The following is a 62,889-nucleotide window of genomic DNA, read 5'->3' as shown; positions in this document are numbered from 1 at the left end:
AATTCAAAGCAGGATTTTCGTCACTTTCAGTCGTTATGGATGTTCTCTTTTGCATCAAGCCTAAAATCTTTCAATCCCACTTGTCTGGAGAACATTGTTGGCATGTTCCAATTTTGCCAGAAACCAAATTTTTTTATCGTTGAGGTGGTCGGTAATAATTCAACCGTAATGGAAGGTGGCCTCATATCACCAAAATCTGTCTCCTCATGACCATTTATGTAAGGAAATAATCGGTGTTTGATACATTTTGATAAATAAAGACATGGGGTCATGATCCAATCCATAATTGAGGGCTTTGAAATTGCTTCATTTTCGTCCAACGCTAACCAAATCTGTCAGTTTTTGGAAATTTGACTTTGGGAAATACATTAACTTCATATTTCACACCCATTTTCTTGAAGCATACATTGACATGTGATGGCAATTTGAGGGATTTGGAATATTTTCATTTTTGAGGTGGTGGTGCATCTTTTTCTCGTCCAATTTGGCCGCATTTTTGTAAAAGTGCACCAAGAAATTTGCTTGGACTTGTTTTTCTTTTTGTCTGACCATGTTCTAGTTTAATTGCCAACCTTTTTGAAGTAAAACCCTAACACTACATCGGTTGGACTATCATATGCAACAATTCATACCCAATAATTTGAATCTTTGTTAAATCTGGAGCTAAAGGCAAACTGTGCCACGATTTATGAATCAACCCTTAGCATGATGGCTAAATTATTAAATCTAATGATTTTAAATATCTCCACTCATTACTTGCTACTTACCACCAGCGTCGCTGGTGATAGGTCGGAAAATATCCACTCGGAAAATATGGTCTGTTTAAAAACCACAATTTGTTTTAAATTTCAGTTGTAGAACTACAGTCGGCCTAATAAACATCTACACCAGCAGGACCCCACACACATCCGCTGTTTGTATGCTGAACAGGACCTCAACCACTTTGCATGTGAATGTATGCGAAATGGACCAGATTTATTGGCACACAATCACTGCAGTGAAAATTTCGTCCCCACAATATTCCGCCATCATTCCATCATAAAGTAAACAATGCACTGCATTTAAAACTATTTTCAGCCGATCCAGATGCAAAATTATTAATAAGGAAATTTGTAGACTCTGACAAGTACATATACATACTTATCGTAACTTTGGGGACGTTTTATTACTTTGGCTTGCAGTAAGCAGGCAAATTACAACTTCTAATTTTGTGCATGATTCGTATTTTATAAAAAACGATGTTAAATGATCAGACATGTACATATGTAGATATGTACATACATACATAATATCTGGGTTATGAGACATTTGTCACAAGTAAATCCCATGTCAGTTAGCTTATACTAATCTCTCATGTCACGTTTTTCACGGATCACTGCATTTTCACGTCCAGCGGAACGTTAAACTTCGTATACGGTATGTCGAATACCGCCCAACTGTTCCAAAATAGGGTTTAATTCATGATGAGGGTATTCATTCCGAGTGCGCATGTACGCATGTACTATTTTGAAATTGCCAATTTTGTGAAGCAACGTAGTGGAGGCGCTTCGCAAGTGACGGTTCAGGAAATCTGGAAATCAAATTTCAGGAATTTTTTTTTAAAGGAACCACATTGGCAAATAAGAAACCGGAAATTTATGAATTTTTTCCATTACAACAAATGTGTGAAAAATATTTTGTAAACTATGTAAATAGTAGCCGTGGAGATGTGCAAGCTCTCAATTCAATTTTTAAGCCATTTTTATGCGAACTTTTGGCAAATATTGCTATTAATACCGACGCGACCTCGAAATGAATACCCTTAATATGTCTTTGTTGCTGGAACTTTAAAAATTGCTAACATTACGTTATGCATTTACTGTAACATTATACATATTATACCACAGTGAACTATTCATTACCTCCGTGTTGACAAAGTATCACACTATTTCATATCCGGTTGTTTAAACAAGAGTGTTTTATAACAAAAGTATTTCCAAAGTGTCGCAAAAACTGTCGGAATGAATCAATTTATAAAATTAGTATTAAATAATGTGTCAGGGTATTTTGGTATTGATACATATCTTGGCATTATTGCAAATCTCGACGCGTTCATTACTCCTAGACATGGCTTAGGGACCACGGCCAAATTATATTTTGGCATCTTGATACTTCAGGATCTGCAAAAATTTCACCAGGAGAAACTTCCACCATCCCTACAATTTCCTCTATGGTTTCCCCCTCTGGCGAGGATGAGGTCGACCGAAAAAATGCGTAGTCGACGCTTAACATCCTTGATTTCGAGTCCGCAAACTATCGGCGTTACCGGAGAATTGCATGGAGTGACGGAGTCTGGGGAATTTTGCATTGTAAATTATGGAAAGTTTATTTCAAGTAGTCGAACATCGCTGCCACGATTTGTGGAGTAAATATTACCAAAATCGGCTCTTGTGTAGGATCGGTTATTTTTATTGTTGTTTCGAGATTACGTCTCGAAGGTATTGATGTTTAATCGAAAATGAATTTGGATTGAGTTCTAGTATTTTGGTGTAAATTGCTGCAAAGGACGTACTAAGCGAATTAGGTATGCATATGTTTTGGGAATCTGGTAGTAGTGACTAAACGTTTTGGGTACCTCATAAGATTATTTGGAGAATTTCGTCAGTCCAATTTTGCAGGTATTTTTTTTACTAGACTAATTTTCTCACGAGAAATGCATACCAATTTTTTCTCTCTAAATTTGGTGGCAGGTTACGATGAAATTTGTGAAATACTTTGTCATGAAGTCCTGATTTCCTTTCTTGTATGTGTATAAGTCCACCTGGCTTTATTGGGAACCAGTTTATATTAACTGATATTTGTTGACATGTTAATAAAGGATTACTTGACTTGACTTGACTTATTAAACCTCTTGCTCCTTGCTAAAGGATATTGACCCAATTTTTTACCAGTACCAGAGGAGAAAAGGTATTTTACTTGTAGGGTTTTCAGTATTTCACATCGCCCCCGTTATTGTGGCACTTTTTCGGAAAAGTTGGCGTGTCTAACATTCTTCAAATCGTAAATTCTGCTTCATTTTCATTTTTATGAATGGAGACACTTGCCATCTTCATCAGCAAGTGCGGGTTTTGGAAAGGTTTTTCTTTAAGATCTTTTTTAATTTTTCTATTTCGCTATATCTTACATGCAGTTTACATACTTGCAATTTCTCTTCACTCACTTGCACGGAGAGATCACATGCAATTGGTGGGAATTTGCATTCCTTCTTATGAGAATGTATGTAAGTACGGAAACATTAAGAGACCTGTGCTTTCGAATCAACAGCGAAACATATGAAGAAACAACGTTATTAGTGGATATTTTATTATCATAGTTCCTTCTTCAGGAAACGCTGCCTTATCATTTCGAACTGGTAATTACTCCAATTTTAGGATGCTTAAACGAATCTGCTTCACCTTTTTCATGGAATCACATAGGGATCACCGTGTTCTTCTGCTGAATACTAAACTTGCTGCAGAGCACTTTGAAAAATATTGCTCCAACATTGATTTCCGCTCATAATTAATCTGTAATGCTGAATGCACAAGATTTTAAACCGCCACTAACGTTAATTGTAATTACGTTAGGCGCAAATGTTACACAAGACTCTATCCCAGACTATTTACAATTTGTCTCGATCGATATTCGAAAAAATTGGTATAATTACCCTCATTTTAATTCGGACTTGATGTTTTTGATGAGTCTGCAACCTTAGCTTCTACAGTAATTATGTAAATACTCCTTATTTTGAAATAAAATTGGGGTTCAGGTATCTAGTAGGAATGATTCACCCTACACTGTGCAATTATTGGGTCAGAACTCTAGTATTTTAAATTCGGTAATTTTTAAACTGTCAAGATAAAACGAGTTGCTCTTCTCCACAAGTTCATTTCGTTTTATGACCGTTCATACGTACAGCACCAGGGCATAAATTTAAACCCACTCGAATGCTGCGCGCCCCAATGGCTCAAGGTTATCAGCAGATTTTATTCAGCCATCGCGTTTAGGTTTATGTTGTACAGAATTTAACTGGCTTTCCAACGGTACTACATTTGGTTATGAAAAAATTAACGGGTATGCGTAATTAATCATACCAGAAAAAAACACAAAAAATTTAGCTGCAAAAGTTTAAACCCGCTCCTTATTAAAAATTACTTCATAACGAAAGGGGGTTAAGGCAAGGGTTTAGCAATTATTTACATTCATCATAGGTACTCTACTTGCAGAAAAAACTAAACAATGGGAAAAAATCGGGAGTTGACGATTGTGATAACAAATTATTGTAAATCTCCGCGAGCGAGACCTGGGGCACATAAAAATTAGTGCTATTACCAAATTTAACAAAAGTTCAATTAAAACAATGATTAGGAAATAGAAAAATATAGCTACTGTACCGAGTAATCCTAAATCGGGACGCCCAAGAGTCAAATCTAAGCGAATTGACTGAAATATTGTTCCAAAGGCAATCCAAAATCGTGGGATGGCACTCAAAAATTTGAACTCCGACAGCAAGGGGCATTGTGAGATCCAAATTAGCGCATTAATTGTAAAGAGGAGACCCCATGGACCAAGTCCCAAGCGACGATGAGTTCGAAAAAAAATGTGCCTACCTGTGAAAAGCTTAACCCGAAGCCTGAAATGGGCCAATGAGTATTCTGAAATGTCTTGAATCTGAAAAATGAATGTATTGTACGTTGCGTACAAGTCACTGCTTTTTAAGACCTTCCCCAGGTCTCACCCAAACATAATTCACCACTTAATTCACGAAAATACCAAGTTTTATTTTTTTCGACCATGATACCTTGATTCAGTTTTGGGTGGTTTATCCAGAATGCTCATTAGCCCATTTCAGGCTTCGGGTTAAGCTTTTCACAGGTAGGCACATATTTTTTCGAACTCATCGTCGCTTGGGACTTGGTCCATGGGGTCTCCTCTTTACAATTCATGCGCTAATTTGGATCTCACAATGCCCCTTGCTGTCGGAGGTCAAATTTTTGAGTGCCATCCCACGATTTTGGATTGCCTTTGGAACAATATTTCAGTCAATTCGCTTAGATTTGACTCTTGGGCGTCCCGATTTAGGATTACTCGGTACAGTAGCTATATTTTTCTATTTCCTAATCATTGTTTTAATTGAACTTTTGTTAAATTTGGTAATAGCACTAATTTTTATGTGCCCCAGGTCTCGCTCGCGGAGATTTACAATAATTTGTTATCACAATCGTCAACTCCCGATTTTTTCCCATTGTTTAGTTTTTTCTGCAAGTAGAGTACCTATGATGAATGTAAATAATTGCTAAACCCTTGCCTTAACCCCCTTTCGTTATGAAGTAATTTTTAATAAGGAGCGGGTTTAAACTTTTGCAGCTAAATTTTTTGTGTTTTTTCTGGTATGATTAATTACGCATACCCGTTAATTTTTTCATAACCAAATGTAGTACCGTTGGAAAGCCAGTTAAATTCTGTACAACATAAACCTAAACGCGATGGCTGAATAAAATCTGCTGATAACCTTGAGCCATTGGGGCGCGCAGCATTCGAGTGGGTTTAAATTTATGCCCTGGTGCTGTACGTAGGGTATCTATCGTAGTCTAACACATCTGTAATTCTCGAGCCCCGCTTTTTATGGGGTATCTAACTTTGCGCATATTCTAATTAACCTGTGCTTTTGCGATTTCGTACTTCACGAATCTTAACCATTTTATCTATTTACATAAGTGTTCAGGGTCAACTCGCTGGAATAATCATAACAGTTTATAGTTTAGATGTATATTTACAATTTATACAGATTATTTTAATCATATTCTAATGGAAATTTAACTACTTATTCAAATTAGACAACTTATATTATGCAAGCATTTTCTTACTCATGCAATTATGAACTCACTTAACAAAATCGTTAAAGTAGAACTCACTTTAAAATATTAGCAGGGGTGGGCAAGATACTTTGGTCGTAAGATACAAGATACAAGATAAGATACTTTCTAGGATAAGATATAAGATACAAGATAAAAGATACATCTTGCTCAAGTACACAAGATACAAGATACAAGATACTTTCCTAATAATTGAGTAGTCAAGATACAAGATACAAGATATGTATCTTAAGATACTTTTATATTAGATAAGATACTTTATTTTTTTAGCCTGGTATTCATGCCCAATTAGTCATGTTTAATAATTTAAACGAAAAAATCCGAATTTTACTACCCTAACCGGTTAGTAAAAAATTTAAAATCATTGTATAATCATACAAATTTTGTTGCCAGTGCTTATACTTTTAAAAATGTCTAAGTTTCGAAAAACTAGACCTGTAACTAACATGCGAATATTTTTACGAAGTTTGTAATATATTCCCTGCTTATTCAAATCAAACTAAACCCTATAAACTTATATTTGTTAAGCGTAGTTATATACATATCATGTAATGTGCAATGCACATTGTGCATGTGTATGTGTACATATGTACACATTAACTTATATACATATATATATGTGTACATATATGTATACATGAGTATGTGAACATGCGTATGTATGTGCAGGTTTGTTACTAATTGGCAAAACATAAAATAAAAATTCACCAAACACTGATTACGACAAATTCATGGTCAAATTGACTGACTGTAGTAGGAAATTGACTTAATTTGACGGAATTTTGAAAAAAAGTATCTTGTATCTTGTCAACTATCTTAAGATACTTTTCTGCCAGGCATATCTAGATAAGATACTTTCACAAGATACTTTCAACTTTCTAAAAGATACAAGATACAAGATACAAGATACTTCTCCGATCAGGCGACGAAGATACAAGATAAAGATACTATCTTGTATCTTTTATCTTGTATCTTGACCAAGTATCTTGCCCACCCCTGAATATTAGTATTTTTAATTAAATATTAATTATTTTATTTTATTTATATTACTTAAATTATTATTATGTAACTCTATGGGCCTCGGCCTGGAAGGGTTTAGGATTCAAATAAAAATACAAAAAAATACAAATAGTTTAGATGTATGTACTTATCGCCCAACGTGTCGGATTCTCGATGTATCGCATCCCGGCCGAAGAGGTAATTCGGTAGGAGTTGTCACAGTTAATATTTTTTAAGTTCAGTATAACTTCTAATTGGGGGTCATTTTCAACAAACATAAACAAGTGCAGAAAAGAGTGGGGTCCACCGGGCCACCACCTTTTACTCAACACTTGTTCTAACTATTTCATCTGCGGTCAAAAAAATAAAGTTTGCACGTTGGTCCAATTAAACATTCAATTTAATGCATTCTCCTTCAAGAAAGGAGTGGTATGTAGGTCCCAAGTGACGTACACGTGTCTCTAGTTTCTTCAACCTCCGGTAGATCACACAGGGTTACCCGGGGACGTTGGTAGGGCAGGAGGCTGCCCTGGGGATGAAAATAAATGCCTGGAATTTTAGGCATTTATCGAGGGCATAAATGCATTAGGCGGTTATGAGCTTATGGGGGCATTAATTTAAATGCCGGGAAAATTGGGCAAATTCCCTATGCCATAAATGCCCAAATTCCAGGGCGCGGGCAACCCTCCAGCCATAAACCTGGGCATTCATATACGGGTTGGGTTGGCTTCGCTTGTCACCAGATTAATCTTTGATTGCTTCGTTGTCAAAAAAGCTAGCAAATAGAGACGCGTAGGGTGTTTTGTCATTCCAAAACTTTGTTGACGTCGTGGAAGTCATTGTCTATTGACACTATGAGAATTGTGGGAACAAGAGAAACGTATTTATGATACTCCTATTTCCCAAATATGTAGAATGTGAGGCATACGGGCGGCTATGTCCTACGAACTCTTTCCGGTAAAGCTGCTCTTCGTTTCTCAATAAACATTTAATTTTTACACAGTTTATAAACAAAAACTGTAATTATTTGGCCTTTTCTAATTTCAAATTTATTCCCAACAAATGTTAAACATCTACAAATAATTACAATGATTGTAATATCGTAGCATTTTAATGATGATTTAGGTTACACTTAATGTACTACTTTTCTACTGTAATTAGTTTAGGCAATTCGTAATTTAACACAGTTATTGTAGATATGTATTTATATAGGTACATACATACATACATGTATGTGAATATAAATATGTACACATTTACATTCAAAAGTGTACGCATATCAAGTACAAATTTATAATTAAGTAGATAATTAATCAATAAATAAAAGTCTTATAAACAAGAACTATGTACATATGTATATCATTTTTTTCATTAGTCTCGTTTACCTAACACAATATTCAGCATAGTACATATTCAGCGTATTATTCCAAATAAAATTTATACTAACATGTGTGAATACATTTATGTGCCTTATTTTCTACCATGTCGTGAATAATAAATTAAAGTTATATTTACACACACATTAGGCATACAGTTACATGCAGTTAGTTAGGCCTACAGTTAGGCATGTAGCAACATTATGAACTTAATTACGATTCATTCAAATCAGGTCAAATGATCGCAGGTAAAAATTAACGTTAAAAATTTTCATTGTAAAAATGATAGAACAGCAATTAAATAGAGTAATAATAATGAAAAACGGAATCTGGTCCTACATAATGGGAAACAATGCATTATTACATGATTATCTAAACTACACAAATACATTTCAGGGCCAATTATAAATATTTAGGTAGATATTTTTTGGAAATATGTAACTGGTCTTCCAATTCAGCATGGGATTCAAGCAAAAGCAAGTCTCCAAACAAATATGATACTCGAGTATATTTTTTATATAACATATTTTTATGGAAATGTTTTTTTAGCTTAAGCATGTCAGCTAAAAGTGTAAATGCAACATTACACAAAACAAAAGTTGTGCTACCCTAACCGCGTGTATGTATCAACGTTTACGTTATATATCGTCTTTTTGCAGTCACTTGCATACAAACTTGGTGATTGCGAATTTAGCTACTTGTTAATTCCAGGTTGGTTCCGTCTTTATTCTTAAGACAAAAGTCGGGCAGCATCTGGCACTCGTTGTTGTTACCATGGCAACGAAATCGTCGGTCTGCATATGCCAAGAGACAAATGATTTCCTCTCTTTGTCCGATTCATCTCGCATTCATTGTTGTCTTGCCCTCTCCTTGGGAAGGGAAAGCTGGGAGAGGGCTAAATCTGATAAATTTTACATACATTAATTTGTAAATTTTTATAAGCTGAAAATTATAAATATCTAACCTACTTTTTGTCGGGGCACGCGAGTGTTATTTAATTTAATAAACAATCTGGAAATCTCTTCAAAATCATGTAAGTAAATATTTTGTGAAATTGATCACTCCTGATATTGAAAATACTTTGTATTTAAAATTATAAATATGTTCTACAGTCAATAATTTTTTTGCATAATTTTACTAATTAGAAAATTTGTAGCTTTTGTTGAATGATTTTACATTATGTAGACGGAGGGAGGACATGCATTTATTTGCAACTTCTCAATTGATGTTCACAGATGGTCAAGATTCGTTGGAGTGCTACCTACATAATTTTATGCGTAAGTTTAAAAAAATACATATCATTGTCGAAAGTGCTCAATTTTTTGCACCTTCGCCAATCGCGAAAACGCCAGAAATACAACAAAATCATTAACATGATTTTTTTTTGGCGTTTCCTCCTTCCCACGGTACAATCCGTGTTGGAAGTATAAGAAATACAACTATGAGCAAATCATGTATTGTATCTCTAACAATATTTTATATATTTCTGGGTTTTCAGAAATTTCATAATATTTTTTTTGCATATTGTTAAATAGCATATGGACGTGCTGGTAAATATCTCCACTATTTATTGGGAGAAAAATATGCAAATCTTTTTAGATAATTTTTAAAAATTCATAGATATGCTAGTTGAATATTTCTACGGTCTGAGACGATTTTATTTAATTCTAAGAAATTCCACCACCTGAAATAGAGAAAATTATATTCAGTAGTATAAAATTATTTTTCGCACACATATTTCGATATTATTTTGCCATTTGTCTGCAAATATTAAATACAAAATTCAACAATTTGTCTTAATAAATTGAATAACCGCCCTCTGCATATGCATATTTACACAAAATATGTTTTTCTCAGAATTTATATTGACACAATTAATAAATGATTTATTTCTTATATTTAGTAATCCGATCTAACGACTTGGACTGGAGAATATGTACATCCATAAGCAAATTTACCCGAAAAATTTCCAAAATCTCAGAGAGATGAACTATGTACATCCATAGAGGTAAGTTTATCATTAACTTTAAGTCGACGCTTTCAATTACGTTACGCTTTAAGGGGTTGAGGGGGTTTAAAAAGTGCATCATGAACCGTTTCGGATGGGGGAGGGGGGTTTCGTATTACAAGAAGCACTTGACTTTTATTGGTCTGTACAAAATGCGATTTTCATAAATTACGTGCTTTTACAAGATTTCATTGAGATAATTTGATTTCTCGCGTGCATATTTTAATTTGTATTAACTACTTTGAAATTTATCCGGCAAAAGAAATCAAAATGTCTAAATATGTAAATGCAGGAAGGTGATTATGCGAAAGCGTTACAAAGGGGGGGGACGTGTTGTTCAATAGATCACTTTTGATCATCATGTAAATTAAGTACGTCCCCTAACCAAATTGTCGAAATTTTATCGATATGTGCGCACGATGGATAAATTATTGATAATTCTAAAAATAATTCTTAACCTTTGACAACTCGATATTTATGTAACATTCGGACGCTATTTACATAAAACCACATTTTTTTAAATTTCAGTTATAAAAGTACCAGCTGCCTCAGATTTACGTACCCATCTACAGCAGCAGGATCTGACTCATACCGGTAATTTTGTATGCTGGATAGGACCTCAACCACTTTTCATCCTAATGTACACGAAATGGACAAGATGTATTGGCAACACAATCACCTGAGCAAAAATTTCGTCCCTACAAAATTCCGCCATCATTCCATCAGCAAGTAAACAATACACTGCACTTATTAAAGTATTCTAAGCCATTCCAGATGCTAGATTACTTATAAGGAAATTTTTAGACTCATATAAGTACATGCATATACATACTTATCGTAACTTTGGGGACATTTTTGTTCAAAACACTGTTTGGCGTGCAATAAGTAGGCACAATACAACTTCTAATTTTTGCAATGATTTATATTTTATAAAAAATAATGTTAGACGATGAGACATGTACATATGTAGATACATCGATAATCCTTGGGTTATGAGACATTTGTCACATGTAAATTCATTTTAATTCACTGAAACGAATTTCTCATGCCGCGTTTTTCACCGCAGACCGCAGCGCCATCTCTGTGGCATGTTCAACTTCATACACAGCTCTACGAATAATGCCCAACTGTTCCAACAAAGAGTTTCATTTATAATGAGATCATTCATTACGAGCCCGACGAGCCAAGAACTGAAAGTTTTGTAGACAATGGGTAATCAAATATCTGTACACTTTAAGTCCAGATATGGCAAATTTTGTGGTGCTCAATTGGTAGAAAATATTTGTGCAGACACGGTACAGACAAACTAACGAAAATCTGCAGTATGCATGCAGCAGTATTAGATCTTTACATTATTTTCTTTGCACATCACATACAGATCTGATAACAACAGATCTGTACATGCGAACTAGCAAACATATTATGCAGACCAACATACACAAAAATGTTACTCGTCTATTGGTAAAGAATTTATTACACAATTTCTTTATTTATACTTCAAATACTAAATACTTTATACAAAATTTAAAATTAAATCATACACATGAGTAATTTCAACATATTATGAATTACACAAAACAATAGAATAAAAATACTGATCACTGTTATCAATTGGTAACAAAATACATTTTTTTTCTAAAGAGTCACTAGAAATATAACAATCCGAACCCAAATGAGAAACAAAGGAAATTCCAAGTTTTCTACTTGAACAAGGATAGAGTTTAACATCTTGAGGAGTTTTAAAGTAAAACCCTTTAAAATTTCCTGACTGTTGTTTACCGTCAGACAAAAGACAAATTCGGTTATCTTTTGTCATAAAACAGCGGTCAGCAATTCTTGACCCCACAGACCAACGTGGGCTAGGTTTCGGAATTGTTTGAGACAGAAATTGCTCTGATTCTCCTACTCGTTTGACAACTTGACTAAGGTGCTTTGATTTGGATCGTAACATGCTTTTAAGGGGCTGCATGAAATTTTCAAATTGAAAAGCACTAAAATTATCCAAAGGTCCATGCAGTTTGACCTCATCTGCCAAATGTAGTAAACTGTGTGTGTTGTACACCAAAAATTCAGCATAATACAGTTTAGGAAGGAGTTGTACAAACTTATTAATTAGTTCTTTTGCATATGAAACCCACTCTGGCTTATCCGAACAATTCGATACTAATATGTGCATGGCTGCATGGAAAAGCAAAAAATGTTCATACTTGTCTGTTGGAAGTACTTTTTTAAGCACGACAGGCCCTACGTATAGTAAAAATAGTCTAAACTCTGTGGCCTTCCAGTGTTTCAGTTCATAAATACTGCGACATTTTCTAGAAAATTCTGAAGGAATTCTGCATCTCAATCTCATTAATTGTTTTGTGACTAATTGCTTTTGAAGACTTGAAAATTTATGGGGTTTTTTTCCTTCAGTCCAAACAAGTAAAAGTTTCTTCATAGTCCCGAGCAAACACAAATGCATATAATCGAGAGGTATCTGGGAAATCATACCAAGGTTTAATAATTCCAAAGGGGAAGGGGGACCCTGCTTATGATGGCTTTCATACCATCGTTCTTTGAACGACTCGTCCGTGTAAGAATCACAAGCTGGCTTGATTGGATAAAGAATTCTGGAATATTTATAAGTTCCTCGACGATAGCATCGTTCACATCCGTAGTAGCCATTATGTCCGTTTATACGTTTAATAAAGCTACGGGCTGGTGCATCCGCTACAATACACCGCGTCCTGACCGAATAATTTACACCACGGGCACAAATTCCTTGGTGCTCTAAATCAACCATGTCTCGTACAAATGGACCTAAATAAGATTCTAGATTTTGTGGTTTCTGAGATCCGTAAAAAAGACTTATAATAAATACCCTACGAAGTAAATCCTGATCTACTGTTCCCAAAATGGGCCAAAATTGTTTGTTGGAGCTTTTTGAGATTGGCAAGCCATCTATTCCAATTTTAAGGCTTAAAAGATTAGGCACGTTTTGAAGTTGGGACAAAGGAGAATGCGCAGAAAGCCTGATTCTATTATTCTCAATTGCTTTTAAAATATGGCTGCGAATACCAAAATGATAAAAGGAACCTCCTTCTATTTCTTGGATTTTTATCTTCCTTTTCGTTTTTAGCAGAGTTCGAGGATCTTTTGGGAATCCTTCATGAGGAAGCCAATTTCTTACTAAACTTAAAAGACTTTTCAAAGCGTTATGATTGATATTGAATTGGGTAGCCCAGTGGCCTAACTGAACTAATTTATTGGGTGTACCACTCAATTCATCAACTACTTTTGGCATGTTGTGATTTTCTACATATATAGTTAGCTGGACTGGGCTTTGGAAATTGCAATCACCATTTAAAATGAAATCTTCCGCTGAATCACATTCCAGATTTGCAGGTTGGATCGATGCATTTAGTTCAGTTCCCCGGATTCTCTTCAGCGCCGCCTGCACCCGCTTCTCCACTCGTCGCTTCTGTGTCCGGCGCGGTGTTAATTTCATTTTTCTTTTTTCGGGATTTGTCTCGTTCGGCTGACTGACGTAGCCAAGCTCCAATGTGATTGTTTATTTTAGAATCAGTAGCGTCGTCGTCGTCCTCGTTCCCACGTTTGACGGAATCTGAAAAATGGTAAGCAGAGTGATGGAGTCAGTAACACTAAAATGAAAAATGTAAATTACAAATGGAATTTAAAATATGAAAACACAAACCTCGGATTAATTTGGCAATCAATTTGTCTCCGAATGAGATTTTCCCGCTTTTGTTGGTTAAGCGAAGAGTAAGAGCAAGTTCATGAGATATCATCCACTGCAGCGTATTGTATACGCACTTTGTCACAGTTGCTCCTCCAATTTTTGATAAAACGGACACCTAAATTGTGTAGTCACATGAGTATTATGCTACAATTAGTGTTAATGTAAATAGAGTTTTTACCTCGTAGTTGTAGTTGGTCGGATCCCGCAACCAAACTTCCACTGATATTAGCTCGCCTTCGTCTTTGATTGGCCAACTCCAAGTATTTTTAGCGGAACAGGCTGCTCCTTGCTGTGAGTTTAGAGAATTCAGTACAATTTTCTCCAATTGGTGAATACGTTCAAGTAAAAGTTCTTGGTTTCGCAGAGATTCAACTTGAAATTCTAAAATGAGAATCATCATCAAATACTGCCATTAGTTTACTATAAATACGCAAATTACTTACTTCGAAATTCATTCAGTAATTCTGTGAGTCGTGGATCCGGTTCCACCTGCAGACAGTGGTACTCAAGATTGGTGGTGACCGAATTATTTTCTGCATTGGTGTCCACAAGATGATCAATTCCGGGATTAATTTCATCAACAGAAGGGTTAATTTCAGTTTGTACTAGTTTAAAAAACATATTTAATTCATATTTATTACATGCGAGTTTTTTATTCAAATGTTTGTGGTCATACCCCCAAATATTGGCTGAGCGGGGGCCAATGGCGCTGCGGCAATATTGAAATTTGTGGACGACGATCGCCCACGTTTAACTCCCTCTGCGTCGCTGGAGTCAATTGGCTTATTTTCCAGTAGCCTTTTTAGTTTCGCCACAGTTTTTTTAGTTTCCTTCGAAAGTTTCGGAGTGTTAAAATAACTTTATAGACCTTTCTTGAACTCGCCAAAGCATTGCAACTGAATCTTGAAAATTGAAGAATTAAGTTGGGATAACTTACTCGAAGTTTTGACGCAAGTCACTTCCAGATTAGTCCACCCGTCCTTTGGAAGAGAATCTTTATTTGATTGTAGCTTATAAAAATCCTTTGGCGGTGGATCAGGATAGGGACACAAATCAATTCCGCCAATGCTAGAAATCCAATTGGTGGGGACTACACTTAGACCCAAATCAATCTTGAATTCAACCACGGTAAAAATTTTCTTATTAATTGACATTGCAGAAATTGATTGGACGACGGGAGGAAGTAGAGAGAAAACGCATTGCTGTTCAGTTGGCACAAGCCAGACGAGTGATGTGGGTATCGTGTTACAAATGGCGGTTGGTTCGCAAATCTGAGGGTGCAAATGAGACACAGATTGGGCACTCTGTGATCTGTGTTACACACTGAAAGTTTATCTGTACAAAATTTGCACCAATTGGACAAATGCAATTAGACAGACTCTGGTAAAATAACATTGACACTAAATGTTTAACTATTTGATACACGTATATCTGTGTTCGATTGGTAGTCCGTGTTGGGAGCAGATACGTTACAGATTCCGAGCAGATCTTTTTTTGATGTCATTTGGGTAAAAGTTGCCTACACTATGGTTACAGACTAGCTGTTGCGGTGAAATGTGCACAAAATCTGCAAAAACTTTCAGTCGGATCTGCAGAAGATCTGCATAGAGGCTCGTCGGGAGTTCTCTTCGGGACTTTGTCGTGAAGCAACGAAGTGGAGACACATCGCAAACAACGGTCCGTAGAATTTGTAATGAACTAACAATGACCCCACTTCGTCGGCTAGGGGGGGAAGAGATGATGGACAAGTTGATCGTCGTCGTTGTTGTGCATCGCAAAATAAATTGGAGGAACGGAGGCAGGGTGAGATTTGGTGAGACAAAGTCAGGACAGGTTTTATTCTTAATCGACTGAGTGTTGGACAAAGTAATGGCAGCAGCAGCAAGATTCTCCTCTTGAGTCCATCTCCCAGGCTCGTTGTTCTCCGTCTCGCTTGTTGTTGCTTATATATGGTTTTCGTACCTATTTCTAACCTAGATTATACCCGTTGGTCAGGAAAAGAGAGAGTAGATGTTGCAATTGCAACAAAAAGTGAGTCAATCACTTTCCCAAGTTTCACATCGTGATTGAATACTAATATTAGAACTACCTAAATAATCCGGTTCTTTACAATATCCGGCTTTCTTAGACCGGGCCCCGGTCCAGAAATAAAATGTGAGATTTGCTTGGTCTGCATTATTGTTGTTTACAATTATTAGCGATTTTAAAATAGTGTTATTTTAACAGAGTTGGTAAATTAAACTAATTGGTAAAATAAACCACTTAACCAATATAAACCGATATTTGACAATAATGCGGCGGCGTATGGGGACGTGTGGCGATGAGGCCGTAAAAACTATTGCATACGAATGGGACATGATGTTGGAGCGGTTTGTCGGGTTGTAGCGTTGATATGAAACTGTCGGGGTGACGCCGGGTTGTTTTGGGGGGTTGGTAGTCAAGTTTTTGAAAGTCGGGGTGGCTCCGGGGTGTTCTATGGGGTTGGTTATCAAGTTTTTTGGAAATTCGGGGTGACTTCGGGGATGTCCGATGGGGTTGGTAGTCAAATTTTTGAAATTCGGGGTGACTTCGGGGTGTTCTATGGGGTTCGTTATCAAGTTTTTTGGAAATTCGGGGTGACTTCGGGGATGTCCGATGGGGTTGGTAGTCAAATTTTTGAAATTCGGGGTGACTCCGGGGTGTTCTATGGGGTTGGTTGTCAAGTTTTTGGAAATTCGGGGTGACTTCGGGGATGTCCGATGGGGTTGGTAGTCAAATTTTTGAAATTCGGGGTGACTTCGGGGTGTTCTATGGGGTTGGTTATCAAGTTTTTTGGAAATTCGGGGTGACTTCGGGGATGTCCGATGGGGTTGGTAGTCAAATTTTTGAAATTCGGGGTGACTCCGGGGTGTTCTATGGGGTTGGTTGTCAAGTTTTTGGAAATTCGGGGTGACTTCGGGGATGTCCGATGGGGTTGGTAGTCAAATTTTTGAAATTCGGGGTGACTCCGGGGTGTTCTATGGGGTTGGTTGTCAAGTTTTTGGAAATTCGGGGTGACTTCGGGGATGTCCGATGGGGTTGCTAGTCAATTTTTTAAATTCGGGGTTAGTATTTATAACTAAGGAAGAATGTATAACTATATAACGAGCAAATTTCTGAGCCAAGTAATTGGTTCCTGAAATATTGATTGTTAAGGAGACTGAATTTGGGTAAGGAAATGACGTGGAGATAAGAAGTAGCTATGAAGGGTTGAGTTAAGGGACTGAAAATGACTAATGTCTGTCTAATTATGGGTAATGTATATTTTTAAAAAATGCAAAAAGAATTCTACGATGAGTTTTCAAATACCCTAACTTACGTTATCCTATATATATCTATAAGAGGGGTCACGGGAACCAGAAAAATTGTCTCGTGCAACTGAGGCAAGCCTCTGGTGTACGAGAAATTTTTATTGGAGGAATATGCTTACATATAGGTATAAAATGACACCTAGGAGAGAGATAATTTAGTATATGAGCTAAACCTGAAGGAAGAGAAAAAAAAATCTGCATACTGTATGATACACTATCGTGTGTTAGACAGGAATGCACTTTTTAACTATGTCTAGATATGCAACTAATATATTTTTTTAAGTAGTTTTTTTTAATGTAGTGTTTGTATGGGTTAGGCCCGAAAAACTGAAGTGAGGTTGATCGTCCGTGTGTGGGCCTTGTGCCCGAGATGGAAAAAAAGGTTTTAAAGATTTGGGAATAAGCCAGAGTTCGAGAAAAGGAAATGGTTTCGAGTGGTGATCTTTGAGAGTGGGGTCAATTAACCAAGATGGAACGGTGATGTGAGCGATAAATTTTGTTGCTGGCATCGGTAGGCAGCAGAATGACCCAGTGTATACAGATTTGGCAGGAAATTCGTTGGTTGTGGGATGACGTAATGGATTTGGGTGGGGTTTGTCTTGAGTCAATGGCGGGGGAGCCTGAGATCTGGAAAAATGCAAACTAGGCGAAGAGTTCCGTGAACTCGAGTTAAACCTGGTAATGGGGCAATTATACGAAGGTCCGCTGGAATGGGGGTATTATCGGGTCTGGATTATGAATTATTAAATAGCGGTTATATGGTGTTTTTGCATGACTAGTAGTTGTGTTGTTGAGGGGGTCGATGACTCTCTTCCCCATCTCCAGCATATGCATGAGTTTACCATCCTGAGATTTCCTTGCATCATTATTATGATTACGTTGGCAAAGGAACGTCCATATATTACGTCATCATTTTAGTGGGTGGGTGGTTTTGGTCTTCCTATTTTTCCCATGTTAAAAATCCCAATCCCTTAATGTTTACGTTGGGTGGGTGGGTGATAAAATCGAGAATTTTTGATGACCTAAAATATGGATAAGCCCCAAATGGAGGGTTCTGCACTTATATTTCCTATGGTAATCGGCAGATTGGGGCTTCTGCCCTTAAATTTCCTATTATCATTATTATTATTTCGGTGGCAGATTGGGGGTTCTGCACTTATATTTCCTATCGTAATTGGCAGATTGGGGGTTCTGCACTTATATTTCCTATATCTCCTATGCTATCGAAATTATATTGTTGGGCATTCGGGCCCTGGTGAGGAGGTGAGTCCCCTCTGTTGCCAAAATTATTATGATACGGCGTTTTACCGTTGAATAATATACCTTGCCCTGAGTGCCTGGCAGACAAAAGTGGGCTACTCTGGCCTATCATCGCTCTACGGCGGTATGTGTATGCATAAAGGTCGGCTCAATGGCGGACAAAAGGGGGCTATTCTGGCCTATCATCGCTCTACGGCGGTATGTATATGCATAAAGGTCGGCTCAATGGCGGACAAAAGGGGGGCTACTCTGGCCTATCATCGCTCTACGGCGGTATGTATATGCATAAAGGTCGGCTCAATGGCGGACAAAAGGGGGGCTACTCTGGCCTATCATCGCTCTACGGCGGTATGTATATGCATAAAGGTCGGCTCACTGGCGAACAACAAAAAAGGGGCTACTCTGGCCTATATGAATTCAACCCGCTGTACAGTCGGGGCATGGCATGTCCTAACAAAAGTGCAATATAATGAGGGAGCGACCCTTGACGCGAGACTACCTCTCACATCTCTGTTTCTCTTTTTTTCAGTTTTCTAAGTTTTTATTTGTAAATATGCCGGCACGTCTTAGTTGTTCTAATGGGGGGCGTATGAGAATTGTCTGGGTGCGGACCAATCGTGGGGCGCCAAATGGTGGGGATGGGGAGAGTGGAGTATTTAAGAATGCATTTAAAAAGTTTATTACGTACCTGGGTTACAGTCCGTCACACCGATGTGGGGATGGGGGGGAAGACAGGGGGTGCGGTTCTTCACCCTATGACAGGGCGATGTAGCCGTGGGTACCAATGTAATGATCCTCCCGAAGGGGGTTCACTAGATCGACCCCACATATGGCTCACTCGTAGCATTGTGGTCGTGTGGTGGAAATCCGGATGAGAAATAATGTACACGTTTCTCGAGGCAGATTGAGATGTTGATTTGGACAAGTTTTTATTCAATTCAGTTTGGCAGGGTTGTGCGAGGTAAGGGCAGCAGCAGCAGCAGCAACAAGACTCGTCTTGAGCCCATCGCCCAGGCTCTCCAAGACTTGTTCTCCCATTGATGTCGTGTACTGCCGTGACTGCTGTTTATATATGGTTGATATACCTATTTCTAACCTACATATTGAAAGAGAGAGTGAGAGAGATAACAATGAGATGACTTGCAATAATTGCCTCACTGCCCAGAGGCGATCACGATATAAAACTAGAATGTGACAAATGTATCTGATTAAGATTGCACATAAGGAAACCTTCTCCTTGATTGTGTTGCACTCAATGTGCAACAATCACTTTCACAAAATAAACCTGTTCTTTACAAATTTGATGTATGAAATCTCAAAATTTTCAAAAGGGTAACCTTTGGTAAATACGATATTAGAGATTTATCGACTTTTCCCATTGCAAAACCTTTCATATTTATGAAAAACATTTTGTTAACTCTATAAATATTAGGCCCGGAGATTCGCAAGCCCCTATTCAACTTTTAAGCTACATTTTTTTGCGAACATTGCGAACAATCTGAACTCGAAATCAATACCCTCAATATGTCTTGGATCTCGGAACTTTAAAAAATCGCTAACGTTAATTGTAACTACGTTATGCATTTACGATTTAACATTATACTATATCACATATATGTTTGTGGCTTCCTATAACTTCGACAGGACATATAAAAAACAGTGTTATACATTATTCTCAAAATTGATATCCTGCTGGCTGCTGGTGTCAATTTGTTTGACCAATGTTCAGCGAAATTTGTGGACCTGCTGAGCAAAATTGTGTGTACAGATTCGGACTGCTACACGGGGAAGGAACGTGGCGTCGTCTATGCAGATTACAGTAGCATAGGGTCTCAAAAATGTCCACAAAGGGCTGAGGTTGTCGTATGAGTCATAAACTTTATCTCTCCTGGGGGAATATTAACCACTCCGGCTCCGGCCACATTAAATAACTTACACATAACAAACACTTTAGCATCGAACGAACACAATGGCGGAGTGTGTAAGTTTATCCTTCCAGAAATATTTGGGGAATCTTACGTAACAAGTCACCATTGTTAGATAATACAGGGCAGATAATTTTCGTAGCGGTAAGGACCGTACGAAGTCCCTGTGGTTTCTGGCAGTGCCGAGCAAAACTATTAAAGGCATCTATGTATACGGTAAATAAGTAGATCTACTTACTAAAGGCCTGGCTACATAATATTTTGTAAATCACTTTTACATTAATCCACACCTTCATCAACCATGATTTTTGGTATGTTAGAGCCATCAATTTAATTTCGTCCTACAGGATTCCTTCTACATCAGAATATCTTGACGAAATTTGGCTCCTTCTTCACTCCCGTCACTAATTGTTTTGTAATACAAGTTAGAGTTAGTATTCTAGTGTTGCAAACAATTTTTGCATAGATTTTCGTAATTTTCTTACTAATTTTGTGTTCTTCCTGCTCTTTACATACATACCTATTCAACCACTGATAGTAATTCTTTGATTATATTTTTTGATTAATGAACTGTTGCAAATCATATTGAATGTCAACTTTGCAATTGTAAAGCAAGGGGAAAAGAAAAAAAAGTTATTCCATTGTTCATATGGAGCTTATTGCTAACAAGAAAATAAATTTTGGAACAATTTTTTGTTCCATCGTAGTAGACACATTCGAGGAAGAGATTTACAAAAGCTACTGTTTTTACTTAGCAACTTCTTCGAAAATGACATCAATGAAAATATTAGGTTCTTCAAATTTTCTGTATTGCTTTAAATAAATTTATAGATACTGAGTTTCTGAGGGTCAACTTGCTGGTATAGTCTTAATGCTTTGCAAATACAGGCTAAGAACACGTTGCGTGAGGTAGTCCACAGTTATAACTATGGGGATTGGAAAGCCTTCAGGTATCCAACATTTTCTTAAATTCAACTTGTCCGTTGGGGTCAATTTACAGTTCGGTCGATTTCTTTGACGAATGTTGGGGTCCAGCGTCCCACCTAATGTTCTTGGTAAAATGTTTGGTCCACGTATTCATCCCGATCCAAAACCAAGCACCGAGACTGTGAACATAACGTTAATTTTTTAATTCAAAGCACTAGCGATGAGTGTATAAACCGTAAAACATTAGTTTGGTCCAGAGGAAAAATGTAATGTTGCCGCGAAAATTGAAACGTATTTAATGCATAAAGGTAGACATGCTTTATCTACCATTTCAGAAAAACTTGTGTTCATCTTTAACAAGTATTTTAATTATCTTTATAAACAATTTCATCATTTGACATCGGGTGCTTTCAATTGTATTCCCAAGTAAACTTAAAAGTAGTTCCAAATGGATTAAATAATTGTAATGTTGTAATTTTTATATGATTTGACTAAATGTACTTATGTTTTACTCCAATTGTTAATTTAGTTAAGTAATTATGGAAACAGGTAATTATGGAAATATATGTAGGTACGTATGCAAGTGGAACATATTCATATCATACACATCAATACACAAGCAAGCATCGATACCCCCAAAGTTTTTTATATGCAAAGAAATAAGAAATATTAAATAAAAATTTGATGTAAATCATCAATAATTTTACTCTTTTTTGGATCAATCATATTTATTTACGGAAAACCCAATCATTCTAACCACAATTTACTCCAAAAAAATACACACATTTGTGTGATCCAAATTTCCCACACATACAAACATATTTCATATCATATCGCATAATAAATTACCTGACCTGGGCGAGTTACTTCAAACATCAAATTGCAAAATATAAATTACGATTAAATTTAGGTTTTGTTTCAATAAAGAGTTATCATTACATCCACAGGCTATGTATGCGGACTTAGCATCATAAACTATAAAACTGATACCTCAATTACAATATGGGTGTACTAGCATATAAGCCCGTCTCCCGCCGCGCGGCGGGAGACGGCGCGCCGGGCGGAAGTGAAAGTACTTTTCCGAAACGCATGTGAAAGTAAAGAAAGTCAAGTGCAAAAATTCAAGATAAATTAAACTCAAAAGCTTAAATATCTGGTGTGATACTCTCACTCCTAGACAACCACTAACAGATAACCACTCGTATGATAACTACCATCAGGTATTTAATATTTTAATTGAATTTATTTTGAATTTTCTTATAATTCGAAACGTGACTTTATTTACTTTCACTTCCGTTGTGGAACATTTGTTTTCAATTCCGTTGCCGACAAACATTTTCAGCTTATAATATGGATTGGCGACGTTGAGATGTATGTATGTATCTACATATACATATGTATGTACAGATATTTAGGTAAATATTATTTCGAAATATGTAACTCGTCATCAAATCCGGCATGGGCTTCAAGCAAAAGCGCGTCTGGAAAGAAATATGGTACATATTACTATATTTACACCTAAATTAATGTATTTAACTGTGCATTTGGCTCAAGCATGTCAGACAAAAGTGTAAATGCAACATTACACAAAACAAAAATTGTGCTACCCTAACCGCGTGTATGTATCAACGTTTACGTTATATATCGTCTTATTGCAGTCACTTGCATACAAACTTGTTGATTGCGAATTTACATACTTGTAAATTCCAGGTTGACTCCTCCTTTGTTCCCAGAACGAAAGTTGGGCAGCATCTGGCACTCGTGGTCGTTACCATGGCAACGAAATCGTCGGTCTGCATATGCCAAGAGACAAACGATTTCCTCTCTTTGTCCGATTCATCTCATATTCATTGTTGTCTTGCCCTCTCCCTGGGTAGGGAATCTTGGGAGAGGGCTAAATCTGATAAATTTTACATACACACATAAATTTCTAAATTTTCATAAACTGAAAATTGTAAAGCTACTTTTTGTCGGGATACGCGAGTGTTATTTAATTTAATAACCAATCTGGAAATCTCTTCAAAACCATGTGAGTAAAAATTTTGTGAAATTGGTAACTCCTGAAATTGATAATACTGCATGTTCAAAATTATAAATATCTTCTGCAGTCATTAATTTGTTTGATTAATTTTGTTAATTAGAAAATTTGCTCTTTTTGTTGAAAGATTTTACATAGACGGAGGGCAGACATGTATTTATTTACAACTTTTCATTTAATGACGACAGATGGTCGAGCTTTGTTGGAGTGCTGCCTAGTTTTATTGGTAAGTTAAAAAAAATGCATATCATCGTTGAAAGTGCAAATTTTTTTTGCACTTTTTGCGAAAACGCCAAAAATATCATCAACATGGTTTTGTCAGTGTTTTCTCCTTCCTACGGTACCATTCATGTTCGAGGTATAAGAAATGCAACCACGGACAAATCATGTATTGCATTTTTGTGATTATAATTATATTTCTGGGTCTTCAGAAATTTGATATCATTTTTTTCGTGTTTTTCTACTAGTGAAAAAACAATTAAATCTTTTAGAAATTTTTTTAAGTTCACAAATATTTATATTTCGTGAATATTTCAACGATCTGAGACGATTTTTTTTACTCTGAGAAATTTCACCACTCAAAATCCAGAGAATTGTGAAAATTCAGAAGCATATATTTTGTTGGCACATATTTCATCATTATTTTGTCATTTTTTTATAACTATTAAATACAAAATTAAGCAATTTGTCTTGACATATTGCATGTCCGCCCTCTGCATATGCATATTTACATGTATAATTGAATGAAAAATATATAGGTATACTTTCTTAGAATTTATGTATATTAATAAAATTAATAAATTATTAATTTCTCATATTTAGTGATCGGATTTAATGGCTTGGATTGGAGAATATGTACATAAGTAAATTTACCCTCAAAATCTCAGAGAGATGAACTACAAGATGTGACTGATGTAATTCCACAGAGGTATGTACGTGTATAACTTTAAGGGGACTTTCAGATGTAAATTACGTTACGCTTCAAGGGGAGTCGGGGTGTGAACATACCGCTACGTTCCGTTACCGATGTGGGAGGGGTTTCAGACAAGCGTCATACATATGAACTTTTTTTGGCCACCCCACGATACAATTTGCAAAAATTACTTGCTTTTACACAACTTATTGGTGATATTTTTAGCGTACACATTTCATTTGTATTTATCTACTACATACATTAAGATTTATTCCGGCATTTAAAATAAAAATGTCAGTGTTAATTTGTTTCGGAAATTTAAATGTTTATTATATTACGAGTGAGGAGGTTGTTTTGCGAAGGCATTACAAAAGAGGGGTGTGGGTTAAAAAATCCATTTTTAGTGCTACGCAATTTAAGAAGGTCCCCTAATCAAGTTCTGAAAATTTATGTGCATATGTGCAAACGATATTTTTTGAAATTACACACGATACTTACCACTCGGAAGTGACAGTGTGTTTAAAACCACAATTTTTATTTTATTTCAGTTACAAAACTTGATCAGCATCATAAACATCCACAGCAGAAGGATCTGACACACATCCGCAATTTGTATGCTGAACAGGACCTCAAGCACTTTGCATGCGAATGGACACGATTTATTGGCAACACAAAATCCATCAGTAAACATTCCGCTATAACAAAATTGTGTCATCATCCCATCATCAAGTAAACAATTCACTGCATGTATTAAATTTTTCTACGCCAATTCAGATACAAGATTATTAATAAGGAGATTTTTAGACTCATCTTGAGATAAGTCTGTACATAGTAATATCAACAAATCGTAACTTTGGGGAAGTTTTTATCCAAAAAAAATGTTTTATTAGTTTAGCTAGAAATAGGTATTTAGGGTGCATTACAGCTTCAAATTTGATAATAATTCATATTTTATTAAAAATGATGTTGGATTGTGAGAAATGTACATAGATGTGTACATACATACATACATAATATCTGAAGTATGGGACATTTGTCATAGATACATACATACATAAATCCCATTTTAGTACTCTCAAACACATCTTAGATACATGTCACTCTTTTCACGAACTTGAAATGAATGCCCTGAATATGTCTGTGATCTCAACCTTTTCAAAAATCGCTAACGTTAATTGTAATAACGTTATGCATTTACGATTTAACAGTATATTATATTACAAAGAAATCAAAGAAAAGAGAAGAAAAAGAAGAAGTATCAAAGAAGTATCATTTACCTCTGTAATGATGGTGAAAGAGTTCTCGCCAACGTCCACACGAACATTTTAGTATCCGTGCTCATTCAGGTAAAATAAAATGATACTTTCACCCAGCGGATGAACCACATGTCCTTTATCTTGTTAAAGTAAGGTCGAACAAAAATAGATCCTTCATAGAAATAATTTATTGTTATTAAGAAATTGTTTCATGTGAACTAGGTGCAAATAGAATGTACCTGTTCGCTTTGTAGTTGGATGTTCCCCAAAACCCTCATCGTTTCGCTCAGGACAGATATCCTGGTCATCATTTTCTTAGGCCAATAGATTTAATAGACTATCTCTATTACTGGGTGGTCTATCGTCACATTGGTTTGGCAGGACATGAACATTTTCTTGGCTAAAAAATGAAGGTTTTTCGTTTGTTGTGCCGTCATCAATTAGTGATGGAAAATTCTCATCATACGCCTTCACTGTGCCTAATTTCTTTAGGCTAGTAGGCTTAGGTGATTCCATGGCGACCTCTCTCCTACCGACCAACCGCTGTTTAGAAATATCTAGACTATTTCATACTTTCGTCATTTCACGGAATGTTTTTTTTAATATTTTGTGATAATTGTTTCCATAAAAATGCTAGGAAATGTAAATACAACTTCTAATTTGAAAATAATTATTATCTCACTGAAGATAATGTTAAGATGAAGAGACACATACGCACATATGTGCACATGTATGTAAATAATGTCTGGGCTATGAGACATTTGTCAGGGGTACATGAATCCCATTTTATGTAGTACGCTTAAACGAATCGGTCATGTCAATGGGATGCGAAGTCACATTTTCACAGATCAGTGCCATGCGATACGTTAAATTTCATACGCTGTTCTTCAAGTATTATTACTCCAATGTTTGAATATAGAGTTCCATTCGTAATGTCTTTGACGTTGAACATACGAAATTTTAAGAAATTGCTAACGTTAATTGTAATTACGTTATGCACCAATCATTTAACATACAGTGTAGCAATACAAATCTAGCCAGAGCTCCTGATCTGCTATATTGTTCACTATTTACTATAGATCAGGTCGGGAAATTATTTGATTTCTAGCTACTACATATACTTTTTCAATCCGACAATTGCGCATAAAATTAAATTTTAAGCGAGTTGGTTAACGTTGCAGTATCCATATTGACCAAACTACTATAATATGTATTTGCGTAATATATGTATGCTATATAGTGCAAGATACTCTACAATGGGTAAGTAATCTATAAGTCACGCGATTAATTTAATTGTATGTTGCCCTAAAGCTCAGCAAAAATTAGCATACTTAATCCATTCAAATTGGCTGGACTTTTTGAAACGACCTTTTGAAAGGCTAGATCTCGGATCATGCATGACAATCCTGCAAAAGGCAAAGGATCGCCTAGCCGAATTGATAGGCAAAGTGTGATGATATAGTTAAAAAATTATGGGCTGAGCATACTAGATTCATCGATACGATGGGTTTAATGCTTGAAAATTCTGTACCAAATTTAGGAGATTTCTTAAGGCACAAAGACAGAGTTTTGTAAGTTTTAAGATTTAAAGATTAGAATGTGTAAGACACTCCATAATGGTTTTCCGTTTATTGTTTGCTACTACTGATATGTAAATATAGCTACTATGTACATGCAACAAGTTGTTGCATAAGGTTATTGCCAGCAACCTTATGTTTTCGCTTCGAATTTCTCATTAATTTCACAAGAAACCTGACTTTTTCCTGTCCCTACATATAACGTCAAAAAGTTCAAAAAAAATTCAACAGAAAAGTCTTTAACTTTATTTATCAGCATGGCCTGTTAAAATACAATATACAGGTGACAACTTTATCGAAGACGGTGCTTTGGCAAGGTGTCTCACTCTTGGTTCACGCTTCCGTTTCCAATTTATAAGTTTCTGTTGGAAATTTTGCAAAACAGGAATTTTCAATTTTCTTAAAACTTCATAATAATTAGAATACCAGTATTGTATGCATTGCTTCCTCAAGTAAGGCGCATATGCATGGATAATTTTATTTATATACTGCTGATGCAATAATAAGATAGCCAGGTACTCGAGGTAGATTAATAAAATCAACCCTCACATATTTAAAACGAATCAACAGCTTGGTGTCATAAACCAAGTCTTTAGAAAGCCGTGCACATACAATTATAAATCAACATTTACATAACCACCCAATCATAATTACACTCACACAACCGTGCATTCGCACACGAGCATAATCCAAACTACGTACATACGCATTATTAGTATTGCAATATGAAAAATGTGTGGCATGTGAGGAATAATTACATATACCTGCACTCTTAAAAAAATCAATAACCGGTGGTATTGATACGTGACTCTACCGCGTGGTATTGATCAGGTATTAAATTAATACTGCGTGGTAAAAAAGTTAATACCAATTAGTATTAAAATTATTACCATGAGGTATAATTTCAATACCGGTTTTATACCAATATGGTATAACCGTTTAATACCAAGGCGGTAGAGTCACGTATCAATACCGTTAGGTTTTTTTCAATACCACGTTTCTAAGAGTGTGCATTAAATACCCCGTTAAACATATCGCTCATCTTTTAATCAATATTTTATTTTTTCAAAATTAACTATTTCTTTATTTGGCCCGTAACAATTCCAATTTTGTTCTTAGATAAAAATATAGTACGTAAATACGAATGTAATTCTAAAATGGCAACAATGATTGTAATATTGTAGCATTTTAATGAGGATTTAGGTTACTCTATTGTAATTAATTTCGGTAATTAGTAATTTATCGTATCTAGTTTTTATGGATATTTATGTATAAATGTCGTGCATATTTATATGTATGAATAAATGCCTTGATGAATTCCTATTCAAGTATGAGGCTCCTGGTTTTTGCAAAATGTTGTATTATGGAACGGCCCGGCTGGCATTGATGGAATGTTTCAAGACAGATATTTCACCAAAATTGCGAGAAAATTGGCAACAAATAATATAAAAACGCAAGATGCAACACATGGTGACGAGGTAGCAACGGAGCTAAGATTGAGATTGTATACGAATTTTGGAATGTTATTCTTGTACGTGGTGTTTTTGTTGAGTGCGAGTTTGGCTATATTTTGGATTGAATTTAGATGTAACTTCGTTTTGAACAAATTATCTAAAATTTGTCAAGAGCGATATCGGCTAATTTTGGAAGGCCTGAAACGTGCTGTTAATGTTGTCAGGGGAATATTTTCGCAAATAAGGAAGAGAATTTGTGAATTATTTATCGTTATTTTCCAAAATGTAGTGGCGTTATTTAACACTGCTCACTTCTACCAGGAGGTCACGAGTTCAACTCCTGCTCGCACCCTCCCTTTTTTTCTACGACCACGCGTTTTGCATAACATATGTAGCTTATCGCCTGACCACCACTCCCCCTCTCGCTTGATAGTGATATTGAGTTTCCCATGACCTCTGTATTTGGCCCTTGACAATTTCAATTGTATTTGCAGATAAAAGTTTAAGAAGTAAATATGAATGTCATTCTAAAATGAAAACAATCATTGTAAGATTGTAACATTTTGCTGATGATATAGTTACACTTAATGGTCCATATTTCTACTGCAATTTATACAGGTAATTAATGATTTAACGTAGTTATCATGGATGTGTGTTTACATATGTGTGTCATATTTATGTATTTTTGAGTAACAAAATGTATAGATACCGTGCAAAATTTTAATTATGCATTTAACTAATCAATAAATAAAAATCTTATGAACCTGATAAATAATTCTCCCTCTTTGTGCATTAATTGTAAGATCATTTACAAAAACAATTTTTAGAATACGATGATTCATACAATTTGTGTTTCCAACAAAAACTTACACCAAATACTATGGAATCGTGCGTGACACAAATTTACTATATTATCTGACATGTCGTGAACAATAAACAAGGATTACATACAAACAAACATCCTTGGACATCCGGCAAAGGACGTAAGGACCGTGAATAAATTATGTCAAGCTAGAGGTGGAGCAAGCGTCTAATCCTCCAACGGTATCGTATAACTATGTGACGAATGTTGAATGGGGGAGGGGGTCTCGAAATGCAAGATTTTTTTGAATTTCACATAATTTACCCATTTGACATAATTTATGGACCTCACCATGCACATTTTTGTATGATTTACCAAATTGCATACAGCATTTGACGTGCATTGCTACTGATAAATTTAGGTGTGGCCTTTACAATATCACCAAAAAATTATTTGCTTAGAGAGAAAGAGTTAAACAGAGTTAAAACGAAAACTTCAATGATTGAAGTCGCGTTGGAATTTTTGATCAAAATTAGTAACGAAATAAATAATGAGATAATTCAGGCCAGAAGTTTTGTAAAATTGTATATTCTGTAAGAATACAAACTTTTGCCAACTTAGATACGAATATTTCTTAAAAACATAGGGCACAAATTTTTGTGAATTTACTCAGATCAAGGGATCCATTTAAATATTTTTTTGGAAAAGTGTGTAAAATCATTTACAAAATGACAACAATAATTGTAATATTGTAACATTTTAATAATGATTTAGGATACTTTATTATAGTTAATTTAGGTAATTCATAATTTATAGTAATTAGTTATTATGAATGTGTACGTGTAAATGTCGTGCATATTTATATGAATAAACGCAAACATGTTTGGGTACCATGAAAATAGTTTCATACCCAGTCTAATTTACATTGAAAAATGTTCAGATAAGTACCTATGATGCAAAATACTGATAGTTAAATTAAGACCAAAAATGTATATACTCGTGAGTGTAAAGTTGCAATATTTATAACATGGGAATAGTAAATTAAAGTTACATACATATGACTATCAGATGAAATTAACATATCTTTTGTGAGTGATTTTCCAATGAAATATGACTACGACCATTAACATCAAAGTTTCAGAGTATATTTTGCATATCTTGTGAAGTCAAAACTTCACAGAAAACGTTATTAAACAAGTAACTGAATTTCAGGCTCAGCTGTCCACTAACTAGCAATTTAACAAAGTTGTTGCAGTCGAATTTTGGAAATCAAGCAACATTTTCATCCAGACAAATAATATGCAGATATACATAAGTACACAGGATAAAGTAATATCTGGATTAATAGACGAAAATTAATTTAAGTTACATAAATTAGTAATCCATATATGTATGTATTTGGTCATTAAAGTGTTCCGGATTGGGATGGAGGCCGCAACTCCGAATGTGCTGGACAGTGGGCAGTCGTGGGAAATCAGGAGATGATAAATAAAAAATGCCAAACGGAAATTTCGCCTTATCATTTCCTTTCCCTATGCTTTTATATCATGCAATCATAAACAAATCCCCACAACGCATGGGACGAAAACGTTTTTTATGGGAACAGGATTACAAAATTGGTCAGATTGATGGTTGATGGTTGATCGTAATTTAGTTTCATGGGCAGTGGAATTTTAACTTACCCAAACTTTCACCTTACCCATATTATTATGCTAATAAAATAACTATGTATTAGTATCTTTAGATCAGGGTTTTACCGTGGGGAAAATAAGGTGGGGAAAATGGGTGGGTAAAATGGGTTTTAGCCACCCACCCCAAAGCCCCGCAAGTGGGGAAAATGGACAAAATGGGGAAAACACTTTTGGGGCAAAACGATTCACTGTTTCACTCTCAACTTGAAAGATAAAGTAATTCAGCATATTAAATAACACGAAAGCTCTGAAAATTATAAAAAATATAGATAATTGCTGACTCTGTAATCCTTTCTTCGAAATTGTTTGCATTTCCATCTTCATGTGTAAAGTTATATTAGGTTGTTGATTCATATTTGCTATCACTGGCAAGATCTAATGACAAAAGATAATTTGTATCCTTTATGAGAGACTAAAATGAATGTAAATTTTTAGGATATTTCGTTTTTATCCCGAATTTACCCAGACTGTAGTTTTATTTTTACGAAGCTGGGAATTTTAAACCTAATTATTTAACGGTAAAATAAAAAAATCGAGTGGTTTATTTAATAAACAGTAAGAACAGAACACAACAAGGAAAATAAACTACCCCCAATGGTGGTGGTGGTCCACCACGTCACTATAACCCGTCATACCCATTTCACACTACTCTATTGCTCGATACTGAACGAATGTAAAGTTTTGGAATGTGGTATTGACGAGGGCCAACCTCAGGCAAGTAATTGTTTATAATTAAGTAAATTTAGTTGCTACAAACAATGCGGTCTCGTTCCGATTTTGACAAAACCAGAATAATTATGTAGCTTACGCGAACAATTAAACGTGTACCAAGATTTTTCATAATGCTCAATTTAAACGGAATTATGATGAAATATGTAAGCGAGAATTTGCAGTTTTCTCCTTAACGAGAAAATATTAAGGACAAAAATGCAAATTCTCGTTTACAGATTCCATCATAATTCCGTTTAACCTAGGGCATGCAATACCGGTATTCGAGTACTGGTATTCACCGGTATTCACTTAAAATCTACATCTTTAAACGAGGTTTAGCATTTTTTTTTTAATTTTCTGTTATGATTATATCCACTATTAACTTGAAATTAATAGATAGAAATTAGTAGTTCAACTTATTTATTGATTATCATAATGTGCAACATTTTTCTTGAATGATCTATGAACACAGCGGACAAGACAGGCCAAAATTAGAGGCCCGGTGATAATTGGGGGCCCGGCTAAAATTTTGAAATCTTTATCCCTAGACCCGACTATATTTGGAGACCGGCTATAATTAGAATAGGGCTATACATAGAGGTTTTACGGTAAATTGTCAATTTATTCCAAACTTCGAAAAGTCTAATCTTGGCAAAATAAACTCCCAAGACCCATCATCGCATAATAAGCTTACAAGTCTTATTATTTCTAATAATGCTCAAAATATGAACAGATCGTTGATTGTCCGCCCTGGGAGGAAGGTGTGCCCACCTACCACCCGCACCCTTACGATTGTCGAAAGTTTATCGAATGCACCAATGGACATGCAATCGTGCAGTGCTGTAGTCCTGGGATAGTGTGGAATCAAGACTTGTTGGTCTGCGATCATGAGGGTGTGACACCATGTGTCATCGTCACCACTCCCCCTCCCTCGTAAGTTCCATGTAGGTCTCTTTTTCAGTGAAATGATACATAGTTGCATACAGTGAAAAGTTGAAGATTTCACTGGAACAACTTAGATTGTGTTGTCAACATTGATAATTTTGGTTTTTCATTTCTGAAATGTGCGAATGTGACTTGTGCGAATTTGACAATTCGAATTTCAAAATACAATACAATACAATTCTCAAAATAATTATGTATCAGCTAAACTTTATCAAAATCCTTTAGATGTTTTTTATGATTTAACGAAATTTATCTATGTTTAGGACCACGTTTTTGAATTTTCGGAAATAAAGTTTCAAAGTTTTGAACCAATTTTAATTCGAAATAAAATAAAATAAATGTAAGATGGATTTTAAGTCATTTGTTTTTAATTCTACAAATTTTTAAATTTGAATTAAACACAGAAAACTGGTGAAGTTGACCTGTACTTCGAATGCCCTAGAACAACTTCGTATTGTTTGCACCCTTTTTATATTTTGCGTTCTCTATTGATGTTTAAAACAATGTTTAAAGAGACTTAACAACTACTACTCCAACTACCTCTACGCCAAATGTAACCACACCAACTACAACTACACCAACTACAACTACACCAACTACAACCACACCAACTACAACAACACAAACTACAACAACACCAACTACAACCACACCAACTACAACCACACCAACTACAACCACACCAACTACAACTACACCAACTACAACCACACCAACTACAACAACACAAACTACAACAACACAAACTACAACTACACCAACTACAATCACACCAAGTACAACTACACCAACTACAACCACACCAACTACAACAAAACCAACTACAACAACACCCACAACTACTCCTCATACAACTACTACTACCCGTCCAACTTCAACCACCACGCCGTCAACTACAGAAGGGCCCCCGCCATTTGGAAATGGGACTCTTGTCAGATTCATAAGCTATTTATCACCACGGGTAAGAGAGGCTACCATACCTTAGAATGAGCAATATATGGCTGTACACTAGTGTTTAAGCGGCATATGTAAATACGTTAAATGTTTTCATAGGCGATCGAAGCTTACAGATCAGGTCTTCAATATGGAAACAAGCTTCATGCTAATTCCGCATCGTTGGACTGTTCAAATTTGGCACAAGTTTGGATGTTGGTGACAATGAACGGCGTTGGTAACAACCTTAAAGGCCGTCCATAAATTTTGTACAGCAAAAATCGCAATTTTCTAGACCTCCCCCCCCCCTCACTCCCCTTAAAAATGTGTAACATTGGCACGATATCATTGAAGCCTTAGACCCCCACTTCCCCCGGCTAGGGTTATTTAATTTATGGACAGCCCCTTATTCCCTTGTACCGTATCGTAAGGATAAGTAATTGTATAAAATTTTAATTCATTCCACAAAGCTCCTCGAGTAATTTAAGTGCAAAAAGTATGAGGGTGAAATTACTATCCTGTGATTAATTCAAAACGTTCAGGTCAATCCGCCGTGTCGATGTGCCCCTATCCATAAGGTGTATTTAGATCACACGGAATAACTATAGAGTTCCCATGTTCCCAACTTACAAGGGACACTCACGACCTGTCGGTTGAGTCAAAGGTACCCAGTGGGTACCTTTGACTCAAAAATATAGTGGGTACTACCCACTATATTTGTTTACCCCAAATGAAGGATACATTCATATTTCCGTATTAAAGTCATATTTGGCGCCGTGGCGTGACGCCAAACTAAAAAATCTGAATTTTCGACAAACTTCAAATCCCCATAACTTTTACACCGGATTTTCAAAATTGCATGCTCAAAATGATTAGAAAATTCGAAATTTTTTAGAAAAAAAAATAAAAACAAAAATTTATATTTCTGAGATATTTTTCGAGGAACCACGATGTATCAGAAAATTGCAAAATTTTACAAAGCTCAATTTTTTAAAAAACTTCATTACATACGAAAGTTGAACTCTGTCATTATTTTCGTAAAAAATTTTGAAAATCTCCTCCGGATTTCAAAAGTTATGGAGGTTTTAAAATTAAAAACAGTTAAATTTTGCGAATGTGGCACCAGGCCACGGCGCTAAACATGAGTTGTTTAACACGGAAAAATGAATGGATCCAACATGTGGGGTGTAGGTGGATTCTAAAAGCATGATGGGTAACATGGACTCAAACATTAGGTCGTGAATGTTCCTTATTAGATCAATAATCAAAACAATGAATTTGTTTACTACAAATTCGTTTTATACAGGCGGTTTGAGATTATGCAATTGTCCAACTCATCCAGCACATTTCGACGTCTTATTCAGTTCCCTACCATTTTAAAATAAAGCTATGAATTTTGATTAAAATGAATTTTGAAAAGTTGTCAAAATTCTTTCCGTATTTAACAGGCATTTCCGTAATCCTAAAAATTTTGAACTTTAAATCAATTGATTTAGAAAAAAAGTTTTGAAATATGTCTGTGATCATAACGAACAAAGCTTCAGAGTATATTTGCACAACTAGAGAAATCAAAATTTCACATCAATCGTTGTTAAATAAATAACTGAATCAAGTTCCTTCACAGGATTCGACGTCTACTTACTGGCAATTTTTTAAAGTTTCCGGGACTCAATATTGGGCGATAAGCAACATTTTTAGCCTGAGGAATAATACATATAAGTACACCGGATAAAGTCACATCTTAATACGTGGACATAAGTAAATCCAAATTGCCATAAATTACTAAACCATTTATGTATGCACTTGTTTATTAAAGTATTCCGGACGATATCGGGATTGAGATGGTGGCAGTAACTCTGAATCTGCAGGACAAAGGGCAGTGGTGGGAAATCAGGAGATGTTAAGAAAGCCAAAAGGAAATGTCGCCTGTAACCTTTCTTTACCCTATAATTTTATAACCTGCATGCAATCATAAACCAGAGTCGTGGTTCCATCGCCTCAAGCTATGCAGATGCATACATGTATTTATAGACAAGTATCGGTACATATGTATGCCTGATTCATGCAATATCGAAAATAAATACTAAACATCTAAATATGGTTCAAATCTGGGTTGGGGCCAGCCATATATTGCACCATCAAAAATTCTCGATCCTATTTAGCACCCACCCACCCAACAGGAACATTGAGGGATGAGGAATTTTGACATAGGCAAGATAGGGACTCCTAAGCCACCCATCCACGAAAATGATGACGTAATATATTAACATTCCGGTTGCGTTATTTGATGAATCCCGATCCCGGTATTATCCCTGAAGGATTAAGGGTAGCAAGCAGGCTTCATGATTTGGCAGGAGAATCGTACCCAGCCTCCTTCCGAGCAAGATGCCATGAGACTCTTCAGTATGTAACTGCATACCTCAAGTGTAAGGGAACGATTATAGATCGTGTGGTTTTATCACCAACAGTGTTTTGTTAAAAAAACGATTTTTTTTTATTTTTTCGTAATATGTTAGTGTTTAATCAAAATCTGTAGGGTTACGGGTAAATCATCGTTGGATAACTCGAAGGCGGGTAGGGTGGTAGTTGGACAACTCGTAGTAGGGTAACTCGTAGGAGCGAAAAGTGTCGTAGTAGGACATTTTCGTCGAATCCAATTTTATTTTAGAGCATTATTTGGAGTGTTCATAATAGGGTAAAAAGCAATGGAGCTTGAACAAATAATTCGCTAGAAAATAGAAAAAGACGTATCAGAATTTTGTGTGAAAGCTCTCATATCCCTCCTTACTGAAGTTTTTTCAAGTGAGTAACACTTGACCGTTGTAACGCCACGGTCGAGTGTGAAAATTTCTGGCAACCTTCCCACAGCTAAACGGTACAAATTCAACTAAATCGGCGGCTATTGCATCTGGTTGAAAATTATCAAACGCTCAAATTAAATAAAACTTTGTAACTTTGTAATAACTTTGTAAAACGTGTTGCATTAAAATGCTAGTTAGTATTTTACCTAAGAACTTAAGTTCTTAGGTAGAGTTACGCATGTCGATAAAAGGCATAACGACGCTGTAGATAAGTCAAAGAAGAACTTATTATTCAGGCGCTTATCGCACAATGTTCAACTGCTTTTGTTCCAACATATAGCGATGTCTCATGCTTAAAGCGTAGATGGACTAACGCATGGAAATTTTCAAAAAGAAAAGAAACCTAATTTTTGACAATCTTGTACACAATTTAATTTGAGTGTAAATTTTAAAGCTAAAAGACAATTCCATATTTTCGACCAAATATTCTTCTTCGACTTGTCCTCTTTATTCACTTGTCCGCCAGCGAGTTGTTCTTCCCCCGACTTGTCCGCTACCAAACTTCAGACGACGATTTACCACCAACCCAATCTGTATATTTTATTGCTTCGGGTCACCTCATTTGCGTAAATCTCACTATGCCCATTTTCGGCGATACCTGCCTTATACACAGAATAAACTCTGTTTCAAGCTAAAGGTGCGCCCACACTTGCAATTTTTGCTGCGAGATGCGGCAGTTTTTGCTGTTGCTGCAAAAGTCGTGCAGCGGCAACAGCAAACGCCGCATTCCTGTTCACATATGCCAAACTTTTGCAGCAAAAATAGCAAGGAGATGCGAGCTGTTGAGGCAGCTTGAATCGAGCAGCAAAAGATGCCAAGTCTGAACGCCTCGACAGTTTTTGAGAAACTGCTCAGTTCGTCATGAATTTCCGTATGTTGAGTGCTGTTAATTTTGTATACAAACTCCTGCATAATTTTGGGTGTTTCGCCATATAAACTCGAAGGTAAAACTTGGATTTTCTGTATACTACAAGATAGCTTTTTGGTTTTATATTCCATTGTTAAATATATCGATAATATCAGTATGCCGTTTGATTTCTTAAAAATTAATAGATTCATTAGAAAAGTTGAGAAAATCAATCTTAGCCAAACAACAACAACTAAGAATTCTTCCCAACACGATCAGAGAGAAAATCTCAAAATACATGCATGATGATACAATGGCTTTCAATCTACAAGTCAAAGCCATGCAAGTAAAGAAATTTGAAAAAATCCTGAGAGGAACTATCCCATTAAATTCAGCTGGATATCAAAACAAAACACCATCCCCCAATGAAACAGATACAAACCATGACATCACAAATAGCATAGTGAATTTATCTCATCGCACACTAACGGAGGATGAAACAAAAGCCCTTCAACTAGGTCTAAATTATGCTCTCCCATATTTCAAGCACAAGGACCTTATTGTTGAAGCAGGCATAAACATAGAACTTTGTTTGAATGACTTCGAAATAACTGAAGTACACAAGAATAAAATCCGATCAGGAATTTCCAGAATATTACACTCAGAGATTAATAAGCCAGACGAAATATCCAAAGATTACAAGTGGCTTAAACCAATATGTAAAAATCTCAAGGAAGATGAAACTATCACAATTGTCCCTGCAGATAAGGGAAATATGACAGTGATCATGTCCACAACCAAATACGAAGAAAAAATTGAAGAACTTCTAACTGATCCGAATTACACCATCATTCCCAACGACCCTACGAAATCAGTAGAACACGAAATTCACACCCTTGCGAAGAATTTATTCAAATTAAAAAGAATCGACAAAAATCAATACCAACACATTTCTCCTTCTAACTCAAAGATCCCAAAATTCTATGGATTACCTAAAATCCATAAAGACGGTCTACCCTTTCGTCCCATTGTTGATTTCCGAAATTCGCCCTCTTACAATCTGGCTCATTTTCTAAACAGGATCCTAAAATGTGTCACATCAAAATTCCCCACGACGCTAAAAAACTCTTACGAGTTTGCAGATAAAATCAAGAATTTTATTGTCCCACCCAACCATGAATTGGTCTCATTTGATGTCACTTCATTATTCACACGCGTTCCAATTCAACAAACCCTTGACTACATCAAAAAGCGACTGGACTCCTGCAATGATTGGAAAGCAGTTACAAAACTGACATCGGAAGAAGTAATGAAATTGATCAAAGTAACAGTCAACTCCAACTACTTTACTCGGACTGGGAAAATCTACAAACAAAACGATGGAACACCTATGGGAAGCCCAATTTCACCTATCTTTGCAGAATTCTGTCTACAAGAATTAGAAGAGCAATTAATATTGAACAATCCGGACATCCCTTTTTACCAAAGGTTTGTGGATGACTCCAACGGCTGTATCCAGGTGGGCAAGAAGGAGAGTATCCTCCAATCTCTCAACAGTTTTCATCCCAGTATAAAATTTACATGCGAAACTGAAGAAAATTGCAAACTACCGTTTTTGTATGTTTTAATATCCCGAGATGAAGATGGAGCCATTCACAGACAAGTTTATCGCAAGCTGACCCACACTGGGAGATACCTCAACTATAATTCATATCACCATCCATCCCAAAAGTTGGCCGTAATTGATGCCCTAAGTTATCGAGCTTTCAAAATATGCGATGATGAATATTTAGAAAATGAACTAAAATTAATAACAAGCTCTTTAATGACAAACGGATATCCGAAAAGTTTAATCAAAGTAAGAATAGAAAAAATGAGGGCAAAATTTTCAACCCAACCTATGAAATTCAAGACGAGGCAAAATCACCAAGAATAATCTTACCATATATGGGACCACTCACCCACCGATTAACGGCTTACTTACGCAAGAACCTAAATTGCGAGTTCGGATATTTAACTGGAAAAAAGATGAAACAAATAATATGTTCCTACAAGGAGAATCCACCACCCGATAAAGTAGGAATTTATAAAATTAAATGCTCTTGTCCCTCTATGTATATAGGTGAGACAAGCCGTCCGCTTAATCAACGCGTAAAAGAACATCTAAATGACGTCAAGAAGAAAAATGTAAAATCAGCGGTGGCACTACACATCATGGAGAATCCCAACCACGATATCAACCAAGACTCAGCAAGTCTAATTCTACCCGAACGGCGAAATTTTCACAGAAAATTTCTTGAAAGTTTATACATCCGTAAAACCTCTGACGCCATGAATCAAGACCACGGCATGAACCTCAATCCAATCTGGTCTTCACTAATGTTACCTCTGATCAAGCGCCCCTAACAACGATACCGTTTTTTGAATAACAAAATAATTTATGATTAGTTTTGTGAGTGAAATCAATCTTGTTTTCTCGATTTCCAATATTGTCCCTGAAGATGATACTAGTGTGTATCGAAAGCTAGGAATAAATATCTGCATTATCACAACAACCATGTCGTCCGATAAATCCAATACAGATTCATAAGATATTTCATGTCGACATGAATTATGTTAAAAAGTTAACACAGAAATGCATGCATGCAAGAAATTGCAATAATTAATTAACACATTTGATATCATATGATCATGGATAGTTAAGACGTCAATATGTATTCCTATCCCCGTTAAAAAAACTTAAAAGCAATTATTATATATAAGGAGTTTCGATTCCATAATTTTCAAGTAGAGATTATCAGTGCTTGAGATTTATTTTCATGGATGTCAAATCGATTTGAAGATATCACTTAAAAAAATATAATCTGAGTATATATAAAATAATAGAGTATGTATAAAACAATTCTTTAATATAATTGGAGTCAATTAGAATTGAAGAATAGAATTATAAATATTGATAAAACCCATGTATATAACATATAAGACTATGTGCATTAATTTCCTTGAGAAAAACCAAGAATTAAATGAGAATCCATTTCAGCAGCAAGTTGCGGCTTCTCTGGGAGAAGCTGCAAAAAAAGAGGCTGCGCAGTCAAAAAAGTTGCAGCGGCAGCAATTTGATGCGTATATGTGAGCGCGAGAGAAGAAAATGCTGCCGCAGCATTTTCTTATCTCTTGCTGCCGGCAGTTCGGCGCGGCTCCAGGCAGTTTTTGCTGCTCATATACATCGTGGCCATAAAGTTTCTGATGAGGCAAAGAATTGTTTTAAACGAGTGTTATTTTGGCAAGGAAGAAATTTTATTAACCAAATCGTTTATGGTATGTTTTGCACAAGTAATTTGTTCGTCCTCCAGACGAATTTGTTGGTTCTGAAGTTTTGCCCTGAAAAGTTCTGACAGATTTTCCAAAACTGCTTTGAGAATTTTTTTCAAAGCGGTTTGAAAAAGTCGAAACCGGGAAGCACTATCGCTTGGAACTGGTTTGTCGAGCGTCTTGAAATTGAAGTAGGGTCATAAATTTTTTATTGGGTTCATGTCCGGGCTTCTTTCGAGCCACACACCTTCGCCAGTATGGTAAATGCCCGTCACTCGAAAAAGCAAATGGTAACATTTGAAGTGTGGGCTGGTGTCATAGATCGGAGTACTCCGGGCTTGGAGTACGTACTCCGGCCTCCGGAGGCCGGAGTACGCAGCTTTTTCTGGAGGCCGGAGTACGCGGAGGCCGGAGTACACGTGGCCAGCCGGAGGCCGGAGTACGCGGAGGCCGGAGTACACGTGGCCAGCCGGAGGCCGGAGTACGGAGGCCGGAGTACGCAAAATTTCCGATCGCATAGATAGGAGAATTCCGGGCTTGGAGTACGTACTCCGGCCTCCGGAGGCCGGAGTACGCGACTTTTTCTGGAGGCCGGAGTACGCGGAGGCCGGAGTACGCGTGGCCAGCCGGAGGCCGGAGTACGCATGGCCGGAGTACGCATGGCCGGCCGGAGGCCGGAGTACGCATGGCCGGCCGGAGGCCGGAGTACGCAGAGGCCGGAGTACGCGGAGGCCGGAGTACGCGTGGCCAGCCGGAGGCCGGAGTACGCGGAGGCCGGAGTACGCGGAGGCCGGAGTACGCGTGGCCAGCCGGAGGCCGGAGTACGCGGAGGCCGGAGTACGCGTGGCCAGCCGGAGGCCGGAGTACGCATGGCCGGCCGGAGGCCGGAGTACGCGGAGGCCGGAGTACGCGTGGCCAGCCGGAGGCCGGAGTACGCGGAGGCCGGAGTACGCATGGCCGGCCGGAGGCCGGAGTACGCATGGCCGGCCGGAGGCCGGAGTACGCATGGCCGGCCGGAGGCCGGAGTACGCGGAGGCCGGAGTACGCAAAATATCCGATCTATGGCTGGTGTTCCGCCATCTCAAGATGGAATTTCTTTCGAATTTGGAAAAAACTGTTTGATCTCCATAGTATCGAAATACATGGGCGAAATGTGGTCGCTGCAAAACGGTCCGTCTATATACTAACCAGCAAAACTGATATCCAATTCCATCACGCCTCGAGAGCAGAGCCCACCGTAAACCGTTACATGTAGTCGTTTTTTTGGAATCCTTGTCTCGTGAACTCCGTTTCTATCCACAATTTACTACCTTGTATAGTGAGGATTTGCCACAGGATGACCATGTATTCAGGTCTTGTGCGTACACAAAATTCTAGCCCCTTTTCAAGTGCAGTCAAGCAGCCGTTTATCTCGAAAAAATCGCCAGAAACCAAGTCGATGCTGAAAGTTTTGTCCCAAAACTGGTTTGTAAGGAACTTCCAGAAAGCTATGTGACCCAACTCACTAGTTTTTGCATGATGCTGCATAGTGGAACGAAAGATTTTCTACCTTCGTCCATTAATCGATCTGTTTGATTTAGGACTGCTTAACACTTTATTGTCGAAGTACCAGATTTTCGGCTCATTATTTTTAAAAGCGCATTCCAAATGATGTGTAGGAGTCTTGTGGGTCGTCCTGGATGAATTTAGTCCCATATTTACTTCCGGTTCCTCCACAACTTAACAATATTTCAGGCAACCCAAATTTCGGAGGGTTTTCTGTCATTCATCCAAACGTTGGGTTATTTTAATAATTTTTTCAACAAATGAAGACTAACGTCTGGGGGACATTTTCAGAAAAAATTAGTACCGAAAACATAACAACAAAAAAGTTTCAGGATCGGATTTGAAAATATTTTGACTCGTCAGAAACTTTATGAGCCATGTATGAGCGCCTTTGCAGTTGCTGCAGCAGCAGAAACTGCCGCATCTCGCCGAAAAAGCTGCAAGTGTGGGCGCATCTTAATGCGTCAAATTATGCGCACGTGGTGATCCCCTACTTCCGACTATTCTACACGTGTGTGTGTTCCTACATACCCATTCATTTGTAACTTTTGGGAATTGTCTGACAATCGGAGATAGGAAATATCTGACCAAATCGCTTCCTATTATCATCCTTATTTATTGTGATCACTTACCTATGAAAACTCTTACTACAAACGTACATACCTACATTGATACTCTTACTAAAACTGATCTGACCACTTCTTTTATGCTCTGGGGATGAGTTGTCTCCCTCCTTCATGTTCTTTATTTTCGCTCCGATTCCAGATTTTGTCATTTTCATATATAACCATATTCTGACCCCACAACGCATGTGACGAAAACGCTTTTTATGGGAACAGGATTACAAAATTGGTCAGATTGATGGTTGATGATCGTTTCATGGGCAATGGGATTTTGACTTACCCAAACTTTCACCTTACCCATATTATTATGCTAATAAAATAACTATGTATTTGTATCTTTAGAAAAAAAACAATTTACTACCATTAACCACGCACATATATAAGCTTTTACCTTCAACATATATATCTATGAAGCCCCAGAGCATTACTGGATAAGAATATGCACACCATCCCTCTGTGCTGTGGGGCAACGTTTAGAATAAAACCTTAGGTTGTGTGAATGGAGTATTTATATTTACTACGTTTATTTATATTTATTTTGCACATATAAGCTATCATAAGTTATCATAGGCAACAAATAAATTTGGACATGCCTAACTAAATTAACAAAAGAGAAATCGTATTATTCACCACTAAACTACCAAACATTAATTCATTAGTTTTCTTGGCCCTGAAGAAAGTATAGTTCCCGAACCCTATCGGGGCCGCCACGGGTCTCAAACTTTTCACAATTTTGACATATTCCTTCATTGTTCTAATTTTCCTCGTCAATCTCAATTCAAGTAAATTTAGATCCTGCTTCGTCTCTCTATCTACCATGGTAATCATTCCCCAACCTATTTTAGCCATAAGTGCGATACAGAGATATCCAATGAAATACATTGTCACGACAATTGGAGGTAATTGATGGTTCAATCTGATCAATATGTAACTTGCCGAACACAACCCAATACTCCCACACGTTACGAGAAAGAACAGGCCGTTTCTCACTATGAGTTCCGTTATATTATACCCGATCTGGCCGCATTTATACCACATGATCAGTATTTCTAAGTCGTACAGTTTTATAAGAAATAAGGGATAAATCTTCATCATCGTGGTAGCACAGTGCAGAATATATATCATAACGGAACATCCAAAGCAAATCATTAAGGCGTAATGGTATGCGAAAATTACATTAACTACGTAGCACACTAGGTATAATGAAAACCTGGCCAAATTCCTTGTTGTATGTTGGGAAAATACGTAGCCAAAAATATATGAAACCGCATCCAAGTCAAGATGCATCAGGATTATTACACCGAAAGGAATTAAAATATAGGTCGTCGCCGCAAATAGAGAAGTTAAAAGGGACAGGGTTCCTAAGCTGGGGTTTTTGAGTAGATCATCGGTATCATGTCCGTAGTGGATTTTGAATTCTGTAAATTAATATTAAAATGTCGTGAGTTGTTACATATTCTTTTTTGAATCATATATGATTAGCAAAACGGTATTGAATCATCACCAAACCGGGAGCCCACATAACTTAACCAAATTGTGATAATATTTTACCCCACATTGTGATAAATCTTCCCCACAATGTGTTAAATCCTCACTATCCAGTGCTAGGTTTACACATTGTGGGGAAGATTTATCACAATGTGGGGTAAAATATTATCACAATTTGGTTAAGTTATGTGGGCTCCCGGTTTGGTGACGATTCAATACCGTTTTGCTAAGAGTGTAGTTACTATATATGTACACATGTAAATTACGGTATATACCTCCTCCTCAGAATTAAATTACCTTTCGTCACGTGCCAATAAAAATCAACGATGCGTTCCATTATTTGAACAAACAGCTTCGGATTCAAGGTGTCAAAAACTAATCCATAAATGGAGCCCAAACCGATAAGAATAAAACAAACCCATGTCCAGAAGCGCATATCACCAAACAAGTCGTCTGCATCCTTACGCAAGCCGTAAATTCCGGCCGTGCAGAATACCACAATCCAAAAACTGGTTAGCAGGGGGACGACTCTAAGAAAGGGGTATTTAAACTGGACAGGATCGATTCGAAGAATTTTTTTCCGAGACACAAACTTATAAGGGAGTTTGTACGGGAGTGGGGAGTGTTTCCCGTAAAAGTGTTCAACCAGAAGGGCGGCCCCTAACGGTGTGCCGGCCTCAGAAAGAAGCTTCATTGGGATATTAGTGTTTGGATTTATTTTTTAGATAACCAACTTTAATATAAGAACTTTTCTTTACGTTAGTTCCTTGACTTGGGAGAACTATTACTGTTTAGATAGAAGGCTGTAATTGGTATGGTTGATGAATGCCTTTTTCGCTTCTAAACTTTTATTTTTGCATTAAGTAATTTCAGTATCAAACCGGTCATTTGGATGAAATTGACTTGCATAATATAAGTAAATGGCATAAATATGTATTTGTAGTTAACATATTCATACGGTAATCCATAATACCTAGTTGTAAAGGCTCAAGTGTCAGTAGTTTAGAGGGCTACAACTTTTTTAATTTTAGCAATACAAATTTCTGATGTATTGCATTTAAAAGCCAGTTAAATTTCAAGTTGGAAACAATTTTTAGTCTTAAAAATTTCCTCCTCCTACGGCAATGCCACGCTGAAGACGAGGCGGCAACTCCTCGATGGAATTACGCACAGATTCCAGGGACATTTTGTGGCATTCCGGGATCAGAAAATTTTTCCAAGCCTCCGCACTTCTACGGGGCTTAGAACACACCTTTGCCCCTAACTTTGACCATTTTTCATATTCCGGTGATTCAAATCCAGCAAGGATGATGACCATTTCTGATTGGAGATAAAGACCGGAATTTGTTTTTTTAGCTACGCTTGGGTCATTTTTTGCACTATAAGTTTGTGCTGAGTCCTCCTGAGAGGTCCCATCGATTCCATTGAATTGGATCTCACTTAGGGGATGTACCACCGACTCAAAAACATATTTTAAGAAATTTGATTCCCCCACCTCCCCCCAATTTTCAGAAAAATGTAGAGAAATTACCACAATTTGCTCCCGCCTGCCAAAATCATCAAAAAACCTGGATATTGTGACTTTCTGACCTTTTGTCTATATCGGGGGATGTCTCTGACCGATTTTGCGTAGATTAGGACAACTCGCTTGTTAAAAGATTTTTCCGATGTGAAAATCTCCTCATTTGTAAAAATAATCCTGCTCACTTTTTTGGAGCGTACCGCTTGAGGTGACTGCTGCATTTCTTTAATCTGGCTTTCCTTTGGGGTACGATCAGGCTGTGGCAAGTACCACATTTTAAAGCCTTAAGCCCAAGCTTCAATTTGAGCTATCATTGGATAATTTGCGTCGACCCTGTCAGCAGCGGCCCGGTTTACTTTGGAATTTCTTGAATTTCTTCGGATTCCAGGCTGGAGAGGCTTAACGATGGGTGTGGTCCTTGGAGGTTTTCAAAAAATTCTTCTTCGACTGTTCTTTGTCGACTCGGTCCCCATGAACGTTTTTATAGTCCGTTGGGCTAAATTAAAGTACACCTTTGACTTTTTCAACACGTCAAATTCACTGTTTTTCTTTGATTTTTTTTTGTGAAAAACTCGCCGCCCGCTTCTCTTCAATTTCCTATATATTTATCCAGATGTTCAAAAATTACAAAGTCCATAGTGAATCATAATGTAAATCGCATGGGCTTTCCAATGCGCGTATCCGTTTTTAATTCTGACAGGTAGTTTTCGAGAAATTAGCTGGTGACACTTGAGCCTTTACAACTAGGTAGACTAATTTATTCTTGGCTGACTTTTAATGCTTTAAGTATGAGGTCGGATTAACCTTCAGGGTCGTAACGACTACAATTATCGTTTAAGAAACCGTTTAGTTTGGGAAGACTAAACTCGTCCTGAAAAATTAAGGGTAGGTGCGAAAGGAGGGCAATTGTCGCTTCTGAAAGAGAGCGGCGTCGAAAGTATTTGAAGCGCCACCACCAGGGATGAATCTGATTCGCGCCGCTAATCTAATAATCTTTTTTTGACGACTTGTTTGTAGGTACGAAAAATTAGCCTTGTATTAAAATATCAAAAGTTACAAATTGATCTCAAAACTCATTCAATTGATTCAATTCTAGAAATTACATGGGACTAGATCATCCATAGTAGCCTTAAGTTTTGATATTTCGGAGTATAATGCAATTCTGTACCTCTGCCTTATTAAAATCACGTACTTCCCCCTGCCACAATTGCATAACGTCTTCAACCTAATGCGTTTTTCTGCAGTTGATGATCATACGCCTTAAGAGGTTAATACTTTATATATCTTAAATCCCGTAAATTTAATGAATAAGGGGACGTTCTTAAATTACGTAACGCTAAAAATTGATTTTCTCGACCCCCCCCCCTCCTACCTTTAACATGGGGTACATAGGCACGATATCATTGGGACCTCCCCCCCTTCAAGCGTTACGTTATTTAAGAATAGCCCCTAAGTAAGCAGTCGATTGACTTTATTTTTAAGTTCACGAGGAATACAGACTTATCAAAATCAATACTGTGTCCAGTCTGCGCATAATAAGTTTTCTCCGCCGCTAACAAGGCTAAAGAGCAATAAACAATTCCTTACCGTTTAATAATTAATTTGATGATTATAACTTGGGAACGTCCATATATTACGTCATCAAAAAGGGGGGGTGGGTGGTCTCGGGTGTCTTACTCGTGTAAGTTTAATATGATGAATAGGATAGGGAAGTGGTGGGCTGGTAGTTTCAAAAACCGGGTTTTTATGTAATACTTGCACATCCCCCTTGCAACTAATTCGAGAAAAGTTTATCCTGCTCACTTAAAATCTTCCAACCTTTCCCAAGTCCGTCTAGAAATAAATGGCCTCTGGTTGATTTGATTATCATATTTTTTTGCATAACGGCCATATCGCAGGAAGAAAATTTATATAATTTTAGATTATTATGCGAAACCTCAATTTAACATAATTGGCATTTTCATTGGGTAATATAGGTTTTCAGAGTTTTCGTAACTGTGGGTTGGTAAAAAGAGATTCTCATCTACGTCATGGTCCCATGGTTGACGTGAAAGATTCTTCGGAAAAAATATTTCGTAAAATTGTATTTAATTTTCCCTTGCCTATCGTCATCGGTAACTATGTATGGTTATCAATGATAACGGTAGATAGTTACCGATAACTTTGCACGATTCTGTATTTTCATAGAATTTTTTATAAACGAAAAGAAATGCCTCTGCCGTGCCTATATTTACAGGGGTGGTGGAAGCAGGGGGACATTATCCCCCAGAAAATCATGGAAATCCTATCTTGCCCATGTTATTAAGCCTCCTCTTCATATCTCACAATGCTAAAGTCCCCCAAACTTCCGCCGCCACAGTAACTTTAATAAAGAAGGCAAGGAATTTTCGTAAATGTAATTAATTTACACTATTTACCACGGTAATAAGGTGACATGAAAATCCTAATTATTTTTATGTGTGACACGAGTTATTTACTTGTTGGTAGTTGGCAAATAACAGCAAGTTTCAGAAGTTGAAATAGAATGACTGAATTTAATGAATTTAATGAATGAATTATGAATCTCACATTTTATTAATCTTTAACCATCATCATTAATCAGAATCATAACTGTTGACATCACTGCCCGACTCTTCTCCACTTTCGGAATACGCATTTGACATTTCGTTTGACCCCCGTTCCAAGTTTTCGTCCCTTGAGGACCTCCCCGTTCAGAGCGGAAATCAGCGAGTCGACGTCTTCATTCCGGCCAAGTCGAATGAAACAAAATCCTTTAAAGGTGGATGGTTCTCGGTCCGAAAAAGTTGGCTCCCTTGGAAGGACCACGGTGAATCTGGAGGAAAATCCCTTCGATTTCACGAACTCTTCAATGTCCCCCTTCGTGATGCCACTTCTTCCCCCGAATCCGACAAATACTGTTCGTGGCATAGTAACCTATTTTTAAAAAAGGATATGTGTAAGGTTATATACTTTAGATTATCGTAAAGTTTCAAGATAAGGTTTACGTAGAATGAACTGGGTCCTTTAACTTACGCAAGGATTGAAGAATTTACAACGAAAAACTTTGGTCGAGTTTTTTTTATTGATGAACAGCTCAATCTGAAATTAAACAATTAAGTTGAATCGGGTTCCTTGAGTAATTAACTATGTATGCAAATGCGAAAATTACCTTTCAAATGTATTTTTACGACTTTTTTACCCGCGCGGGAAGAGTGAATTAGGATATTCTGCAGGTTAGCGGTCGTAACTTTTCTCTCGTCGCCCCGAGTTATTAATTATTAAGTAATTATTACATAATTTGTGCATGCAAACTTTGCATTCATTTTCTGCTATAATTTCGGACTCTTAAATCTAATTTCGAATATTATTGATAAGTGTTAGTAATAGCTCGGCATTAAAGTTTTACCATATGAGTTTTACTATATGTACAAGATTTCTAACGTTCCAAGATGAAATATGGGAATTTTTATCAGTCCACGGTTTGCAAACAAATGAAATTTTATTGAAATGAAATTTAAAGTTCAAACAAGAAACATGAATTGATGAATAATCAACCTCTAAAAATAGAGTACTGAAATTGACAAAAAGTAACAATTTGATTGGACCTACAAACTTAGAATTTGGAATAATTTGTAGATCGATATAAAGTAAATCCTCCTTTTACACCCATAAATATTTATGAATAATTAACTTCAAGTTAACAAGAAACATGAATCATCAACCTCTAAAAATAGAGTTTAAATTGCAAAAAGTAACAATTTGATTGGCACTACAAATTTGGAATAATTTGTGGATAGATATAAATAAATATTAAGTAAATCCTCCTTTTACACCCAGAAATATTTGTGAAAAATTTCCGATTCAATCAAACTTCAAATACTCCGGATAAGTCGACACATCCTCCAAAAGTTGATCAAATTCTTGAACAGCCTTTGTCTTCGGATGTGAAATACACACCAATAATTCCTTCGCTTCGGTCAAATACTGCATCGCCAGTGGCAGTGTGGCCGACTGCATGACTGCCAAGCAGAATCCCAGCTTTAGGATGGAAAGTCTCGCCAAAAATGACGCCTTGACCTGGGTCTGGATCGACAAAAGTGCCTCGATTTGGCGCAGCTTCGTGTTAACAGACTTCTTGGAACGTATCTAAAAAAATGGATTTAAAATATTAAGGGTATTCATTTTTTCTTCGTATTCTTCGTATCGTAAAATAAGTCACGGTCACGACGACTGTTACAAAATTTTGTAAACGGAGTAAGATTTTGTCATAAAAATCAAGTTACGATTTTTACGAAGCTTGACACTTTGCTTTTTTGTTCGTAAACTATTTTACGATACTAAGGTTACGAAGAAATAATGAATTCCCTAAATGACTAATGTTAAAAATAGCAAATAATTTTAAAAAATGTAAATTTATTTGCAAACTCTTAAAAATAAAGTTACCCTTTTTGAAAGGGAAATGATCTCTGAATTTTAAATTGAGTAAATTACACTAAATCCATGATATATTTTGTTTTTTAATGTTACCTGGGTTTAGTATGGTTTACTAACAATGGAGGCGCAAACCATGTTCAGCCCAGATAATTTTTTGACCTTATTAGTTTGAAAAAGCAAGTCTTTACAAACAACATTTGGTTCGGCACTTGGGCAGATGCGCAAATTTCAGCACGTTATGGGCGCCGCAAGTTTGCAAAAACGCACGAAGTTGAGCTCGCGCTGGGCATTGCCCGAACAATCGTGCGTTTTTGCAAACTTGCGGTGCCCATAACGTGCTGAAATTTGCGCATCTGCCCAAGTGCCGAACCAAATGTTGTTTGTAAAGACTTGCTCTTTCAAACTAATAAAGTCAAAAAATTATCTGGGCTGAACATGGTTTGCGCCTCCATTGTAAGTTTAGAATTTAGACTGTATTTATTTTGCAAAATGGGAACATTATTTTTAAGTGTTTTACCTCCGGCTGTGGAATTTTCAATGACCGATCAATCCCTTTCCCCTCATCGATTAATTGGTCGAGATTCTCGTCTCGACAGAAACAGTCCTCCCGGCAGATGATGTTGTACGTCGACTGCAAATATGCCCTCGACTCTTGGGCAGATTCCGAGCTTGCAGTGAAACTCGTCTCGTTGAAGGCAGAATAGCTGACAGTAATCTCTTCACCGGCGGCGATGTCTCGATGAGCGTGGAGAACGACGACCTAAAGTTTATGTATAAAATAAGGTAATTAGTTATAACACTCTTAAAAATAATGTTACCTTATTGAAAATAAAATAAATGTAAGCTCAATATCATATTATTAATATTCATACTAATTGAATTTCATAAGTAACCTATTCCACATCTAGAGTGAGAATGTACTACTTTTCAAAACCGTAACATTAATGGCATTTATTTTGAGTTCGGATCATTCGCAAAAAATATAATTCGCAAAAACTTTTAGTTTTACAATTCATTTGCGAACTTGTGCATCTCAAGGGTTAGAATTTGGCTCGCAAAATATTTGGAAAAGTTATATCGCGATGCGAACTCGTCATGAATACCCTCAAAGTATTTCTAAGAGTGTAATTAGTTTTTATGCCATAAATGTAATTTAGCATTATTACTTACACTCATCGCACCATCCTCGACCGGAAACCGGCTAGCATTGCAGTCACAGGCATGATTGATCATCTTGAGCCGGCCTAACGATCCGACCGTGTCCGACTTGGTGAGGCCCGAGCCGCTGAATATCTCCGCGATGGGACGGTGCTCCACGACCAGGATTCTCTCTTTAGCAGAGAAAGAACGCATCGCCACGATTCCGAGACCTTTTCCCGGCACGTGAGCGACACACCAGTCCTCGTCTTCTTCCCCGTAAGGAATCCCGCACCAATTTTTGTGCCCTTGACCCTTCCCACGGACTGAAATGAAATGCAACGACACAAAACATGGTTTTAAATATATAAGCAATATTTGCATATTTACCAAATATGCAAAAATTAACTAATTATTATTCACAGCATATCCATTCCAAGTGTACATAAATACACTCAGAATTCTAAATTAAGTAAGTAAACCATACAAAACCCAGAGTAAATTTTCCTCTCTATAAAATTAACGTTTCTCTGGATTTAGTATAGTTTACAATTACCAATGCATAATTACTTTTCAAAATGTTGGCATTATTGTTAAGAATGTAATTTTAGAGATGTACATAAATATTAGTTCCTGCGAGGACTCTAACTGAACACAGTTAGAGTTCCTGGAAAGTGTATTTGAAAAAAATCACACGTAAAACAGATGAAAAAGTGAGATTTTTGGAGCACACACGATTTCGTTCCAGCTGCCAAACGTGGTGGCTGCAACTCTCACCGCCACCACCGCATCAAAATTGACGTTGAAATCACATAGGTGGCGTCTGCACCCATATTTCGGAGTCGCGTATTCCCAAATTTTAGGTTCTACGATGGTTGGTCTACTGCAGAAATAGGGGTGCCGACGCCACCTATGTGACTTCAACGTCATTTTTTACGCCAGGATATGTGGGGAAGAGGGGTGGTGGGGCTGAGGCACGGTGGTGCACCACCGTCGTGGGCGAAGCACGAACTGCTTTGCCGGGCAACAGCCACCACGCGCTGCGTGAATACTACCGATTAAGGGGGAAAAATGAACCCTCTATCGATGCGTTTTTCCTTATGCACTTTCCGCGAACCCTTTCTGGCACCTCAAAATCTCAAATGCCAGTTGGGTTCGCCGCGTGAACTACATAAATATGCAATAATTAACTAATTATTATTCACAATTGGTTAATAACCCCACCTTTGCAAGACCAGTCCACAAGTTGACACTCCTTCCCGCAGTAGACACGGCGACGACACTTTCCACAGCGACGTACCTCCTCGCCAGAGACTTCGAGGTGACACACGGCGCAATGGTAGACTTTGGCGGCAGCATCCTCTTTCCCGAATTCTTTTGCAATCCGTTCCTCCTCAGTCTGCGAAATATGCAAATTAAATAATTAAAATTAACCATAAATTTGGGTCTAATGACGTACCTCCATCTTCTCGTCGGCTTGATTGCTGCTCGATGTCGACGTCGACGGGGTAGGATTTCCCCCCTCTTTCCCTCCCCCAACCAACATGTCGGGAAGCGAGGTGTGGTCGACGGGTTGAATTTTCTCCCCCTTAAGCACCACCGTGGACGGAAGTTCAATCTAAAAAGTTCGAAATTTTATGTAAATTTAGAATTATGATGGAAATTTGAATTAAGACAGTAAAAAATTAAATATTTAGTTACCTTGTTTTTCGCCATGAGTCCCATCACGATTTGTAAATCTTTCGCCACAGAATCGTTACCTTGTTCCATCTTCTTAATGAATCTCCAATTAGGGCACGATTCGATTAATTAATTGCGAAAACGGAATTAATTAATTGCCAGAGCGTAGTTCGAACAGGTGTTGATTGTGATTTTGGTGGAGTGTGCAAAAAATCAGCTCTGCCACCAACATGGGTGAGAAAGGGGCGAAGAGCGACTACTCTCTCTCTTCGGCGTTGTACTTTATCAACATGAACGACTTTTTCCATTTAAATGGGAAAATTATACTTCATAAGCCATTTTTATTATTTAATAAAAATGGGAAACGATTTTGGAGTATAATTTTTCAAATTACACCAAAAGCATACAAAATTCAGAGGGCGAAATGACTTTTTTCCAGTTCGAATTTAACATAGAGTAGCAACAATGAAAACCGGAATCTCGAGGGCCACAAAAAATTAATTTTGTTCAGATTTGCATAGTTGGTACAGGAACAGGTGATTTTTGTGAGATCGACAAACAGTGTATTATTACTCGGGAAGGTGTTTCAAAATTCCCAGGGGGTGTAACCCTTTCAAGATATACATATTTAGGTTCAGGGGATTAAAGTCAATGCATCTAAAAAAATTTCAGGCCACACCCCCTGAGGGGGAGCAAGACCCCCAGGGGGTGTGATTCGTAACTTTTTATATTTTCGGAATCACAAACTCATCCTCACTCTAAATTCAAAGTTTTAAGGATTTAAAAAAAATTTCCGGGCGAGTTATACCTATTTATATGCCCCAAAACGTGCGTTTCCGGGCTACTTTAAGGGGTGGAATTCCGCGCACGGCAGCTACCCTACCAGGGTATTTACGGTTTCTTAATGCTACGAGGGAGTACCACAACTTTGCAAGAAAGGTCCGTAGGGTACCTGCCGTATCCAGAGTTACACCCCCTCAAACTTTCTCAAAAAAGTTGGTTATTATGGTTGTCTAATAGTAGCTATGCTGCGTGGTTATTTCACTGCGAAGTGAAGTGGAAATTAGTTAGATTCAGAGTTTCATCACTTCTGTGGAAGTGAAGTGGAAGTGAGTTCAAGGATCCAGAGTTTCGTCACTTCTGTGGAAGTGAAGTAGGAGTCAGACAGGAGTACTCGGAATTTGTCACTCCACTGCGGAGTGGAGTGGAAGTGGAGTGGGAGTCAGACAGGAGTACTCGGAATTTGTCACTCCACTGCGGAGTGGAGTGGAAGTGGAGTGGAAGTGGAGTGGGAGTCAGACAGGAGTACTCGGAATTTGTCACTCCACTGCGGAGTGGAGTGGAAGTGGAGTGGGAGTCAGACAGGAGTACTCGGAATTTGTCACTCCACTGCGGAGTGGAGTGGAAGTGGAGTGGGAGTCAGACAGGAGTACTCGGAATTTGTCACTCCACTGCGGAGTGGAGTGGAAGTGGAGTGGGAGTCAGACAGGAGTACTCGGAATTTGTCACTCCACTGCGGAGTGGAGTGGAAGTGGAGTGGGAGTCAGAAACGAGTACTCGGAATTTGTCACTCCACTGCGGAGTGGAGTGGGAGTGGAGTAGGAGTGAGTCGCGAGCACACAAAAATTGTCACTCCACTGCGGAGTGGAGTCAAGATAACCACCCAAAATAACCGCCATCTGACAACCATCCCAGATAGCTACCATCAGACATTGAATTTTTTAAATTTAATGTGTTTTTAATTTTCGCGCCATTCGAAACTTGACTTTCTTTACGCTCACTTTCGTTGCGGAAAATTTGCTTTCAATTCCATTGCTGACTGACATTACCAGCAAATAATTTTCGCTCGCCCGGCGGGAGACGGGCTTATACGCTAGTTTGGGAACATTTCAACCCCGGTGTCGGCTCCAACCGAAGGTGGAGGACTGCAGGAGGCACCATGGGCATCAGACATCGACGTCAGACAAAATCTAAATACAGAGCATGGGCCATCCTTACGTAGAAATTTTCAACAATTTTTCTAACCTACATATAAATTTCTTTTGGATAATTAACTTGCTCCATGTGATGCCCCATGTTCTGGGCTACAAGTCTACAGCGCTACTTCCTTGATGAAAACACTTCCTGACACTTCTGAGGGCTTATTTTTAACCACTCGTCCTTAAAACTTTTGCAAAGTCCATTGAAAGTTGTAGCTAATTTGTACATTTTCTCTACGACGCACAGGAAATTGACCTTGTCCCGTTACGGTCATCTACCCTGAACCAAGCTTCGTCGATTGTGACCACAGGTTCGTCGTTACCTCCAGCAAGGTGGTCCTGGTACAGCTTTTTAGGGTATAAACATGCGATAAGCGATGCGATTCTCGTTCAACGCATACAGTTTTGTCTTCGTCCGTTTGATTTTATCCCAATCTCTTTTAATTACTCTTTGAATAGTTGTGGGGTTCTATTTTAGTAGCTTTGCCATACTGCGAATGCTCTTTGGGATTTCCTGGCCGATCAAACGGTTGAGCTTTGTTTTTAGCTTTTTCGACCGATTTACTAGGGGGCGGTTTATATGGGGAGGAGGCAGTCCCTGATTAATGGCTTGTCTTCTAACGATTGACGGTCAGTTTGGCGAAACCCAGTTTGGCGAAAAAAAATTTTCGCCAATGTGGTAAAAAATTGCCATGAACGTACTAAATGGCGAAATTATTGTCACATTTGGCGAAAGTGAAAAATTCGTAAAAGTACATTTGGCGAAATTTAAATTTCGCATTTCTTTATGTCAAATCGCTTGATTGCAGGCCTAATTCTTGAGCTTTCCTAAAAATACTTTGACATAGGTGGAACCAACTCAATTATTGTCTTTGTGAACATGGACTTTGTAGAATCAATTGCCGCAGCCCCGAAATCTAGTATGATTTGAGAAGGATTGTAGTTTTTGACGTTATCTTTTGCAACATCAAACAATATTTTGTAGCACTCTTTGTTTTTTTAGGGAGAAGGGCATAAACTATTTTAACGCATTGTCGGCTTGTTCGGCTTATGCCGTCAATTTCTTCTTAAATGCAATGTATTGTGTAAAGTTAACCACTTCTTTTGAATATTTTTGGACATGATTTAAACGTCCCGTCACAAATCCATGTATCCGATGATCCCCGGAGGGTTGAACGCTCTTCATGAGTAACGATTTTCACAAAATCCTCGTTTTCGCCAAAAGCGACATTATTTTCGTCAAAAGGTACTTTAAATAAAATAAAACTAACGTACGGTGAAATGCATGGAATTTGTTTTTCGTCAAATGGGATTCTTTTTTGGCGAAAGTTTTTCGCCAAAAGTGTTTTCGCCAAACTGACCGACTACCCTTCTAACACCTCGTATATTTATTATTCTATAAATTGAGGCCAAACAAATTTCATGCCCACGGGCATTCAGTGTTTTTTATCACATTTCCGGTGAAATTCTGACTGGAAAACTTTTTCAGTCAGATCACTTAAAATGGTCATGGAGGAGCCATTTTTCAGAACTTATAGCAGAAAAAAATCAGAGTCTTATCTAATTGGTTTGCCTATCAAACAATTTAGGCCGGGTTTGTTTAAGTTGTGACAGTTTTTTCGCTCGAGCGTTTGAAAATTTCTACGTAAGGATGGCCCATGCTCTGTATAACAATGTTCGTATTTATGTCATATTTATACAGTTATCTCGACGAGGAAATTAATTTATCCTGATATATCTGAAAATAAATGCAACTGGACGTACAATTTTGACGCGTTAATTTTCACTTTTAGTTTTCAAGATTTTTGTTTCACATCTCGCCAATGGAAATATAATATCAATATCTGATTACTGATTTCGAAATAGTATTAGTGGATCAACAATTTGATGCCAAGAACGGAGAGATTGGGTGAATAGTTCAGTCGCAATGTCAATTTTAGTCCGGCATAAAAAAGTGGACGTTCAATTTTGTTTAAGCAAGGCACATACATATATCCAAGCATATATAAAGGAACACTTACTTCAACTCTCAATTCAAATATGTACGTATCTCTGACGTACATACAGTATGGAACAAATTTAATGCTACGATGACATAATTTTTATATCGACATGATCGCGTAAATTTTAAAATTTCAAACTCCGCACAAAAATCTCAAAAGTATATACGGGCAATTTCCTCGTCGCCGATTTTTAATATCGCACAAAGGTCAAAGGTCACCATTATTTTTGTGAACAAATTTGAGGCGTCGAAAAAAAAAACTTCGTGGATAATTTTTTTTAACTTTCTAATATTTTTTATCGGATACGACATGCGTTTTGAAGAAAAATGAGCTTTGGTCGGACCGTGTACGATTTTTTTGACGCCCACAGGAATTTTTCGCCAAGGATTATTCTATTTTTATTCAATTTTTCGCCATATTGACAGTCCCGACATGCAAACGTATATTTCAGTTCTCGAATTTTCGCCGCGGTGTCGATTTTAGGCCTTCAACCTGTCCTTGCTAAACCTTAATATTGCATGACGGAAAGCTTTCCTCGAAATCTTATGACAAATTAATCACGTATGTACAGTGTGTGTAAAAAGTTTCTCCCTCTCAAGTACTCATTATAGTTGTGAGCGTACAGAAGCATAGGGAGCAATATGTATATTCGATTTGCTGTACACTCAAAATAAGGTAGTAATGAATCATTACCATGCGGAATGACTATGTGGCTCTACCACGTCGGTTACGATTTGTCATAGGGATGGTAATAATAAGTTCAGGGAAATCCAAATTTAATACATAATGGTATTCGCTTCCTTAACATTTGGAAATGAATTTGAATTTCACTGAAATTATTATTACCATTTCTACGACAAATCGTAACCAACGTGGTAGAGACACATAGTGATTCCGCCTGGTAATGATTCGTTACGACCTTATTTTGAGTGCATTTATTTTATAAATACCCTACTATGTTCATGATCCCATTTTGATTCAACGGTTTAGGTCCTCAAAGTGTGCCAGATTTTTTTAATAACAAGCATATTTGATCTTTTTACTATTTAAAAAAATAATAATAGGACACATACAACGTGATTCTCAGTCCCACCAGTACCAACCTCATCTGTAACCAAGGTTTTTAGGCGGAATTTTGTTCTCAAAACGGCTGAAATTTCATTCCTTCATTGTTGGACATTCAGGTTGAGCAATTCCTTCTACTTTAGAAAGCTTTCATAAAATAATAAATTCAGATTTATATAACACCATACCATTCTATCAACGACAGATCTATCTTGATTCTATCTTATTCTCAAGACGGCTCGATCAGGGTTTTACTTTACCCACCTTTTGAGCTTAATCCCCAGCCCAGTGGGTAAAATGGGTGGGTAGTGGGGAAAATGGGTATGAAGGGTTATAGTGAGGTGGTTGGCCACCACCACCATTGGGGGTAGTTTATTTTCCTTGTTTTGTTCTGTTCTTATTGTTTATTAAATAAACCACTCGATTTTTTATTTTACCGTTCAATAATTAGGTTGAAAATTGCCAGTTTAGTAAAAATAAAATTACACTCTGGGTAAATTCTGGATAAAAACGAAATATCCTAACAATTTACATTTATTTTAATCTCTCATAAAGGATAACAATTTATCTTTTGTCATTATATCATGATGTTGATAGCCAATATGAATCAACCACCTAATATAACCTTACCCATGAAGAAGTAAATGCAAACAATTTCGAAGAAAGGAATACAGAGACAGCCAGTAATTATCTATGTTTTTTATAATTTTTCAGTGCTCTCGTGTTATTTGATACGATGAATTACTTTATCTTTTAAGTTGGGAGTGAAAAGGTGAATCATTTTGCCCCAAAAAAGTGTTTTCCCCATTTTGTCCATTTTCCCCACTTGCGGGGCTTTGGGGTGGGTGGCTAAAACCCATTTTACCCACCCATTTTCCCCACCCTATTTTCCCCACGGTAAAACCCTGGGCTCGATATGTGGGTTCATTTGGCAGAAAAAATTACTTTGAAAAACCAACAGGTGTAAAACTTGTAGACAAATTAGTACCTAGAAACCACGGCGAGACTGAGAGGGATAAACTTTTTGCACACTGTATATAATTCGTTGAATTGTAAATCGTTCAAAATTATTTCGATCTAATCGGTGGACTTATAAAAGTAAAATTTAACCCATACATGCATTCGGACTCTTCACATTTGAAAACTAAGTATCTTGAATTTCAAAAGATTTTTAAAATGTTGACAATCAAAGACAAGTCAGACATTGGGGCTGTAATTAATTGGGCGTATAAATGGTGTAGTTGTCCCTTCACTTGGGATGGCGAAAAGGGGATTTTTCGCTATACAAACAGTCCTAGTAAGGAGATTGGATTGTTTTACAATGCACTTTATTGGTGGGGATATTTAGCATTCTTGTCATCCGCGCTTATCCAAGGTAAGGAAGTGGTTGCCATACGCCTGCGAAAATTAATAAAATTTGGAGTTATTTTAGCAAACTTTATTCAGATGCTCACGCCCGAACGTTTGACTTCAGCCACACCCTACGTTTCATCATCCTCGCTGTTGGTATTCCCATTGGGATAGCGTATTTGGCAGCGATACTCAATGGGAGAGATTTAGTGGTAACGTTGAACTCTTCGATAAAGCTTGGACATGATATTCACCGCGAGTATGGACAGAATAGGGAGAAAATACGGGACGACAATATCGTAATATTCATCAGATTCACCATACGCATCTTAGTATTTGGTTGGTTTATGTGACATTTATTATAAATTGGAAATTTTACTATGGATGAGATATGTATCAATGAGCGTACTCACATCAACCTTCGCATATTTCGCAAATTGAGCATAGCAACATAACTTGCGAAGGTTTGCGAGATATGCGTGATTTCGAAAAAATTTTGCTGGAAAACCAGGGGATTTTTTTCGCAAATTTACCCAGCAATTAGGCATGTTCTTATTTCGCAAACTCATCCTTACCACCTCCAGCAGGAGAAATTAAACAAATCCATGGAAACAATACCAAAATTGGTGTTTTTCAGTAGATTTGCGAGATTAGAGAGATTTGCTAACTCATATTTTGCGAATCCCCTCACGGCAGAAATATATATTTTGATCTTCGCAAGTTTGCTAAATGAGTTGCGATGCGAAATAAGAACTTGTCGTGAGTACGCCCAATGATAATTTCCGTATTACATAATATCTTTCTTACCAATAACCAACTTCAGGTTCCAAAGTGTACGTCGCCTTGGCGGCAGTGCGTGCCTGGTACAAGCCATACGATCCGATCTTCATTTCGTCCCTAATTCCGTGCAATTACCGGAATCCAGGCTTTGCCATATTCCAAGCCATCTTCACCGCGAGAGTCATGCTTTCCGTGAGTTCAGTCTTGATCTCGATGGGAGTGAGCATTTTTATCTTTCCAGTGATTTACTTCACAGTGCAGGATCAGCTCAAGTAAGGAAATTTCGATGAAATGTGAGCACATCATTTTGAAAGTTTTCATTTTTATTGCACAGTTTGCGGAAAAAAGAATTTTGGACAGACCACGGTATCCGGACAATACCCGTCTTGAAACGTGGGCATAGTGGATTAACGATTTTGATGGGGCTGTTCAACTCCACTTTTTCCCAGTGGGTGATCCCACTTCAAACTGCGTTAACAAGAGCGACCCATATTTGCAATGTGTTTCTGATTCGACATAGCAGTAGTTTACCGACACCGTATTTGATATTAGTCGGATCTGCATCGATGATATTTGTTGTGAGGTTGGAAATTTTGGAACATTTTTAAAATGGGTTTTATGATGATTTTGACTACGTTATTTTCTTTGCACACTAATCTATGTAGCTGGCTCGTGATGGTGTTTTGTGCTGGAAAATTGCATCTTTCATCCGTGAAAATTATCACATCATGGAAACGCTGGCCATCACCTTTGCGAGCATCGATTTGGAGAAAAAAAATTTGGAAGAAGGAACTCAAAGCGATTCGGCCCTTGGCAGTGAGAGCGGGATATTATTATATTTTTAAGAAAAGGAGTGTGTTAAGCGTTTCTAGTACGTTTGTTCGAGGGACGATACGATTGTTAATTGCTTTGGGAAAGAAAGTTGGCTAGAAGTTTTAGAAAGTTCGCTTCGAAGTCGGACGACTGTAGGTGTGTTGGTTTGTGTATGTATGACCGGTGTGTAACTCGATGGCGTAAATGTGACCGTGCAGGCTTAAATAACGTGGGGGTGTGGTCTCAAATAATTACTTGGTTGTAGTGTCGTTTATTTTCATACAAAGGCCAATACATTCTTAAAGTCAAGAACAAGGGCCGTCATATCCAGCAAGTTTCAGGTTAAAAAAGATCTCTCTTCAGAAATAACTCTTCCACGTTAAATTGTGGCGCTTCGCCTATAATAAAAACTTCAAAAATTTTGTTCCGCAACATTAAAGTTTGTAAACTGGGGATTACAGAAAAAATTGAAAAGTTCGAAGTACCTTAAAGGCCAGAAAATTACCGTCCAAAAAAACTGCGAAAAAACGTGTCGATAAATGTCATTAGAAATTATCAGCCTAGACGAGAACTATTTATGGCGACCCGGATCCATCAAAAACTTCGTATAGCACATTTTTCCACTCAGGCAGCCCTGCCAGTGAAGATTATCAACAAAAGTTGTATAAATTCAAATTCCTTGCAAAATTCCAACCAAGGCTAACATTGAGATAGATGGCCTTAAAAAAGTAACCCCTCCAAATGTTCCTATTTGTGAGAAACCGAAAAGTGTGTGCAAAGGAAGGTACTCTTTGAAGGCAAAAAAGCTGTTTGTATTCGGACGATAATAGCAGAAATTTAGCCAAGTAATTGCTCAATGGGGTGCAAAATCACCAATTCTAGGGATGGAGCAGAAAGTTGGATTGGTAGCCAAGAAGGGGCCGAGACAAATCCTCCGAAACAAAAACTGAGGGGAGTGGTCCCCAGCTAATCTACTAATCAGGTCGAACTCCACGGGTCCTGGTTCCTATTCCAACTTTACAATGGACATGCTATAAATAACTGGATTTTTAATTTAAAACATAGTCCCAGCCTATCCCGAATCCTTAGAAGAGTAATCCCCCAAACGGGGCCCTTTGCCTTAGTTTCAGAAATATAGCCCAAATTAATCCAATATTCATCCTCACATGAATCCAGTTGTATTTTAAATTTTCAAAAGTCGCCGCACAAAAACATGCCGCCAAACATGTGACTAACACGATGAAAACTGTTTGAATACTGTCGCCTAGCTGGACCGCCTTGAAGGGCGTTGTATACCGAAACTTCTCGCTTTCCCATTTTATTTTCGTTTTCCGTTCTCTAGAAAATGTCGCATTTTGGTCAAGCTGGTCAGACACTTGGTGATAAATCCCCGCCTCCAAAAACAATTTGATATATCGAACCATCCTAGATTCCCGCCAAACCTTGAAGACATATCCGATCGGCCTATTAAGACCGGTTTTCTGGACGCGATACAATTTTTTGGTGGGATAATGTCTCTTCAGATCCTCGTAGTAGGAATCGATCTCCCTCGACATTCCGATATACGCGGATCTGTCGCACTGCAAAAGCTCCTCTTCGATAAGATCGTTGACTTGAGGGATACTTATTTTCGTATCTGTTCAAAAACATTTCTTCATTAAAAGCTCATT

The 62,889-nt window shown here is 37.3% G+C and overlaps 3 protein-coding genes and 5 long non-coding RNA genes across 8 annotated transcripts in view; 4 read left to right on the top strand and 4 right to left on the bottom strand.

Annotated features, from left to right (window-relative positions):
* LOC118437293 overlaps nt 1-3,937 on the top strand; it is a 5,317-nt gene extending 1,380 nt beyond the window's left edge. Inside the window, exon 3 of the long non-coding RNA XR_004836001.1 lies at nt 853-3,937. This is a non-coding gene — a long non-coding RNA (uncharacterized LOC118437293). The remainder of the gene's footprint in view (nt 1-852) is intronic.
* Nucleotides 3,938-8,690: 4,753 nt separating this feature from the next.
* On the top strand, nt 8,691-10,396 carry LOC118437324. Its single transcript, XR_004836013.1, has 3 exons — nt 8,691-9,302; nt 9,455-9,546; nt 10,173-10,396. It is a non-coding gene; the product is annotated as an uncharacterized LOC118437324 (long non-coding RNA).
* A 3,288-nt stretch (nt 10,397-13,684) lies between these two features.
* On the bottom strand, nt 13,685-15,173 carry LOC118437317. The gene is made up of 6 exons (XM_035856259.1): nt 14,995-15,173; nt 14,696-14,877; nt 14,463-14,624; nt 14,198-14,400; nt 13,975-14,134; nt 13,685-13,884 (listed from the first exon to the last, which is right to left on the bottom strand). The coding sequence occupies exons 1-6, from the start codon at nt 15,171-15,173 to the stop codon at nt 13,685-13,687; spliced, it is 1,086 nt and encodes a 361-aa protein (XP_035712152.1).
* Nucleotides 15,174-16,989: 1,816 nt separating this feature from the next.
* Nucleotides 16,990-19,631, bottom strand: LOC118437325. Its single transcript, XR_004836014.1, has 2 exons — nt 19,297-19,631; nt 16,990-17,079 (listed from the first exon to the last, which is right to left on the bottom strand). It is a non-coding gene; the product is annotated as an uncharacterized LOC118437325 (long non-coding RNA).
* Nucleotides 19,632-23,277: 3,646 nt separating this feature from the next.
* LOC118437406 lies at nt 23,278-25,783 on the top strand. The gene is made up of 4 exons (XR_004836091.1): nt 23,278-23,489; nt 23,626-23,724; nt 24,321-24,426; nt 24,960-25,783. It is a non-coding gene; the product is annotated as an uncharacterized LOC118437406 (long non-coding RNA).
* A 12,018-nt stretch (nt 25,784-37,801) lies between these two features.
* On the top strand, nt 37,802-39,643 carry LOC110855615. Its single transcript, XM_022104024.1, has 2 exons — nt 37,802-39,346; nt 39,611-39,643. The coding sequence occupies exons 1-2, from the start codon at nt 37,802-37,804 to the stop codon at nt 39,641-39,643; spliced, it is 1,578 nt and encodes a 525-aa protein (XP_021959716.1).
* An 8,849-nt stretch (nt 39,644-48,492) lies between these two features.
* LOC118437443 lies at nt 48,493-49,239 on the bottom strand. The gene is made up of 3 exons (XR_004836113.1): nt 49,148-49,239; nt 49,012-49,077; nt 48,493-48,912 (listed from the first exon to the last, which is right to left on the bottom strand). It is a non-coding gene; the product is annotated as an uncharacterized LOC118437443 (long non-coding RNA).
* A 219-nt stretch (nt 49,240-49,458) lies between these two features.
* On the bottom strand, nt 49,459-53,446 carry LOC110855677. Its single transcript, XM_022104088.2, has 6 exons — nt 53,251-53,446; nt 53,009-53,167; nt 52,774-52,948; nt 51,583-51,875; nt 50,930-51,172; nt 49,459-50,124 (listed from the first exon to the last, which is right to left on the bottom strand). The coding sequence occupies exons 1-6, from the start codon at nt 53,317-53,319 to the stop codon at nt 49,840-49,842; spliced, it is 1,224 nt and encodes a 407-aa protein (XP_021959780.1). The 5' UTR covers nt 53,320-53,446; the 3' UTR covers nt 49,459-49,839.
* Nucleotides 53,447-62,889: the final 9,443 nt, after the last annotated feature.

The sequence above is a fragment of the Folsomia candida genome, unplaced genomic scaffold (assembly GCF_002217175.1).
Source record: "Folsomia candida strain VU population unplaced genomic scaffold, ASM221717v1 Fcan01_Sc013, whole genome shotgun sequence".
In the NCBI taxonomy this organism is placed as follows: Eukaryota; Metazoa; Arthropoda; class Collembola; order Entomobryomorpha; family Isotomidae; genus Folsomia; species Folsomia candida.
The sequence above is the reverse complement of the archived record's forward strand: the minus strand, read 5'-3'. Positions and strand labels throughout refer to the sequence as shown.

Coding starts and splice junctions, on each gene's coding strand:
- LOC118437317 (XM_035856259.1), bottom strand. CDS start 15,173: ATGTCAATTAATAAGAAAATTTTTACCGTGGTTGAATTCAAGATTGAT. Junction 14,625..14,695: donor CGCTCAGCCAATATTTGGGG/GTATGACCACAA, acceptor TTTTTAAACTAG/TACAAACTGAAATTAACCCT. Junction 14,401..14,462: donor ATTACTGAATGAATTTCGAA/GTAAGTAATTTG, acceptor TTCTCATTTTAG/AATTTCAAGTTGAATCTCTG.
- LOC110855615 (XM_022104024.1), top strand. CDS start 37,802: ATGGCTTTCAATCTACAAGTCAAAGCCATGCAAGTAAAGAAATTTGAA. Junction 39,347..39,610: donor ATCCGAAAAGTTTAATCAAA/GTAAGAATAGAA, acceptor CTATGTATATAG/GTGAGACAAGCCGTCCGCTT.
- LOC110855677 (XM_022104088.2), bottom strand. CDS start 53,319: ATGGAACAAGGTAACGATTCTGTGGCGAAAGATTTACAAATCGTGATG. Junction 51,876..52,773: donor TGTGGACTGGTCTTGCAAAG/GTGGGGTTATTA, acceptor ATTTCATTTCAG/TCCGTGGGAAGGGTCAAGGG. Junction 51,173..51,582: donor TCGAGGATGGTGCGATGAGT/GTAAGTAATAAT, acceptor CATAAACTTTAG/GTCGTCGTTCTCCACGCTCA.